A 69,753-nucleotide genomic window follows, 5' to 3' on the forward strand; every position below is an offset into this window, starting at 1 on the left:
GCAGCACTTGCTGCTATGGAGCTTTGCTGAAGCATCTCTCCTGCCAACAGTCCCAACTCCAAAGAGTGACATGGAGCAGAAACCCCCCATTGTGCTGGCCGGGCTGAAGGAGGAGGAGGCTGCAGCTACCTCAGCACAGCAGCCTCAGGAGCTGGAGCACTTCCAGCTGCTGCACGAAGGTGAGTGGCAGAGCTGGGCCAGAAGGGCTGGTGCCTAGAGCCAACCTTGCCCCATCCCGCCCCATCCCACCCACCCATGGATAGGGCAGAAGAGAGGCTGGGGCTGGACCCCCTGGCAGCTGGGCTCCATCCCCGGGCCATCCCACGGGGCTGTCCCTGCCTGGGCAGGGCAGGGCTGGGCTGTGTTCTCTGGCCTCTCCCGTGGCCCCTCAGCTCTGGCTGCGCTCGCTCTTTACCAGATGCAGGGAGGGACCGCGCACAACAGCAGCACCCTGCCCGTGGCCGCTTCCGCAGGGCAGCGCAGGTACCTGCAGCCACCCCCACCTGCGCTGGGCCTGCTGTCCCTGCCCAGCCCAGCACCGTGCTTGCAGCACTCCATGGACTCTCCCTCTCTTGCTGCCCTTCTCCTGCAGATGATCTGTGAATTCCTCGTGTGCCTTGGCCAGGAAGACACCACTGGTGTGGGCACTGGACTCTCGGCACACTTTCACCTCTTGGGTGCCGACACCAGTGCTGGCCTGCTGGATTTGCTTGTGGACAAGGGTGTCTCCAATGCAAAACAAGTAAGCAGCCTGTGGCCAGGCCTTGATTGCCCCACAAATCGTGTGACACCTCAGGCTGCCTCTGCTGGGCTCCCTCAGCCTTTGAGGCCCAGCCCAAGGTGGTGGCAAGGGAAGCCCTTGTCGGGGCAAGCTGGGCAAATGGCTGCTCTGGCAGCTCTCCAAGTCTCCCTGGGCCTTCTGCAGGTGCCAGGCATGGTGAGCTTCATCCACCGCTGGCTCACGGCCAATGAGTCTGCTGAGCACAGGCTGGACAAGTCCCTTGTGAAGCTGACCAAGGAATACCCCTGCAGCGTGCTGATGACTCTCTTGCGTTGGGCCCCATCGTGTGACAGGTAGAGCAGCCCCAGCTGCCTTAGGGTTGACGGGCCCTGCCACCCTGGAGAGCCTGTCCCTGCTGACGGCCACACAGGCAGAGACTTGCAGGGCTCTCTGGCTCCTGTGTTTTCCCGTGCTGCCATGTCAGCCCCTGAGCCTGCTGCCACGCTCCCTCGCTGCCCTTTCGGGGCCTGTACCAAGCTGGGCTGGCTGGGTGCTGCCAGCCAGGGGCAGTGGCACAAGCAGGGCTGATGGCCACAGCGGGCCCCTGCAGCTGCCCAGGCCATGGTGCTGTGGCCGAGACCCCCCTGAGACAGAGCTGTGACCCCGCAGAGCTGCCGCCGCCATGTGGAGGGCCATCATGACCTCGAGCGGGACTGCGGAGCTGGCGCTGCAGATCCTCGGCGCAGTGCTGAGCCCCTGGCCACTGCAGGCTGTGTACACCTCCCATGGGGACAACACAGGAGTCTTTGCCCTGCCGGTGAGTTTCTCCTCCTGACCTTTGCTTGCAGCCAGGCCACCTGTCAAGCAGCTAGCTCTCTGTCCTCCCTCCATCTGCATCTCCCTGCCTCTGGAGGCACTGGGCTCACACCTGGCTCAGGGCCAAGCTTCAGGGCCACCCGGCCGGGCGCTCCCCCGGCCTCCCACCTCTCTGCCCTCTCACAGCTGCAGCTGCCTGGGACGGTGCACAACTGCCTTGTGCACTTCTCAGTTCCTGCCAGCCGGGCACCCCTGCCACTGCTCTGCCTTTCAGGTCCTGGAGTGCCTGCAATTGAAAGGATGCCGGGAAAACATCCTGGAGATCATGCCAAGGCACCTGCAGAACAAGTCCACGCAGATGCGTCGCCTGGTGCTCAGAGGCCTCGTGGGACTCAGCAAAGACCCCTGGATGGTGAGAAGGAGGCAGCAGCTGAAGCTGTGCTGGCAGCGTGGGGCTGGGGAAAGCAGCCCCTTGGGCTTGCCTGGGCTTTGGCAGCTGTGGCAGCTGCGGCAGCTGCTGCCAGCTCTCGTGCGTCGCTGCTCAGCTGCCTGAGTGCCCTGGGGCAGGCCTTCGGCCTCGGGGCCCTGCAGCAGCAGCGTGGGCTTGCCCAGCTGGACACCAGCCTTGTGTTCCACACAGAGCAAAAGACTGAGGAGCCTGACAGAAAGCCTTGGGCACCTGCTGTGGCATGTGAAGGAAGACATCGTTGAGATGACCCTTGTCGTCCTGGGCTTTCTGCTCTCGCACAAGGACCTCAAAATATCCGGCCCTATTGCCCTGCACATGGCTGAGGCGCTGTGGCAACTCTTTGACCACGTAAGGCTCTGTGCCACCAGCCACGGGCACTGGCTGCTGCCCGCAGGTGTGGTGCCCCATGGACTTTGGGGCGTGTACACAGGGGGGCCTGGAGCAGCTGATGTGGAGGGCTTTTGCTTCCTTTCCAACAGGAGAAGAGCCTTGTGCAGCTGCTCTCCATTCAGCTCTTGGAGGAGGTGATGAAGCTGGTAGCGGCAAAGGGAAAGAAGGCCCTGAAGAGGCCTGTGAGCCAGAGCCTGCTGCCACTCTTTTTCCATTGCCATGATGAGAACGGGCCTGTGGCAAAGGTGAGGACTCGTGGGCGCTGTGTCCCCGTGGGAGGGGGCTCGACTCTCCCCCAGCAGCCTGGCACCTGACGGGCTCCAGCCTCCTGCTGGCCTTGGCACAGGGATGCAGGTCCTGTGGCCCGGGCTGCGGTGCCATCGCTGCCTCTCTGCTGCCCTGCAGGCCTCTCGGCAAACGCTGCTTGCTGCTGTGAGATTCCTGAACAGGAGGGATCTCAAGCACCTGCTGAAGACAGATCAGATGTGGAGGCTTGCCGAGTGCCTGGTAAGGACAGCCCGCAAGCCCCAGCCCCAGCCCCAGCCTGGAGAAGCCCACGATGCCCGGTCTGCGGGGCTGGCAGCGGTGGCCCCTGGCTGGTGCTGCAGCCAGCGGCACTGGCCTGTGCCCCACACGCCACTCCTTTGCCTGGGCTGTGCAGGCTCTTGGCCAGGCTCCTGTGGCCCCAAGCCGGGTGCTGATGGAGCCCCGGCCCGGCTGGGCTCTGCTGCGGGGCAGCAGCGCCGCTCCCCGGGCCCTCTGCGCCCTCCACAGCCCGGCGCCAGCGGCTGCTGCCCGGGCCTCAGGGCCGTGCGGGCAGGGCAAGCAGCGCAGGGCTCCGTGGGCACCCACACAAGGGCCACAGCCCGCGCCAACCCTGCCCTTGTGCCGCTCTCTGCAGCTGGCAGAGCACAGGAGCCGAGTGCCGGACCACCTGCACCTGGCCGTGTCGTATGTGAGCAGCCCACAGGAGCCCCTGCGAGAGGCGGCCGTCAGGTTCATCGGTGAGGCACGAGCCTTCCTTCCCCGGCCCGCCGGGGGCAGCTGGGCCCCAGCCCCGCTCGCTGCCCCTGCAGCAGGCTCCGGGCGCGGCGCCGTGGAGCCCCGCCTGCCCTCGGGGCTGCTGCCGCCCTCCCGCAGCCGTGCCCGCCCCTGGGCGGCAGCATGCGGCAGGGCCCGGCCGAGCCCTGCCGGGCCAGGAGGCCGTGTGGCCACAGCGCTGGCAGCGCCCGTGGTGGGGCAGCTGTGCCGCTGGGGCCCAGACATGCTCTGTCTTTGCAGGCATGGCCGGCAGGTACCTGACTCAGCAGCAGCAGCACCAAGAGCTCCACATCATCTGGCGGGGTGAGTGAGACCAGCAGGGGCTGCCGCTGGCAGCTGCGGCCCCTGCCCCGCCTGCCGAGGGCTCTGCTCCCCGTTCACAGCACTTGACACAGTTCAGGGGCCTGTGGGAGATTGGTGGCCAGCTGATTCTTGTTGGAGGGCATGCTGTGATCACCTTGCAGCTGCTCCTTGTTGTCTCCTGCTTCCTCCAGGCCATGGCAAGGCTGGGTGGCATGGATGTGTCAGGAGGGTCCTGGGTGGGATGGACGTGTCAGGAGGGTCTCCCCAGGCGCCCCCAGATGCAGGCTCTCATTGTGGCTCTGTTTCTCTCTCTTCCAGCCCTTCAGGACATGGCACAGGACCCCAGCCCTGCCATCTCATGCCTGGCACTTCAAACATTCCACATCCTCTTAGCTGTGCACAACATTCCCTCCTCCTAACTCCAGAGGATGCAAAATCAACACCAGCACCTCTGGAGGTCATGGCCTTCCCTCTGTGCCTGCTTCTCCTGCTGCAGCGCACTGCACAACTGATGCGGGAGGCTGCATCTGCTGGAGCCACCTGCACCTGCAGGGAACACCTCTGACAGCTCTTCCTTCACACCACTTACATTGTTATATTGTTATACTGTTATACTGTTATAGTCTTATATTTTTATATAGTTATAGTGTTATAGTGTTATAGTGCTATAGTGTTATCTTGTTATATTGTTATACAGGTATACTCTTATACTGTTATAGTGTTATATTGTTATATTGTTATACAGTTATACTGTTATACTGTTATAGTGTTATACTGTTATACTGTTATAGTGTTATAGTATTGTGTTATAGTGTTATAATGTTATACTGTTATAGTGTTGTATTGTTATAGTGTTATATTGTTGTTCTATTGTTCTTTTTTTCTATTGCTCTACTGGTTTTTTTAATTTGTTTATTGGTTTATTGTTCTATTATTATATTGTTATTTTGATATATTTTTATATTGCAAAATTGTTATATTGTTAGGATTGTTAAATTGTTCAATGTTCAGATTGTTCAATTCTTCTGTGTTAGGATTGTTAAATTGTTGTTGTCACACACAGAGATGCAGGAGTTTTCTTTTGGTGCCCAGAGTTTTCAGACGCACAGGGAAGGGAGGAAAAAGGGTGCTTGTGCTCAGCAAGGTGCCCAAGCATGCGGTGTGGAAGGGAAAGCGTCCAAAAAGCCCTTGGCCTTTGGTGCTTGTGCTGAAGCCTTAAGGCTTGCGGCAGAGCGGGTGGGCAGAGGCCGACCCTGCAGCAGGGATCCGTGAGAGGGGTCCCTGCAGATGGCCACCAGCCCTGTGCCAGCCTGGAAGCGCCATCTGTGTCGTGGCCGTGTGTTGCTGGCTGGGTTGCTGAGGGCTCTTGGCTGCCTCTTGATCGGGCTCCTCTGGAGCTCCTTCAGCAGCCAGGCAGGCCTGGGGGAGGCCTGGAGGGGACAGGACAGAGGGAGGCCACGAGGGGATGCGGGGCTGCCAAGGGCTGACAGGAGGAGGCAGTGGGAAGGCGCGAGGGGGATGCACGTGGTGCTGGGTGGCGGGAGGCTATGCCGGGACAGGAGGACTGCACTTGGATGGGCTGGTGGGAAGGCCTGACCAATTGGGTGGCAGAAGCCATGAACAGCCCCCAGACTGCCACATTCTTCCTGCCACACGGCTGCTCTGGCGCTTCCCCAACGCACCTCTCATGCCTGCGGCAGAAGGCTTGGAGGCTGAGCCTCAGCGGGACGGTGGGGACATCCCCGAGGTGCCCAGGCTGCTTTGGCTAGGGACAAGGAGGGCAAGCAGGCCCTGCTGGGGCATGGCCACTGGCTGCTGCTGGCCAGGGCCAGTGGGCAGAGGCAGGGCTGCTGCTCAGCCGGGCTCCCCACAGCTGCCCAGGCCCCGGTGCTGTGTGGCCCAGAGGCCCCTGGCACAGAGCTCAGGGCCCACACAGCTGCTGCCACCATGGCAAGGGCAACGTCTCACTGAGCTGGCCTGCCGAGTCGCTGCTGTCCACGTGGCTCTGGATACCAGAGAAAAAGCACCAGAGTGTGCATGGCAACAACAGGAGCCAGAAGGCTGTGCCTCCTCAGCAAGGCATCCACAGCAGCTGAGATGATGCCAAAAGAGGGCATGCTATGGGCACCATTTTACACAGGTTGGCAGAAGGTGTCAGAAAAAGCGGTCACCATGGCTTTCTCGGCACTTGCCAGCCTCACAGCAACGTTTGGCAGCTTTGGCTGCAGCCTGTCCCCCTGAGTGTCTTCAATGGCTGTGCTTGAAGGCAGACTCACCTTCCACACTTGTGTGGCCCAAGGCAGCAGCATTGCTGCCATCCTTACTGCGGTGGCACACAAGGCCTGAGCTGCAGCAGCTGACACTCTCCTCCAGTCAGACACCTGAAACAAAAGCCCTAGGAGCCTCTAAACCCTAGACTTGCTGAGAACAAAGGGACAAGCAGCAGATGCTGAAGAAAAGCAGCACTCGTGTGGCTGAGGTTCAGGGACGGAGGGAAGGAAGCACTCTGGTGTCTGCTGAACACATGGCCCAGGTCACAAGCTGAGGCTCTGCTCATACGACCATTCTGCTCTGGTCTTGTTGAAGGCCATTCCCTACCAGTGCAGGCCCTCTCTTGTTCCTGGATCAAGCCTTGTGGAGCCGTGCGAACGAGTGTGTTCCATGCCCTTGGTGCAGCAGCAAGTGGCAGGAGATGTCTGCTTCCAGCACTTGTCTTGGCTGTTCCTTCACGCTGCTGGCACCATCATCAGAGACACACAGCAGGTTCTCTCATGCCAGAGTTCTCCCCATCTTCTGCACCTGCCCACCTTCCTGCCACCTTTGCCAGGGAAGATCGCTGCTCGTGCCTGTCCATTCCCTTGCCCCGCAGGCACCCGCTTGTGTTTGGACATGAGCTGCTGGCTACAGCCAGCCTGGCAGCAGCCACAGCACTGGGCATCAGACACCGGGCTGATGTTTCTGTGCAGAAAGCAAGAAAAACAGGCAGAAGAACAGAAGGAAACTTGTATCAGAAGGAAAACTTGGAACAGAAGGAAACACTATCTCTGTAAGAATCTCCTTGTCCTGTGGAAGCCAAGCGTGGCTGGTGCGTTTGCGCTGCAGATGAGCAGTGCCACGCCAAAATCCTTCCAGGAAGGAGCAACATGTGACACACACCGAGTGTTGCCACCAATTGCTGCAGGTGCTCGTGCAGAAAGGAGCACAGGCCCGAGTGCACCAAGTTGGCTTTGGCTGCCGTGTGGCAGAGAAGTCCCCAGGGGCACAGGTGTGTGTGGCAGGACAGGGGCACCAGCACTGGCAGGGCTTGGGGGGTGGCAGCTCTGCTTTGGCAGGGACTCTGCCACGCCTCTTGATGTCCGTGCTCCCTGGCCCCAGGGCTCAGAGCAGCATTGGTGCCCTGGGGCACACGCCCTCGTGTCTGTGTCACAGCCCTGTGTGTGAGAGGGCCACCCACCCCCGGCACATGGCCCAAAGAGGCCGTGGCAGCATCTCTGGAAGGTCCTTGTGCCCTTCCTGCTGCAGCTGCACCAGCAGCCCTGGGGGCTCCTTCTGCTGCCCTGAGCAGGCAGAGCAGAGGAGCATGTGCTTTGTTGTTTGAGCCATTCCTAAAGTTGCCCTTGGCGTTGCCCTGCTTTTTCTGACTTTTTTGAAAGCCTTCTACTTGTTCATAAGAAGGAGTCAGCTCTCTAGTTTCTGTACAATAGGAAGGGTCAGTTTTTCACTTGCTCACACTTTGCAACATAAACAAGCTTTCTTCTTTTTGTTCACGGTCCTTTGTTGATGTAGTTCTAGCCTGAAAAGAACTTCTTTGCAAGCTGGGGCAGTTTGGGTGGGCTGGGCGTGTCCCCAGGGCAGGGTGTGTCCTAGCGCTCTTTGTGACACGTGGGCACGGAGCATAGAACCGTGACCCTTTGTGACGCGTCGGCACTAAGGTGCTGGCGTTGACACGGCCACGCCACAGTGCTTGGTGCACGCAGTGGGACAGCACGGGACAGAGCAGCGCTGTGAGAAGCCCCCACACAGGCAACTCGTTCCTCGCTGAGCCGCAGCTCTTGCAAGGCGTTCCCTGTGCAGGTGACCTCGAGGCCAGGCTGCACGACTTGGTGAGCCCGAGCATTTCCAAAGGCATCCCTGTGGCCGGTGGCCTCCAGGAGAGACTGCAAGACTTGCTGTCCTGTAGCCTTGCCAAGGCTTCTCTCTTGGAGGTGCCTTCAAGGCACAATTGCAGCACTTGCTGCTATGGAGCTTTGCTGAAGCATCTCTCCTGCCAACAGTCCCAACTCCAAAGAGTGACATGGAGCAGAAACCCCCCATTGTGCTGGCCGGGCTGAAGGAGGAGGAGGCTGCAGCTACCTCAGCACAGCAGCCTCAGGAGCTGGAGCACTTCCAGCTGCTGCACGAAGGTGAGTGGCAGAGCTGGGCCAGAAGGGCTGGTGCCTAGAGCCAACCTTGCCCCATCCCGCCCCATCCCACCCACCCATGGATAGGGCAGAAGAGAGGCTGGGGCTGGACCCCCTGGCAGCTGGGCTCCATCCCCGGGCCATCCCACGGGGCTGTCCCTGCCTGGGCAGGGCAGGGCTGGGCTGTGTTCTCTGGCCTCTGCCGTGGCCCCTCAGCTCTGGCTGCGCTCGCTCTTTACCAGATGCAGGGAGGGACCACGCACAACAGCAGCACCCTGCCCGTGGCCGCTTCCGCAGGGCAGCGCAGGTACCTGCAGCCACCCCCACCTGCGCTGGGCCTGCTGTCCCTGCCCAGCCCAGCACCGTGCTTGCAGCACTCCATGGACTCTCCCTCTCTTGCTGCCCTTCTCCTGCAGATGATCTGTGAATTCCTCGTGTGCCTTGGCCAGGAAGACACCACTGGTGTGGGCACTGGACTCTCGGCACACTTTCACCTCTTGGGTGCCGACACCAGTGCTGGCCTGCTGGATTTGCTTGTGGACAAGGGTGTCTCCAATGCAAAACAAGTAAGCAGCCTGTGGCCAGGCCTTGATTGCCCCACAAATCGTGTGACACCTCAGGCTGCCTCTGCTGGGCTCCCTCAGCCTTTGAGGCCCAGCCCAAGGTGGTGGCAAGGGAAGCCCTTGTCGGGGCAAGCTGGGCAAATGGCTGCTCTGGCAGCTCTCCAAGTCTCCCTGGGCCTTCTGCAGGTGCCAGGCATGGTGAGCTTCATCCACCGCTGGCTCACGGCCAATGAGTCTGCTGAGCACAGGCTGGACAAGTCCCTTGTGAAGCTGACCAAGGAATACCCCTGCAGCGTGCTGATGACTCTCTTGCGTTGGGCCCCATCGTGTGACAGGTAGAGCAGCCCCAGCTGCCTTCAGGCCTTAGGGTTGACGGGCCCTGCCACCCTGGAGAGCCTGTCCCTGCTGACGGCCACACAGGCAGAGACTTGCAGGGCTCTCTGGCTCCTGTGTTTTCCCGTGCTACCATGTCAGACCCTGAGCCTGCTGCCACGCTCCCTCACTGCCCTTTCGGGGCCTGTACCAAGCTGGGCTGGCTGGGTGCTGCCAGCCAGGGGCAGTGGCACAAGCAGGGCTGACGGCCAGAGCGGGCCCCTGCAGCTGCCCAGGCCATGGTGCTGTGGCCGAGACCCCCCTGAGACAGAGCTGTGACCCCGCAGAGCTGCCGCCGCCATGTGGAGGGCCATCATGACCTCGAGCGGGACTGCGGAGCTGGCGCTGCAGATCCTCGGCGCAGTGCTGAGCCCCTGGCCACTGCAGGCTGTGTACACCTCCCATGGGGACAACACAGGAGTCTTTGCCCTGCCGGTGAGTTTCTCCTCCTGACCTTTGCTTGCAGCCAGGCCACCTGTCAAGCAGCTAGCTCTCTGTCCTCCCTCCATCTGCATCTCCCTGCCTCTGGAGGCACTGGGCTCACACCTGGCTAAGGGCCAAGCTTCAGGGCCACCCGGCCGGGCGCTCCCCCGGCCTCCCACCTCTCTGCCCTCTCACAGCTGCAGCTGCCTGGGACGGTGCACAACTGCCTTGTGCACTTCTCAGCTCCTGCCAGCCGGGCACCCCTGCCACTGCTCTGCCTTTCAGGTCCTGGAGTGCCTGCAATTGAAAGGATGCCGGGAAAACATCCTGGAGATCATGCCAAGGCACCTGCAGAACAAGTCCACGCAGATGCGTCGCCTGGTGCTCAGAGGCCTCGTGGGACTCAGCAAAGACCCCTGGATGGTGAGAAGGAGGCAGCAGCTGAAGCTGTGCTGGCAGCGTGGGGCTGGGGAAAGCAGCCCCTTGGGCTTGCCTGGGCTTTGGCAGCTGTGGCAGCTGTGGCAGCTGCTGCCAGCTCTCGTGCGTCGCTGCTCAGCTGCCTGAGTGCCCTGGGGCAGGCCTTCGGCCTCGGGGCCCTGCAGCAGCAGCGTGGGCTTGCCCAGCTGGACACCAGCCTTGTGTTCCACACAGAGCAAAAGACTGAGGAGCCTGACAGAAAGCCTTGGGCACCTGCTGTGGCATGTGAAGGAAGACATCGTTGAGATGACCCTTGTCGTCCTGGGCTTTCTGCTCTCGCACAAGGACCTCAAAATATCCGGCCCTATTGCCCTGCACATGGCTGAGGCGCTGTGGCAACTCTTTGACCACGTAAGGCTCTGTGCCACCAGCCACGGGCACTGGCTGCTGCCCGCAGGTGTGGTGCCCCATGGACTTTGGGGCGTGTACACAGGGGGGCCTGGAGCAGCTGATGTGAGGGCTTTTGCTTCCTTTCCAACAGGAGAAGAGCCTTGTGCAGCTGCTCTCCATTCAGCTCTTGGAGGAGGTGATGAAGCTGGTAGCGGCAAAGGGAAAGAAGGCCCTGAAGAGGCCTGTGAGCCAGAGCCTGCTGCCACTCTTTTTCCATTGCCATGATGAGAACGGGCCTGTGGCAAAGGTGAGGACTCGTGGGCGCTGTGTCCCCGTGGGAGGGGGCTCGACTCTCCCCCAGCAGCCTGGCACCTGACGGGCTCCAGCCTCCTGCTGGCCTTGGCACAGGGATGCAGGTCCTGTGGCCCGGGCTGCGGTGCCATCGCTGCCTCTCTGCTGCCCTGCAGGCCTCTCGGCAAACGCTGCTTGCTGCTGTGAGATTCCTGAACAGGAGGGATCTCAAGCACCTGCTGAAGACAGATCAGATGTGGAGGCTTGCCGAGTGCCTGGTAAGGACAGCCCGCAAGCCCCAGCCCCAGCCCCAGCCTGGAGAAGCCCACGATGCCCGGTCTGCGGGGCTGGCAGCGGTGGCCCCTGGCTGGTGCTGCAGCCAGCGGCACTGGCCTGTGCCCCACACGCCGCTCCTTTGCCTGGGCTGTGCAGGCTCTTGGCCAGGCTCCTGTGGCCCCAAGCCGGGTGCTGATGGAGCCCCGGCCCGGCTGGGCTCTGCTGCGGGGCAGCAGCGCCGCTCCCCGGGCCCTCTGCGCCCTCCACAGCCCGGCGCCAGCGGCTGCTGCCCGGGCCTCAGGGCCGTGCGGGCAGGGCAAGCAGCGCAGGGCTCCGTGGGCACCCACACAAGGGCCACAGCCCGCGCCAACCCTGCCCTTGTGCCGCTCTCTGCAGCTGGCAGAGCACAGGAGCCGAGTGCCGGACCACCTGCACCTGGCCGTGTCGTATGTGAGCAGCCCACAGGAGCCCCTGCGAGAGGCGGCCGTCAGGTTCATCGGTGAGGCACGAGCCTTCCTTCCCCGGCCCGCCGGGGGCAGCTGGGCCCCAGCCCCGCTCGCTGCCCCTGCAGCAGGCTCCGGGCGCGGCGCCGTGGAGCCCCGCCTGCCCTCGGGGCTGCTGCCGCCCTCCCGCAGCCGTGCCCGCCCCTGGGCGGCAGCATGCGGCAGGGCCCGGCCGAGCCCTGCCGGGCCAGGAGGCCGTGTGGCCACAGCGCTGGCAGCGCCCGTGGTGGGGCAGCTGTGCCGCTGGGGCCCAGACACGCTCTGTCTTTGCAGGCATGGCCGGCAGGTACCTGACTCAGCAGCAGCAGCACCAAGAGCTCCACATCATCTGGCGGGGTGAGTGAGACCAGCAGGGGCTGCCGCTGGCAGCTGCGGCCCCTGCCCCGCCTGCCGAGGGCTCTGCTCCCCGTTCACAGCACTTGACACAGTTCAGGGGCCTGTGGGAGATTGGTGGCCAGCTGATTCTTGTTGGAGGGCATGCTGTGATCACCTTGCAGCTGCTCCTTGTTGTCTCCTGCTTCCTCCAGGCCATGGCAAGGCTGGGTGGCATGGATGTGTCAGGAGGGTCCTGGGTGGGATGGACGTGTCAGGAGGGTCTCCCCAGGCGCCCCCAGATGCAGGCTCTCATTGTGGCTCTGTTTCTCTCTCTTCCAGCCCTTCAGGACATGGCACAGGACCCCAGCCCTGCCATCTCATGCCTGGCACTTCAAACATTCCACATCCTCTTAGCTGTGCACAACATTCCCTCCTCCTAACTCCAGAGGATGCAAAATCAACACCAGCACCTCTGGAGGCCATGGCCTTCCCTCTGTGCCTGCTTCTCCTGCTGCAGCGCACTGCACAACTGATGCGGGAGGCTGCATCTGCTGGAGCCACCTGCACCTGCAGGGAACACCTCTCCTCTGACAGCTCTTCCTTCACACCACTTACATTGTTATATTTTTATACTCTTATATTGTTATACTGTTATACTGTTATAGTCTTATATTTTTATATAGTTATAGTGTTATAGTGTTATAGTGTTATCATGTTATATTGTTATATTGTTATACAGGTATACTCTTATACTGTTATAGTGTTATATTGTTATATTGTTATACAGTTATACTGTTATACTGTTATAGTGTTATACTGTTATACTGTTATAGTGTTATAGTATTGTGTTATAGTGTTATAATGTTATACTGTTATAGTGTTGTATTGTTATAGTGTTATATTGTTGTTCTATTGTTCTTTTTTTCTATTGCTCTACTGGTTTTTTTAATTTGTTTATTGGTTTATTGTTCTATTATTTAATTGTTATTTTGATATATTTTTATATTGCAAAATTGTTATATTGTTAGGATTGTTAAATTGTTCAATGTTCAGATTGTTCAATTCTTCTGTGTTAGGATTGTTAAATTGTTGTTGTCACACACAGAGATGCAGGAGTTTTCTTTTGGTGCCCAGAGTTTTCAGACGCACAGGGAAGGGAGGAAAAAGGGTGCTTGTGCTCAGCAAGGTGCCCAAGCATGCGGTGTGGAAGGGAAAGCGTCCAAAAAGCCCTTGGCCTTTGGTGCTTGTGCTGAAGCCTTAAGGCTTGCGGCAGAGCGGGTGGGCAGAGGCCGACCCTGCAGCAGGGATCCGTGAGAGGGGTCCCTGCAGATGGCCACCAGCCCTGTGCAAGCCTGGAAGCGCCATCTGTGTCGTGGCCGTGTGTTGCTGGCTGGGTTGCTGAGGGCTCTTGGCTGCCTCTTGATCGGGCTCCTCTGGAGCTCCTTCAGCAGCCAGGCAGGCCTGGGGGAGGCCTGGAGGGGACAGGACAGAGGGAGGCCACGAGGGGATGCGGGGCTGCCAAGGGCTGACAGGAGGAGGCAGTGGGAAGGCGCGAGGGGGATGCACGTGGTGCTGGGTGGCGGGAGGCTATGCCGGGACAGGAGGACTGCACTTGGATGGGCTGGTGGGAAGGCCTGACCAATTGGGTGGCAGAAGCCATGAACAGCCCCCAGACTGCCACATTCTTCCTGCCACACGGCTGCTCTGGCGCTTCCCCGACGCACCTCTCATGCCTGCAGCAGAAGGCCTGGAGGCTGAGCCTCAGCGGGACGGTGGGGACATCCCCGAGGTGCCCAGGCTGCTTTGGCTAGGGACAAGGAGGGCAAGCAGGCCCTGCTGGGGCATGGCCACTGGCTGCTGCTGGCCAGGGCCAGTGGGCAGAGGCAGGGCTGCTGCTCAGCCGGGCTCCCCACAGCTGCCCAGGCCCCGGTGCTGTGTGGCCCAGAGGCCCCTGGCACAGAGCTCAGGGCCCACACAGCTGCTGCCACCATGGCAAGGGCAACGTCTCACTGAGCTGGCCTGCCGAGTCGCTGCTGTCCACGTGGCTCTGGATACCAGAGAAAAAGCACCAGAGTGTGCATGGCAACAACAGGAGCCAGAAGGCTGTGCCTCCTCAGCAAGGCATCCACAGCAGCTGAGATGATGCCAAAAGAGGGCATGCTATGGGCACCATTTTACACAGGTTGGCAGAAGGTGTCAGAAAAAGCGGTCACCATGGCTTTCTCGGCACTTGCCAGCCTCACAGCAACGTTTGGCAGCTTTGGCTGCAGCCTGTCCCCCTGAGTGTCTTCAATGGCTGTGCTTGAAGGCAGACTCACCTTCCACACTTGTGTGGCCCAAGGCAGCAGCATTGCTGCCATCCTTACTGCGGTGGCACACAAGGCCTGAGCTGCAGCAGCTGACACTCTCCTCCAGTCAGACACCTGAAACAAAAGCCCTAGGAGCCTCTAAACCCTAGACTTGCTGAGAACAAAGGGACAAGCAGCAGATGCTGAAGAAAAGCAGCACTCGTGTGGCTGAGGTTCAGGGACGGAGGGAAGGAAGCACTCTGGTGTCTGCTGAACACATGGCCCAGGTCACAAGCTGAGGCTCTGCTCATACGACCATTCTGCTCTGGTCTTGTTGAAGGCCATTCCCTACCAATGCAGGCCCTCTCTTGTTCCTGGATCAAGCCTTGTGGAGCCGTGCGAACGAGTGTGTTCCATGCCCTTGGTGCAGCAGCAAGTGGCAGGAGATGTCTGCTTCCAGCACTTGTCTTGGCTGTTCCTTCACGCTGCTGGCACCATCATCAGAGACACACAGCAGGTTCTCTCATGCCAGAGTTCTCCCCATCTTCTGCACCTGCCCACCTTCCTGCCACCTTTGCCAGGGAAGATCGCTGCTCGTGCCTGTCCATTCCCTTGCCCCGCAGGCACCCGCTTGTGTTTGGACATGAGCTGCTGGCCACAGCCAGCCTGGCAGCAGCCACAGCACTGGGCATCAGACACCGGGCTGATGTTTCTGTGCAGAAAGCAAGAAAAACAGGCAGAAGAACAGAAGGAAACTTGTATCAGAAGGAAAACTTGGAACAGAAGGAAACACTATCTCTGTAAGAATCTCCTTGTCCTGTGGAAGCCAAGAGTGGCTGGTGGGTTTGCGCTGCAGATGAGCAGTGCCACGCCAAAATCCTTCCAGGAAGGAGCAACATGTGACACACACCGAGTGTTGCCACCAATTGCTGCAGGTGCTCGTGCAGAAAGGAGCACAGGCCCGAGTGCACAGGCCCGAGTGCACCAAGTTGGCTTTGGCTGCCGTGTGGCAGAGAAGTCCCCAGGGGCACAGGTGTGTGTGGCAGGACAGGGGCACTAGCACTGGCAGGGCTTGGGGGGTGGCAGCTCTGCTTTGGCAGGGACTCTGCCACGCCTCTTGATGTCCGTGCTCCCTGGCCCCGGGGCTCAGAGCAGCATTGGTGCCCTGGGGCACACGCCCTCGTGTCTGTGTCACAGCCCTGTGTGTATGAGGGCCACCCACCCCCGGCACATGGCCCAAAGAGGCCGTGGCAGCATCTCTGGAAGGTCCTTGTGCCCTTCCTGCTGCAGCTGCACCAGCAGCCCTGGGGGCTCCTTCTGCTGCCCTGAGCAGGCAGAGCAGAGGAGCATGTGCTTTGTTGTTTGAGCCATTCCTAAAGTTGCCCTTGGCGTTGCCCTGCTTTTTCTGACTTTTTTGAAAGCCTTCTACTTGTTCATAAGAAGGAGTCAGCTCTCTAGTTTCTGTACAATAGGAAGGGTCAGTTTTTCACTTGCTCACACTTTGCAACATAAACAAGCTTTCTTCTTTTTGTTCACGGTCCTTTGTTTACGTAGTTCTAGCCTGAAAAGAACTTCTTTGCAAGCTGGGGCAGTTTGGGTGGGCTGGGCGTGTCCCCAGGGCAGGGTGTGTCCTAGCGCTCTTTGTGACACGTGGGCACGGAGCGTAGAACTGTGACCCTTTGTGACGCGTCGGCACATAGGTGCTGGCGTTGACACGGCCACGCCACAGTGCTTGGTGCACGCAGTGGGACAGCACGGGACAGAGCAGCGCTGTGAGAAGCCCCCACACAGGCAACTCGTTCCTCGCTGAGCCGCAGCTCTTGCAAGGCGTTCCCTGTGCAGGTGACCTCGAGGCCAGGCTGCACGACTTGGTGAGCCCGAGCATTTCCAAAGGCATCCCTGTGGCCGGTGGCCTCCAGGAGAGACTGCAAGACTTGCTGTCCTGTAGCCTTGCCAAGGCTTCTCTCTTGGAGGTGCCTTCAAGGCACAATTGCAGCACTTGCTGCTATGGAGCTTTGCTGAAGCATCTCTCCTGCCAACAGTCCCAACTCCAAAGAGTGACATGGAGCAGAAACCCCCCATTGTGCTGGCCGGGCTGAAGGAGGAGGAGGCTGCAGCTACCTCAGCACAGCAGCCTCAGGAGCTGGAGCACTTCCAGCTGCTGCACGAAGGTGAGTGGCAGAGCTGGGCCAGAAGGGCTGGTGCCTAGAGCCAACCTTGCCCCATCCCGCCCCATCCCACCCACCCATGGATAGGGCAGAAGAGAGGCTGGGGCTGGACCCCCTGGCAGCTGGGCTCCATCCCCGGGCCATCCCACGGGGCTGTCCCTGCCTGGGCAGGGCAGGGCTGGGCTGTGTTCTCTGGCCTCTCCCGTGGCCCCTCAGCTCTGGCTGCGCTCGCTCTTTACCAGATGCAGGGAGGGACCGCGCACAACAGCAGCACCCTGCCCGTGGCCGCTTCCGCAGGGCAGCGCAGGTACCTGCAGCCACCCCCACCTGCGCTGGGCCTGCTGTCCCTGCCCAGCCCAGCACCGTGCTTGCAGCACTCCATGGACTCTCCCTCTCTTGCTGCCCTTCTCCTGCAGATGATCTGTGAATTCCTCGTGTGCCTTGGCCAGGAAGACACCACTGGTGTGGGCACTGGACTCTCGGCACACTTTCACCTCTTGGGTGCCGACACCAGTGCTGGCCTGCTGGATTTGCTTGTGGACAAGGGTGTCTCCAATGCAAAACAAGTAAGCAGCCTGTGGCCAGGCCTTGATTGCCCCACAAATCGTGTGACACCTCAGGCTGCCTCTGCTGGGCTCCCTCAGCCTTTGAGGCCCAGCCCAAGGTGGTGGCAAGGGAAGCCCTTGTCGGGGCAAGCTGGGCAAATGGCTGCTCTGGCAGCTCTCCAAGTCTCCCTGGGCCTTCTGCAGGTGCCAGGCATGGTGAGCTTCATCCACCGCTGGCTCACGGCCAATGAGTCTGCTGAGCACAGGCTGGACAAGTCCCTTGTGAAGCTGACCAAGGAATACCCCTGCAGCGTGCTGATGACTCTCTTGCGTTGGGCCCCATCGTGTGACAGGTAGAGCAGCCCCAGCTGCCTTAGGGTTGACGGGCCCTGCCACCCTGGAGAGCCTGTCCCTGCTGACGGCCACACAGGCAGAGACTTGCAGGGCTCTCTGGCTCCTGTGTTTTCCCGTGCTGCCATGTCAGCCCCTGAGCCTGCTGCCACGCTCCCTCGCTGCCCTTTCGGGGCCTGTACCAAGCTGGGCTGGCTGGGTGCTGCCAGCCAGGGGCAGTGGCACAAGCAGGGCTGATGGCCACAGCGGGCCCCTGCAGCTGCCCAGGCCATGGTGCTGTGGCCGAGACCCCCCTGAGACAGAGCTGTGACCCCGCAGAGCTGCCGCCGCCATGTGGAGGGCCATCATGACCTCGAGCGGGACTGCGGAGCTGGCGCTGCAGATCCTCGGCGCAGTGCTGAGCCCCTGGCCACTGCAGGCTGTGTACACCTCCCATGGGGACAACACAGGAGTCTTTGCCCTGCCGGTGAGTTTCTCCTCCTGACCTTTGCTTGCAGCCAGGCCACCTGTCAAGCAGCTAGCTCTCTGTCCTCCCTCCATCTGCATCTCCCTGCCTCTGGAGGCACTGGGCTCACACCTGGCTCAGGGCCAAGCTTCAGGGCCACCCGGCCGGGCGCTCCCCCGGCCTCCCACCTCTCTGCCCTCTCACAGCTGCAGCTGCCTGGGACGGTGCACAACTGCCTTGTGCACTTCTCAGTTCCTGCCAGCCGGGCACCCCTGCCACTGCTCTGCCCTTCAGGTCCTGGAGTGCCTGCAATTGAAAGGATGCCGGGAAAACATCCTGGAGATCATGCCAAGGCACCTGCAGAACAAGTCCACGCAGATGCGTCGCCTGGTGCTCAGAGGCCTCGTGGGACTCAGCAAAGACCCCTGGATGGTGAGAAGGAGGCAGCAGCTGAAGCTGTGCTGGCAGCGTGGGGCTGGGGAAAGCAGCCCCTTGGGCTTGCCTGGGCTTTGGCAGCTGTGGCAGCTGCGGCAGCTGCTGCCAGCTCTCGTGCGTCGCTGCTCAGCTGCCTGAGTGCCCTGGGGCAGGCCTTCGGCCTCGGGGCCCTGCAGCAGCAGCGTGGGCTTGCCCAGCTGGACACCAGCCTTGTGTTCCACACAGAGCAAAAGACTGAGGAGCCTGACAGAAAGCCTTGGGCACCTGCTGTGGCATGTGAAGGAAGACATCGTTGAGATGACCCTTGTCGTCCTGGGCTTTCTGCTCTCGCACAAGGACCTCAAAATATCCGGCCCTATTGCCCTGCACATGGCTGAGGCGCTGTGGCAACTCTTTGACCACGTAAGGCTCTGTGCCACCAGCCACGGGCACTGGCTGCTGCCCGCAGGTGTGGTGCCCCATGGACTTTGGGGCGTGTACACAGGGGGGCCTGGAGCAGCTGATGTGGAGGGCTTTTGCTTCCTTTCCAACAGGAGAAGAGCCTTGTGCAGCTGCTCTCCATTCAGCTCTTGGAGGAGGTGATGAAGCTGGTAGCGGCAAAGGGAAAGAAGGCCCTGAAGAGGCCTGTGAGCCAGAGCCTGCTGCCACTCTTTTTCCATTGCCATGATGAGAACGGGCCTGTGGCAAAGGTGAGGACTCGTGGGCGCTGTGTCCCCGTGGGAGGGGGCTCGACTCTCCCCCAGCAGCCTGGCACCTGACGGGCTCCAGCCTCCTGCTGGCCTTGGCACAGGGATGCAGGTCCTGTGGCCCGGGCTGCGGTGCCATCGCTGCCTCTCTGCTGCCCTGCAGGCCTCTCGGCAAACGCTGCTTGCTGCTGTGAGATTCCTGAACAGGAGGGATCTCAAGCACCTGCTGAAGACAGATCAGATGTGGAGGCTTGCCGAGTGCCTGGTAAGGACAGCCCGCAAGCCCCAGCCCCAGCCCCAGCCTGGAGAAGCCCACGATGCCCGGTCTGCGGGGCTGGCAGCGGTGGCCCCTGGCTGGTGCTGCAGCCAGCGGCACTGGCCTGTGCCCCACACGCCACTCCTTTGCCTGGGCTGTGCAGGCTCTTGGCCAGGCTCCTGTGGCCCCAAGCCGGGTGCTGATGGAGCCCCGGCCCGGCTGGGCTCTGCTGCGGGGCAGCAGCGCCGCTCCCCGGGCCCTCTGCGCCCTCCACAGCCCGGCGCCAGCGGCTGCTGCCCGGGCCTCAGGGCCGTGCGGGCAGGGCAAGCAGCGCAGGGCTCCGTGGGCACCCACACAAGGGCCACAGCCCGCGCCAACCCTGCCCTTGTGCCGCTCTCTGCAGCTGGCAGAGCACAGGAGCCGAGTGCCGGACCACCTGCACCTGGCCGTGTCGTATGTGAGCAGCCCACAGGAGCCCCTGCGAGAGGCGGCCGTCAGGTTCATCGGTGAGGCACGAGCCTTCCTTCCCCGGCCCGCCGGGGGCAGCTGGGCCCCAGCCCCGCTCGCTGCCCCTGCAGCAGGCTCCGGGCGCGGCGCCGTGGAGCCCCGCCTGCCCTCGGGGCTGCTGCCGCCCTCCCGCAGCCGTGCCCGCCCCTGGGCGGCAGCATGCGGCAGGGCCCGGCCGAGCCCTGCCGGGCCAGGAGGCCGTGTGGCCACAGCGCTGGCAGCGCCCGTGGTGGGGCAGCTGTGCCGCTGGGGCCCAGACACGCTCTGTCTTTGCAGGCATGGCCGGCAGGTACCTGACTCAGCAGCAGCAGCACCAAGAGCTCCACATCATCTGGCGGGGTGAGTGAGACCAGCAGGGGCTGCCGCTGGCAGCTGCGGCCCCTGCCCCGCCTGCCGAGGGCTCTGCTCCCCGTTCACAGCACTTGACACAGTTCAGGGGCCTGTGGGAGATTGGTGGCCAGCTGATTCTTGTTGGAGGGCATGCTGTGATCACCTTGCAGCTGCTCCTTGTTGTCTCCTGCTTCCTCCAGGCCATGGCAAGGCTGGGTGGCATGGATGTGTCAGGAAGGTCCTGGGTGGGATGGACGTGTCAGGAGGGTCTCCCCAGGCGCCCCCAGATGCAGGCTCTCATTGTGGCTCTGTTTCTCTCTCTTCCAGCCCTTCAGGACATGGCACAGGACCCCAGCCCTGCCATCTCATGCCTGGCACTTCAAACATTCCACATCCTCTTAGCTGTGCACAACATTCCCTCCTCCTAACTCCAGAGGATGCAAAATCAACACCAGCACCTCTGGAGGTCATGGCCTTCCCTCTGTGCCTGCTTCTCCTGCTGCAGCGCACTGCACAACTGATGCGGGAGGCTGCATCTGCTGGAGCCACCTGCACCTGCCGGGAACACCTCTGACAGCTCTTCCTTCACACCACTTACATTGTTATATTGTTATACTGTTATACTGTTATAGTCTTATATTTTTATATAGTTATAGTGTTATAGTGTTATAGTGTTATAGTGCTATAGTGTTATCTTGTTATATTGTTATATTGTTATACAGGTATACTCTTATACTGTTATAGTGTTATATTGTTATATTGTTATACAGTTATACTGTTATACTGTTATAGTGTTATACTGTTATACTGTTATAGTGTTATAGTATTGTGTTATAGTGTTATAATGTTATACTGTTATAGTGTTGTATTGTTATAGTGTTATATTGTTGTTCTATTGTTCTTTTTTTCTATTGCTCTACTGGTTTTTTTAATTTGTTTATTGGTTTATTGTTCTATTATTATATTGTTATTTTGATATATTTTTATATTGCAAAATTGTTATATTGTTAGGATTGTTAAATTGTTCAATGTTCAGATTGTTCAATTCTTCTGTGTTAGGATTGTTAAATTGTTGTTGTCACACACAGAGATGCAGGAGTTTTCTTTTGGTGCCCAGAGTTTTCAGACGCACAGGGAAGGGAGGAAAAAGGGTGCTTGTGCTCAGCAAGGTGCCCAAGCATGCGGTGTGGAAGGGAAAGCGTCCAAAAAGCCCTTGGCCTTTGGTGCTTGTGCTGAAGCCTTAAGGCTTGCGGCAGAGCGGGTGGGCAGAGGCCGACCCTGCAGCAGGGATCCGTGAGAGGGGTCCCTGCAGATGGCCACCAGCCCTGTGCCAGCCTGGAAGCGCCATCTGTGTCGTGGCCGTGTGTTGCTGGCTGGGTTGCTGAGGGCTCTTGGCTGCCTCTTGATCGGGCTCCTCTGGAGCTCCTTCAGCAACCAGGCAGGCCTGGGGGAGGCCTGGAGGGGACAGGACAGAGGGAGGCCACGAGGGGATGCGGGGCTGCCAAGGGCTGACAGGAGGAGGCAGTGGGAAGGCGCGAGGGGGATGCACGTGGTGCTGGGTGGCGGGAGGCTATGCCGGGACAGGAGGACTGCACTTGGATGGGCTGGTGGGAAGGCCTGACCAATTGGGTGGCAGAAGCCATGAACAGCCCCCAGACTGCCACATTCTTCCTGCCACACGGCTGCTCTGGCGCTTCCCCGACGCACCTCTCATGCCTGCGGCAGAAGGCTTGGAGGCTGAGCCTCAGCGGGACGGTGGGGACATCCCCGAGGTGCCCAGGCTGCTTTGGCTAGGGACAAGGAGGGCAAGCAGGCCCTGCTGGGGCACGGCCACTGGCTGCTGCTGGCCAGGGCCAGTGGGCAGAGGCAGGGCTGCTGCTCAGCCGGGCTCCCCACAGCTGCCCAGGCCCCGGTGCTGTGTGGCCCAGAGGCCCCTGGCACAGAGCTCAGGGCCCACACAGCTGCTGCCACCATGGCAAGGGCAACGTCTCACTGAGCTGGCCTGCCGAGTCGCTGCTGTCCACGTGGCTCTGGATACCAGAGAAAAAGCACCAGAGTGTGCATGGCAACAACAGGAGCCAGAAGGCTGTGCCTCCTCAGCAAGGCATCCACAGCAGCTGAGATGATGCCAAAAGAGGGCATGCTATGGGCACCATTTTACACAGGTTGGCAGAAGGTGTCAGAAAAAGCGGTCACCATGGCTTTCTCGGCACTTGCCAGCCTCACAGCAACGTTTGGCAGCTTTGGCTGCAGCCTGTCCCCCTGAGTGTCTTCAATGGCTGTGCTTGAAGGCAGACTCACCTTCCACACTTGTGTGGCCCAAGGCAGCAGCATTGCTGCCATCCTTACTGCGGTGGCACACAAGGCCTGAGCTGCAGCAGCTGACACTCTCCTCCAGTCAGACACCTGAAACAAAAGCCCTAGGAGCCTCTAAACCCTAGACTTGCTGAGAACAAAGGGACAAGCAGCAGATGCTGAAGAAAAGCAGCACTCGTGTGGCTGAGGTTCAGGGACGGAGGGAAGGAAGCACTCTGGTGTCTGCTGAACACATGGCCCAGGTCACAAGCTGAGGCTCTGCTCATACGACCATTCTGCTCTGGTCTTGTTGAAGGCCATTCCCTACCAATGCAGGCCCTCTCTTGTTCCTGGATCAAGCCTTGTGGAGCCGTGCGAACAAGTGTGTTCCATGCCCTTGGTGCAGCAGCAAGTGGCAGGAGATGTCTGCTTCCAGCACTTGTCTTGGCTGTTCCTTCACGCTGCTGGCACCATCATCAGAGACACACAGCAGGTTCTCTCATGCCAGAGTTCTCCCCATCTTCTGCACCTGCCCACCTTCCTGCCACCTTTGCCAGGGAAGATCGCTGCTCGTGCCTGTCCATTCCCTTGCCCCGCAGGCACCCGCTTGTGTTTGGACATGAGCTGCTGGCTACAGCCAGCCTGGCAGCAGCCACAGCACTGGGCATCAGACACCGGGCTGATGTTTCTGTGCAGAAAGCAAGAAAAACAGGCAGAAGAACAGAAGGAAACTTGTATCAGAAGGAAAACTTGGAACAGAAGGAAACACTATCTCTGTAAGAATCTCCTTGTCCTGTGGAAGCCAAGCGTGGCTGGTGGGTTTGCGCTGCAGATGAGCAGTGCCACGCCAAAATCCTTCCAGGAAGGAGCAACATGTGACACACACCGAGTGTTGCCACCAATTGCTGCAGGTGCTCGTGCAGAAAGGAGCACAGGCCCGAGTGCACCAAGTTGGCTTTGGCTGCCGTGTGGCAGAGAAGTCCCCAGGGGCACAGGTGTGTGTGGCAGGACAGGGGCACCAGCACTGGCAGGGCTTGGGGGGTGGCAGCTCTGCTTTGGCAGGGACTCTGCCACGCCTCTTGATGTCCGTGCTCCCTGGCCCCAGGGCTCAGAGCAGCATTGGTGCCCTGGGGCACACGCCCTCGTGTCTGTGTCACAGCCCTGTGTGTGAGAGGGCCACCCACCCCCGGCACATGGCCCAAAGAGGCCGTGGCAGCATCTCTGGAAGGTCCTTGTGCCCTTCCTGCTGCAGCTGCACCAGCAGCCCTGGGGGCTCCTTCTGCTGCCCTGAGCAGGCAGAGCAGAGGAGCATGTGCTTTGTTGTTTGAGCCATTCCTAAAGTTGCCCTTGGCGTTGCCCTGCTTTTTCTGACTTTTTTGAAAGCCTTCTACTTGTTCATAAGAAGGAGTCAGCTCTCTAGTTTCTGTACAATAGGAAGGGTCAGTTTTTCACTTGCTCACACTTTGCAACATAAACAAGCTTTCTTCTTTTTGTTCACGGTCCTTTGTTGATGTAGTTCTAGCCTGAAAAGAACTTCTTTGCAAGCTGGGGCAGTTTGGGTGGGCTGGGCGTGTCCCCAGGGCAGGGTGTGTCCTAGCGCTCTTTGTGACACGTGGGCACGGAGCATAGAACCGTGACCCTTTGTGACGCGTCGGCACATAGGTGCTGGCGTTGACACGGCCACGCCACAGTGCTTGGTGCACGCAGTGGGACAGCACGGGACAGAGCAGCGCTGTGAGGAGCCCCCACACAGGCAACTCGTTCCTCGCTGAGCCGCAGCTCTTGCAAGGCGTTCCCTGTGCAGGTGACCTCGAGGCCAGGCTGCACGACTTGGTGAGCCCGAGCATTTCCAAAGGCATCCCTGTGGCCGGTGGCCTCCAGGAGAGACTGCAAGACTTGCTGTCCTGTAGCCTTGCCAAGGCTTCTCTCTTGGAGGTGCCTTCAAGGCACAATTGCAGCACTTGCTGCTATGGAGCTTTGCTGAAGCATCTCTCCTGCCAACAGTCCCAACTCCAAAGAGTGACATGGAGCAGAAACCCCCCATTGTGCTGGCCGGGCTGAAGGAGGAGGAGGCTGCAGCTACCTCAGCACAGCAGCCTCAGGAGCTGGAGCACTTCCAGCTGCTGCACGAAGGTGAGTGGCAGAGCTGGGCCAGAAGGGCTGGTGCCTAGAGCCAACCTTGCCCCATCCCGCCCCATCCCACCCACCCATGGATAGGGCAGAAGAGAGGCTGGGGCTGGACCCCCTGGCAGCTGGGCTCCATCCCCGGGCCATCCCACGGGGCTGTCCCTGCCTGGGCAGGGCAGGGCTGGGCTGTGTTCTCTGGCCTCTCCTGTGGCCCCTCAGCTCTGGCTGCGCTCGCTCTTTACCAGATGCAGGGAGGGACCGCGCACAACAGCAGCACCCTGCCCGTGGCCGCTTCCGCAGGGCAGCGCAGGTACCTGCAGCCACCCCCACCTGCGCTGGGCCTGCTGTCCCTGCCCAGCCCAGCACCGTGCTTGCAGCACTCCATGGACTCTCCCTCTCTTGCTGCCCTTCTCCTGCAGATGATCTGTGAATTCCTCGTGTGCCTTGGCCAGGAAGACACCACTGGTGTGGGCACTGGACTCTCGGCACACTTTCACCTCTTGGGTGCCGACACCAGTGCTGGCCTGCTGGATTTGCTTGTGGACAAGGGTGTCTCCAATGCAAAACAAGTAAGCAGCCTGTGGCCAGGCCTTGATTGCCCCACAAATCGTGTGACACCTCAGGCTGCCTCTGCTGGGCTCCCTCAGCCTTTGAGGCCCAGCCCAAGGTGGTGGCAAGGGAAGCCCTTGTCGGGGCAAGCTGGGCAAATGGCTGCTCTGGCAGCTCTCCAAGTCTCCCTGGGCCTTCTGCAGGTGCCAGGCATGGTGAGCTTCATCCACCGCTGGCTCACGGCCAATGAGTCTGCTGAGCACAGGCTGGACAAGTCCCTTGTGAAGCTGACCAAGGAATACCCCTGCAGCGTGCTGATGACTCTCTTGCGTTGGGCCCCATCGTGTGACAGGTAGAGCAGCCCCAGCTGCCTTCAGGCCTTAGGGTTGACGGGCCCTGCCACCCTGGAGAGCCTGTCCCTGCTGACGGCCACACAGGCAGAGACTTGCAGGGCTCTCTGGCTCCTGTGTTTTCCCGTGCTGCCATGTCAGCCCCTGAGCCTGCTGCCACGCTCCCTCGCTGCCCTTTCGGGGCCTGTACCAAGCTGGGCTGGCTGGGTGCTGCCAGCCAGGGGCAGTGGCACAAGCAGGGCTGACGGCCAGAGCGGGCCCCTGCAGCTGCCCAGGCCATGGTGCTGTGGCCGAGACGCCCCTGAGACAGAGCTGTGACCCCGCAGAGCTGCCGCCGCCATGTGGAGGGCCATCATGACCTCGAGCGGGACTGCGGAGCTGGCGCTGCAGATCCTCGGCGCAGTGCTGAGCCCCTGGCCACTGCAGGCTGTGTACACCTCCCATGGGGACAACACAGGAGTCTTTGCCCTGCCGGTGAGTTTCTCCTCCTGACCTTTGCTTGCAGCCAGGCCACCTGTCAAGCAGCTAGCTCTCTGTCCTCCCTCCATCTGCATCTCCCTGCCTCTGGAGGCACTGGGCTCACACCTGGCTCAGGGCCAAGCTTCAGGGCCACCCGGCCGGGCGCTCCCCCGGCCTCCCACCTCTCTGCCCTCTCACAGCTGCAGCTGCCTGGGACGGTGCACAACTGCCTTGTGCACTTCTCAGCTCCTGCCAGCCGGGCACCCCTGCCACTGCTCTGCCTTTCAGGTCCTGGAGTGCCTGCAATTGAAAGGATGCCGGGAAAACATCCTGGAGATCATGCCAAGGCACCTGCAGAACAAGTCCACGCAGATGCGTCGCCTGGTGCTCAGAGGCCTCGTGGGACTCAGCAAAGACCCCTGGATGGTGAGAAGGAGGCAGCAGCTGAAGCTGTGCTGGCAGCGTGGGGCTGGGGAAAGCAGCCCCTTGGGCTTGCCTGGGCTTTGGCAGCTGTGGCAGCTGCGGCAGCTGCTGCCAGCTCTCGTGCGTCGCTGCTCAGCTGCCTGAGTGCCCTGGGGCAGGCCTTCGGCCTCGGGGCCCTGCAGCAGCAGCGTGGGCTTGCCCAGCTGGACACCAGCCTTGTGTTCCACACAGAGCAAAAGACTGAGGAGCCTGACAGAAAGCCTTGGGCACCTGCTGTGGCATGTGAAGGAAGACATCGTTGAGATGACCCTTGTCGTCCTGGGCTTTCTGCTCTCGCACAAGGACCTCAAAATATCCGGCCCTATTGCCCTGCACATGGCTGAGGCGCTGTGGCAACTCTTTGACCACGTAAGGCTCTGTGCCACCAGCCACGGGCACTGGCTGCTGCCCGCAGGTGTGGTGCCCCATGGACTTTGGGGCGTGTACACAGGGGGGCCTGGAGCAGCTGATGTGGAGGGCTTTTGCTTCCTTTCCAACAGGAGAAGAGCCTTGTGCAGCTGCTCTCCATTCAGCTCTTGGAGGAGGTGATGAAGCTGGTAGCGGCAAAGGGAAAGAAGGCCCTGAAGAGGCCTGTGAGCCAGAGCCTGCTGCCACTCTTTTTCCATTGCCATGATGAGAACGGGCCTGTGGCAAAGGTGAGGACTCGTGGGCGCTGTGTCCCCGTGGGAGGGGGCTCGACTCTCCCCCAGCAGCCTGGCACCTGACGGGCTCCAGCCTCCTGCTGGCCTTGGCACAGGGATGCAGGTCCTGTGGCCCGGGCTGCGGTGCCATCGCTGCCTCTCTGCTGCCCTGCAGGCCTCTCGGCAAACGCTGCTTGCTGCTGTGAGATTCCTGAACAGGAGGGATCTCAAGCACCTGCTGAAGACAGATCAGATGTGGAGGCTTGCCGAGTGCCTGGTAAGGACAGCCCGCAAGCCCCAGCCCCAGCCCCAGCCTGGAGAAGCCCACGATGCCCGGTCTGCGGGGCTGGCAGCGGTGGCCCCTGGCTGGTGCTGCAGCCAGCGGCACTGGCCTGTGCCCCACACGCCACTCCTTTGCCTGGGCTGTGCAGGCTCTTGGCCAGGCTCCTGTGGCCCCAAGCCGGGTGCTGATGGAGCCCCGGCCCGGCTGGGCTCTGCTGCGGGGCAGCAGCGCCGCTCCCCGGGCCCTCTGCGCCCTCCACAGCCCGGCGCCAGCGGCTGCTGCCCGGGCCTCAGGGCCGTGCGGGCAGGGCAAGCAGCGCAGGGCTCCGTGGGCACCCACACAAGGGCCACAGCCCGCGCCAACCCTGCCCTTGTGCCGCTCTCTGCAGCTGGCAGAGCACAGGAGCCGAGTGCCGGACCACCTGCACCTGGCCGTGTCGTATGTGAGCAGCCCACAGGAGCCCCTGCGAGAGGCGGCCGTCAGGTTCATCGGTGAGGCACGAGCCTTCCTTCCCCGGCCCGCCGGGGGCAGCTGGGCCCCAGCCCCGCTCGCTGCCCCTGCAGCAGGCTCCGGGCGCGGCGCCGTGGAGCCCCGCCTGCCCTCGGGGCTGCTGCCGCCCTCCCGCAGCCGTGCCCGCCCCTGGGCGGCAGCATGCGGCAGGGCCCGGCCGAGCCCTGCCGGGCCAGGAGGCCGTGTGGCCACAGCGCTGGCAGCGCCCGTGGTGGGGCAGCTGTGCCGCTGGGGCCCAGACACGCTCTGTCTTTGCAGGCATGGCCGGCAGGTACCTGACTCAGCAGCAGCAGCACCAAGAGCTCCACATCATCTGGCGGGGTGAGTGAGACCAGCAGGGGCTGCCGCTGGCAGCTGCGGCCCCTGCCCCGCCTGCCGAGGGCTCTGCTCCCCGTTCACAGCACTTGACACAGTTCAGGGGCCTGTGGGAGATTGGTGGCCAGCTGATTCTTGTTGGAGGGCATGCTGTGATCACCTTGCAGCTGCTCCTTGTTGTCTCCTGCTTCCTCCAGGCCATGGCAAGGCTGGGTGGCATGGATGTGTCAGGAAGGTCCTGGGTGGGATGGACGTGTCAGGAGGGTCTCCCCAGGCGCCCCCAGATGCAGGCTCTCATTGTGGCTCTGTTTCTCTCTCTTCCAGCCCTTCAGGACATGGCACAGGACCCCAGCCCTGCCATCTCATGCCTGGCACTTCAAACATTCCACATCCTCTTAGCTGTGCACAACATTCCCTCCTCCTAACTCCAGAGGATGCAAAATCAACACCAGCACCTCTGGAGGTCATGGCCTTCCCTCTGTGCCTGCTTCTCCTGCTGCAGCGCACTGCACAACTGATGCGGGAGGCTGCATCTGCTGGAGCCACCTGCACCTGCCGGGAACACCTCTGACAGCTCTTCCTTCACACCACTTACATTGTTATATTGTTATACTGTTATACTGTTATAGTCTTATATTTTTATATAGTTATAGTGTTATAGTGTTATAGTGTTATAGTGCTATAGTGTTATCTTGTTATATTGTTATATTGTTATACAGGTATACTCTTATACTGTTATAGTGTTATATTGTTATATTGTTATACAGTTATACTGTTATACTGTTATAGTGTTATACTGTTATACTGTTATAGTGTTATAGTATTGTGTTATAGTGTTATAATGTTATACTGTTATAGTGTTGTATTGTTATAGTGTTATATTGTTGTTCTATTGTTCTTTTTTTCTATTGCTCTACTGGTTTTTTTAATTTGTTTATTGGTTTATTGTTCTATTATTATATTGTTATTTTGATATATTTTTATATTGCAAAATTGTTATATTGTTAGGATTGTTAAATTGTTCAATGTTCAGATTGTTCAATTCTTCTGTGTTAGGATTGTTAAATTGTTGTTGTCACACACAGAGATGCAGGAGTTTTCTTTTGGTGCCCAGAGTTTTCAGACGCACAGGGAAGGGAGGAAAAAGGGTGCTTGTGCTCAGCAAGGTGCCCAAGCATGCGGTGTGGAAGGGAAAGCGTCCAAAAAGCCCTTGGCCTTTGGTGCTTGTGCTGAAGCCTTAAGGCTTGCGGCAGAGCGGGTGGGCAGAGGCCGACCCTGCAGCAGGGATCCGTGAGAGGGGTCCCTGCAGATGGCCACCAGCCCTGTGCCAGCCTGGAAGCGCCATCTGTGTCGTGGCCGTGTGTTGCTGGCTGGGTTGCTGAGGGCTCTTGGCTGCCTCTTGATCGGGCTCCTCTGGAGCTCCTTCAGCAACCAGGCAGGCCTGGGGGAGGCCTGGAGGGGACAGGACAGAGGGAGGCCACGAGGGGATGCGGGGCTGCCAAGGGCTGACAGGAGGAGGCAGTGGGAAGGCGCGAGGGGGATGCACGTGGTGCTGGGTGGCGGGAGGCTATGCCGGGACAGGAGGACTGCACTTGGATGGGCTGGTGGGAAGGCCTGACCAATTGGGTGGCAGAAGCCATGAACAGCCCCCAGACTGCCACATTCTTCCTGCCACACGGCTGCTCTGGCGCTTCCCCGACGCACCTCTCATGCCTGCGGCAGAAGGCTTGGAGGCTGAGCCTCAGCGGGACGGTGGGGACATCCCCGAGGTGCCCAGGCTGCTTTGGCTAGGGACAAGGAGGGCAAGCAGGCCCTGCTGGGGCACGGCCACTGGCTGCTGCTGGCCAGGGCCAGTGGGCAGAGGCAGGGCTGCTGCTCAGCCGGGCTCCCCACAGCTGCCCAGGCCCCGGTGCTGTGTGGCCCAGAGGCCCCTGGCACAGAGCTCAGGGCCCACACAGCTGCTGCCACCATGGCAAGGGCAACGTCTCACTGAGCTGGCCTGCCGAGTCGCTGCTGTCCACGTGGCTCTGGATACCAGAGAAAAAGCACCAGAGTGTGCATGGCAACAACAGGAGCCAGAAGGCTGTGCCTCCTCAGCAAGGCATCCACAGCAGCTGAGATGATGCCAAAAGAGGGCATGCTATGGGCACCATTTTACACAGGTTGGCAGAAGGTGTCAGAAAAAGCGGTCACCATGGCTTTCTCGGCACTTGCCAGCCTCACAGCAACGTTTGGCAGCTTTGGCTGCAGCCTGTCCCCCTGAGTGTCTTCAATGGCTGTGCTTGAAGGCAGACTCACCTTCCACACTTGTGTGGCCCAAGGCAGCAGCATTGCTGCCATCCTTACTGCGGTGGCACACAAGGCCTGAGCTGCAGCAGCTGACACTCTCCTCCAGTCAGACACCTGAAACAAAAGCCCTAGGAGCCTCTAAACCCTAGACTTGCTGAGAACAAAGGGACAAGCAGCAGATGCTGAAGAAAAGCAGCACTCGTGTGGCTGAGGTTCAGGGACGGAGGGAAGGAAGCACTCTGGTGTCTGCTGAACACATGGCCCAGGTCACAAGCTGAGGCTCTGCTCATACGACCATTCTGCTCTGGTCTTGTTGAAGGCCATTCCCTACCAATGCAGGCCCTCTCTTGTTCCTGGATCAAGCCTTGTGGAGCCGTGCGAACGAGTGTGTTCCATGCCCTTGGTGCAGCAGCAAGTGGCAGGAGATGTCTGCTTCCAGCACTTGTCTTGGCTGTTCCTTCACGCTGCTGGCACCATCATCAGAGACACACAGCAGGTTCTCTCATGCCAGAGTTCTCCCCATCTTCTGCACCTGCCCACCTTCCTGCCACCTTTGCCAGGGAAGATCGCTGCTCGTGCCTGTCCATTCCCTTGCCCCGCAGGCACCCGCTTGTGTTTGGACATGAGCTGCTGGCTACAGCCAGCCTGGCAGCAGCCACAGCACTGGGCATCAGACACCGGGCTGATGTTTCTGTGCAGAAAGCAAGAAAAACAGGCAGAAGAACAGAAGGAAACTTGTATCAGAAGGAAAACTTGGAACAGAAGGAAACACTATCTCTGTAAGAATCTCCTTGTCCTGTGGAAGCCAAGCGTGGCTGGTGGGTTTGCGCTGCAGATGAGCAGTGCCACGCCAAAATCCTTCCAGGAAGGAGCAACATGTGACACACACCGAGTGTTGCCACCAATTGCTGCAGGTGCTCGTGCAGAAAGGAGTACAGGCCCGAGTGCACCAAGTTGGCTTTGGCTGCCGTGTGGCAGAGAAGTCCCCAGGGGCACAGGTGTGTGTGGCAGGACAGGGGCACCAGCACTGGCAGGGCTTGGGGGGTGGCAGCTCTGCTTTGGCAGGGACTCTGCCACGCCTCTTGATGTCCGTGCTCCCTGGCCCCAGGGCTCAGAGCAGCATTGGTGCCCTGGGGCACACGCCCTCGTGTCTGTGTCACAGCCCTGTGTGTATGAGGGCCACCCACCCCCGGCACATGGCCCAAAGAGGCCGTGGCAGCATCTCTGGAAGGTCCTTGTGCCCTTCCTGCTGCAGCTGCACCAGCAGCCCTGGGGGCTCCTTCTGCTGCCCTGAGCAGGCAGAGCAGAGGAGCATGTGCTTTGTTGTTTGAGCCATTCCTAAAGTTGCCCTTGGCGTTGCCCTGCTTTTTCTGACTTTTTTGAAAGCCTTCTACTTGTTCATAAGAAGGAGTCAGCTCTCTAGTTTCTGTACAATAGGAAGGGTCAGTTTTTCACTTGCTCACACTTTGCAACATAAACAAGCTTTCTTCTTTTTGTTCACGGTCCTTTGTTGATGTAGTTCTAGCCTGAAAAGAACTTCTTTGCAAGCTGGGGCAGTTTGGGTGGGCTGGGCGTGTCCCCAGGGCAGGGTGTGTCCTAGCGCTCTTTGTGACACGTGGGCACGGAGCATAGAACCGTGACCCTTTGTGACGCGTCGGCACATAGGTGCTGGCGTTGACACGGCCACGCCACAGTGCTTGGTGCACGCAGTGGGACAGCACGGGACAGAGCAGCGCTGTGAGGAGCCCCCACACAGGCAACTCGTTCCTCGCTGAGCCGCAGCTCTTGCAAGGCGTTCCCTGTGCAGGTGACCTCGAGGCCAGGCTGCACGACTTGGTGAGCCCGAGCATTTCCAAAGGCATCCCTGTGGCCGGTGGCCTCCAGGAGAGACTGCAAGACTTGCTGTCCTGTAGCCTTGCCAAGGCTTCTCTCTTGGAGGTGCCTTCAAGGCACAATTGCAGCACTTGCTGCTATGGAGCTTTGCTGAAGCATCTCTCCTGCCAACAGTCCCAACTCCAAAGAGTGACATGGAGCAGAAACCCCCCATTGTGCTGGCCGGGCTGAAGGAGGAGGAGGCTGCAGCTACCTCAGCACAGCAGCCTCAGGAGCTGGAGCACTTCCAGCTGCTGCACGAAGGTGAGTGGCAGAGCTGGGCCAGAAGGGCTGGTGCCTAGAGCCAACCTTGCCCCATCCCGCCCCATCCCACCCACCCATGGATAGGGCAGAAGAGAGGCTGGGGCTGGACCCCCTGGCAGCTGGGCTCCATCCCCGGGCCATCCCACGGGGCTGTCCCTGCCTGGGCAGGGCAGGGCTGGGCTGTGTTCTCTGGCCTCTCCCGTGGCCCCTCAGCTCTGGCTGCGCTCGCTCTTTACCAGATGCAGGGAGGGACCGCGCACAACAGCAGCACCCTGCCCGTGGCCGCTTCCGCAGGGCAGCGCAGGTACCTGCAGCCACCCCCACCTGCGCTGGGCCTGCTGTCCCTGCCCAGCCCAGCACCGTGCTTGCAGCACTCCATGGACTCTCCCTCTCTTGCTGCCCTTCTCCTGCAGATGATCTGTGAATTCCTCGTGTGCCTTGGCCAGGAAGACACCACTGGTGTGGGCACTGGACTCTCGGCACACTTTCACCTCTTGGGTGCCGACACCAGTGCTGGCCTGCTGGATTTGCTTGTGGACAAGGGTGTCTCCAATGCAAAACAAGTAAGCAGCCTGTGGCCAGGCCTTGATTGCCCCACAAATCGTGTGACACCTCAGGCTGCCTCTGCTGGGCTCCCTCAGCCTTTGAGGCCCAGCCCAAGGTGGTGGCAAGGGAAGCCCTTGTCGGGGCAAGCTGGGCAAATGGCTGCTCTGGCAGCTCTCCAAGTCTCCCTGGGCCTTCTGCAGGTGCCAGGCATGGTGAGCTTCATCCACCGCTGGCTCACGGCCAATGAGTCTGCTGAGCACAGGCTGGACAAGTCCCTTGTGAAGCTGACCAAGGAATACCCCTGCAGCGTGCTGATGACTCTCTTGCGTTGGGCCCCATCGTGTGACAGGTAGAGCAGCCCCAGCTGCCTTCAGGCCTTAGGGTTGACGGGCCCTGCCACCCTGGAGAGCCTGTCCCTGCTGACGGCCACACAGGCAGAGACTTGCAGGGCTCTCTGGCTCCTGTGTTTTCCCGTGCTGCCATGTCAGCCCCTGAGCCTGCTGCCACGCTCCCTCGCTGCCCTTTCGGGGCCTGTACCAAGCTGGGCTGGCTGGGTGCTGCCAGCCAGGGGCAGTGGCACAAGCAGGGCTGACGGCCAGAGCGGGCCCCTGCAGCTGCCCAGGCCATGGTGCTGTGGCCGAGACGCCCCTGAGACAGAGCTGTGACCCCGCAGAGCTGCCGCCGCCATGTGGAGGGCCATCATGACCTCGAGCGGGACTGCGGAGCTGGCGCTGCAGATCCTCGGCGCAGTGCTGAGCCCCTGGCCACTGCAGGCTGTGTACACCTCCCATGGGGACAACACAGGAGTCTTTGCCCTGCCGGTGAGTTTCTCCTCCTGACCTTTGCTTGCAGCCAGGCCACCTGTCAAGCAGCTAGCTCTCTGTCCTCCCTCCATCTGCATCTCCCTGCCTCTGGAGGCACTGGGCTCACACCTGGCTCAGGGCCAAGCTTCAGGGCCACCCGGCCGGGCGCTCCCCCGGCCTCCCACCTCTCTGCCCTCTCACAGCTGCAGCTGCCTGGGACGGTGCACAACTGCCTTGTGCACTTCTCAGCTCCTGCCAGCCGGGCACCCCTGCCACTGCTCTGCCTTTCAGGTCCTGGAGTGCCTGCAATTGAAAGGATGCCGGGAAAACATCCTGGAGATCATGCCAAGGCACCTGCAGAACAAGTCCACGCAGATGCGTCGCCTGGTGCTCAGAGGCCTCGTGGGACTCAGCAAAGACCCCTGGATGGTGAGAAGGAGGCAGCAGCTGAAGCTGTGCTGGCAGCGTGGGGCTGGGGAAAGCAGCCCCTTGGGCTTGCCTGGGCTTTGGCAGCTGTGGCAGCTGTGGCAGCTGCTGCCAGCTCTCGTGCGTCGCTGCTCAGCTGCCTGAGTGCCCTGGGGCAGGCCTTCGGCCTCGGGGCCCTGCAGCAGCAGCGTGGGCTTGCCCAGCTGGACACCAGCCTTGTGTTCCACACAGAGCAAAAGACTGAGGAGCCTGACAGAAAGCCTTGGGCACCTGCTGTGGCATGTGAAGGAAGACATCGTTGAGATGACCCTTGTCGTCCTGGGCTTTCTGCTCTCGCACAAGGACCTCAAAATATCCGGCCCTATTGCCCTGCACATGGCTGAGGCGCTGTGGCAACTCTTTGACCACGTAAGGCTCTGTGCCACCAGCCACGGGCACTGGCTGCTGCCCGCAGGTGTGGTGCCCCATGGACTTTGGGGCGTGTACACAGGGGGGCCTGGAGCAGCTGATGTGGAGGGCTTTTGCTTCCTTTCCAACAGGAGAAGAGCCTTGTGCAGCTGCTCTCCATTCAGCTCTTGGAGGAGGTGATGAAGCTGGTAGCGGCAAAGGGAAAGAAGGCCCTGAAGAGGCCTGTGAGCCAGAGCCTGCTGCCACTCTTTTTCCATTGCCATGATGAGAACGGGCCTGTGGCAAAGGTGAGGACTCGTGGGCGCTGTGTCCCCGTGGGAGGGGGCTCGACTCTCCCCCAGCAGCCTGGCACCTGACGGGCTCCAGCCTCCTGCTGGCCTTGGCACAGGGATGCAGGTCCTGTGGCCCGGGCTGCGGTGCCATCGCTGCCTCTCTGCTGCCCTGCAGGCCTCTCGGCAAACGCTGCTTGCTGCTGTGAGATTCCTGAACAGGAGGGATCTCAAGCACCTGCTGAAGACAGATCAGATGTGGAGGCTTGCCGAGTGCCTGGTAAGGACAGCCCGCAAGCCCCAGCCCCAGCCCCAGCCTGGAGAAGCCCACGATGCCCGGTCTGCGGGGCTGGCAGCGGTGGCCCCTGGCTGGTGCTGCAGCCAGCGGCACTGGCCTGTGCCCCACACGCCACTCCTTTGCCTGGGCTGTGCAGGCTCTTGGCCAGGCTCCTGTGGCCCCAAGCCGGGTGCTGATGGAGCCCCGGCCCGGCTGGGCTCTGCTGCGGGGCAGCAGCGCCGCTCCCCGGGCCCTCTGCGCCCTCCACAGCCCGGCGCCAGCGGCTGCTGCCCGGGCCTCAGGGCCGTGCGGGCAGGGCAAGCAGCGCAGGGCTCCGTGGGCACCCACACAAGGGCCACAGCCCGCGCCAACCCTGCCCTTGTGCCGCTCTCTGCAGCTGGCAGAGCACAGGAGCCGAGTGCCGGACCACCTGCACCTGGCCGTGTCGTATGTGAGCAGCCCACAGGAGCCCCTGCGAGAGGCGGCCGTCAGGTTCATCGGTGAGGCACGAGCCTTCCTTCCCCGGCCCGCCGGGGGCAGCTGGGCCCCAGCCCCGCTCGCTGCCCCTGCAGCAGGCTCCGGGCGCGGCGCCGTGGAGCCCCGCCTGCCCTCGGGGCTGCTGCCGCCCTCCCGCAGCCGTGCCCGCCCCTGGGCGGCAGCATGCGGCAGGGCCCGGCCGAGCCCTGCCGGGCCAGGAGGCCGTGTGGCCACAGCGCTGGCAGCGCCCGTGGTGGGGCAGCTGTGCCGCTGGGGCCCAGACACGCTCTGTCTTTGCAGGCATGGCCGGCAGGTACCTGACTCAGCAGCAGCAGCACCAAGAGCTCCACATCATCTGGCGGGGTGAGTGAGACCAGCAGGGGCTGCCGCTGGCAGCTGCAGCCCCTGCCCCGCCTGCCGAGGGCTCTGCTCCCCGTTCACAGCACTTGACACAGTTCAGGGGCCTGTGGGAGATTGGTGGCCAGCTGATTCTTGTTGGAGGGCATGCTGTGATCACCTTGCAGCTGCTCCTTGTTGTCTCCTGCTTCCTCCAGGCCATGGCAAGGCTGGGTGGCATGGATGTGTCAGGAGGGTCCTGGGTGGGATGGACGTGTCAGGAGGGTCTCCCCAGGCGCCCCCAGATGCAGGCTCTCATTGTGGCTCTGTTTCTCTCTCTTCCAGCCCTTCAGGACATGGCACAGGACCCCAGCCCTGCCATCTCATGCCTGGCACTTCAAACATTCCACATCCTCTTAGCTGTGCACAACATTCCCTCCTCCTAACTCCAGAGGATGCAAAATCAACACCAGCACCTCTGGAGGTCATGGCCTTCCCTCTGTGCCTGCTTCTCCTGCTGCAGCGCACTGCACAACTGATGCGGGAGGCTGCATCTGCTGGAGCCACCTGCACCTGCCGGGAACACCTCTGACAGCTCTTCCTTCACACCACTTACATTGTTATATTGTTATACTGTTATATTGTTATACTGTTATACTGTTATAGTCTTATATTTTTATATAGTTATAGTGTTATAGTGTTATAGTGCTATAGTGTTATCTTGTTATATTGTTATATTGTTATACAGGTATACTCTTATACTGTTATAGTGTTATATTGTTATATTGTTATACAGTTATACTGTTATACTGTTATAGTGTTATACTGTTATACTGTTATAGTGTTATAGTATTGTGTTATAGTGTTATAATGTTATACTGTTATAGTGTTGTATTGTTATAGTGTTATATTGTTGTTCTATTGTTCTTTTTTTCTATTGCTCTACTGGTTTTTTTAATTTGTTTATTGGTTTATTGTTCTATTATTATATTGTTATTTTGATATATTTTTATATTGCAAAATTGTTATATTGTTAGGATTGTTAAATTGTTCAATGTTCAGATTGTTCAATTCTTCTGTGTTAGGATTGTTAAATTGTTGTTGTCACACACAGAGATGCAGGAGTTTTCTTTTGGTGCCCAGAGTTTTCAGACGCACAGGGAAGGGAGGAAAAAGGGTGCTTGTGCTCAGCAAGGTGCCCAAGCATGCGGTGTGGAAGGGAAAGCGTCCAAAAAGCCCTTGGCCTTTGGTGCTTGTGCTGAAGCCTTAAGGCTTGCGGCAGAGCGGGTGGGCAGAGGCCGACCCTGCAGCAGGGATCCGTGAGAGGGGTCCCTGCAGATGGCCACCAGCCCTGTGCCAGCCTGGAAGCGCCATCTGTGTCGTGGCCGTGTGTTGCTGGCTGGGTTGCTGAGGGCTCTTGGCTGCCTCTTGATCGGGCTCCTCTGGAGCTCCTTCAGCAGCCAGGCAGGCCTGGGGGAGGCCTGGAGGGGACAGGACAGAGGGAGGCCACGAGGGGATGCGGGGCTGCCAAGGGCTGACAGGAGGAGGCAGTGGGAAGGCGCGAGGGGGATGCACGTGGTGCTGGGTGGCGGGAGGCTATGCCGGGACAGGAGGACTGCACTTGGATGGGCTGGTGGGAAGGCCTGACCAATTGGGTGGCAGAAGCCATGAACAGCCCCCAGACTGCCACATTCTTCCTGCCACACGGCTGCTCTGGCGCTTCCCCGACGCACCTCTCATGCCTGCGGCAGAAGGCTTGGAGGCTGAGCCTCAGCGGGACGGTGGGGACATCCCCGAGGTGCCCAGGCTGCTTTGGCTAGGGACAAGGAGGGCAAGCAGGCCCTGCTGGGGCACGGCCACTGGCTGCTGCTGGCCAGGGCCAGTGGGCAGAGGCAGGGCTGCTGCTCAGCTGGGCTCCCCACAGCTGCCCAGGCCCCGGTGCTGTGTGGCCCAGAGGCCCCTGGCACAGAGCTCAGGGCCCACACAGCTGCTGCCACCATGGCAAGGGCAACGTCTCACTGAGCTGGCCTGCCGAGTCGCTGCTGTCCACGTGGCTCTGGATACCAGAGAAAAAGCACCAGAGTGTGCATGGCAACAACAGGAGCCAGAAGGCTGTGCCTCCTCAGCAAGGCATCCACAGCAGCTGAGATGATGCCAAAAGAGGGCATGCTATGGGCACCATTTTACACAGGTTGGCAGAAGGTGTCAGAAAAAGCGGTCACCATGGCTTTCTCGGCACTTGCCAGCCTCACAGCAACGTTTGGCAGCTTTGGCTGCAGCCTGTCCCCCTGAGTGTCTTCAATGGCTGTGCTTGAAGGCAGACTCACCTTCCACACTTGTGTGGCCCAAGGCAGCAGCATTGCTGCCATCCTTACTGCGGTGGCACACAAGGCCTGAGCTGCAGCAGCTGACACTCTCCTCCAGTCAGACACCTGAAACAAAAGCCCTAGGAGCCTCTAAACCCTAGACTTGCTGAGAACAAAGGGACAAGCAGCAGATGCTGAAGAAAAGCAGCACTCGTGTGGCTGAGGTTCAGGGACAGAGGGAAGGAAGCACTCTGGTGTCTGCTGAACACATGGCCCAGGTCACAAGCTGAGGCTCTGCTCATACGACCATTCTGCTCTGGTCTTGTTGAAGGCCATTCCCTACCAATGCAGGCCCTCTCTTGTTCCTGGATCAAGCCTTGTGGAGCCGTGCGAACAAGTGTGTTCCATGCCCTTGGTGCAGCAGCAAGTGGCAGGAGATGTCTGCTTCCAGCACTTGTCTTGGCTGTTCCTTCACGCTGCTGGCACCATCATCAGAGACACACAGCAGGTTCTCTCATGCCAGAGTTCTCCCCATCTTCTGCACCTGCCCACCTTCCTGCCACCTTTGCCAGGGAAGATCGCTGCTCGTGCCTGTCCATTCCCTTGCCCCGCAGGCACCCGCTTGTGTTTGGACATGAGCTGCTGGCCACAGCCAGCCTGGCAGCAGCCACAGCACTGGGCATCAGACACCGGGCTGATGTTTCTGTGCAGAAAGCAAGAAAAACAGGCAGAAGAACAGAAGGAAACTTGTATCAGAAGGAAAACTTGGAACAGAAGGAAACACTATCTCTGTAAGAATCTCCTTGTCCTGTGGAAGCCAAGCGTGGCTGGTGGGTTTGCGCTGCAGATGAGCAGTGCCACGCCAAAATCCTTCCAGGAAGGAGCAACATGTGACACACACCGAGTGTTGCCACCAATTGCTGCAGGTGCTCGTGCAGAAAGGAGCACAGGCCCGAGTGCACCAAGTTGGCTTTGGCTGCCGTGTGGCAGAGAAGTCCCCAGGGGCACAGCTGTGTGTGGCAGGACAGGGGCACCAGCACTGGCAGGGCTTGGGGGGTGGCAGCTCTGCTTTGGCAGGGACTCTGCCACGCCTCTTGATGTCCGTGCTCCCTGGCCCCAGGGCTCAGAGCAGCATTGGTGCCCTGGGGCACACGCCCTCGTGTCTGTGTCACAGCCCTGTGTGTGAGAGGGCCACCCACCCCCGGCACATGGCCCAAAGAGGCCGTGGCAGCATCTCTGGAAGGTCCTTGTGCCCTTCCTGCTGCAGCTGCACCAGCAGCCCTGGGGGCTCCTTCTGCTGCCCTGAGCAGGCAGAGCAGAGGAGCATGTGCTTTGTTGTTTGAGCCATTCCTAAAGTTGCCCTTGGCGTTGCCCTGCTTTTTCTGACTTTTTTGAAAGCCTTCTACTTGTTCATAAGAAGGAGTCAGCTCTCTAGTTTCTGTACAATAGGAAGGGTCAGTTTTTCACTTGCTCACACTTTGCAACATAAACAAGCTTTCTTCTTTTTGTTCACGGTCCTTTGTTGATGTAGTTCTAGCCTGAAAAGAACTTCTTTGCAAGCTGGGGCAGTTTGGGTGGGCTGGGCGTGTCCCCAGGGCAGGGTGTGTCCTAGCGCTCTTTGTGACACGTGGGCACAGAGCATAGAACCGTGACCCTTTGTGACGCGTCGGCACATAGGTGCTGGCGTTGACACGGCCACGCCACAGTGCTTGGTGCACGCAGTGGGACAGCACGGGACAGAGCAGCGCTGTGAGGAGCCCCCACACAGGCAACTCGTTCCTCGCTGAGCCGCAGCTCTTGCAAGGCGTTCCCTGTGCAGGTGACCTCGAGGCCAGGCTGCACGACTTGGTGAGCCCGAGCATTTCCAAAGGCATCCCTGTGGCCGGTGGCCTCCAGGAGAGACTGCAAGACTTGCTGTCCTGTAGCCTTGCCAAGGCTTCTCTCTTGGAGGTGCCTTCAAGGCACAATTGCAGCACTTGCTGCTATGGAGCTTTGCTGAAGCATCTCTCCTGCCAACAGTCCCAACTCCAAAGAGTGACATGGAGCAGAAACCCCCCATTGTGCTGGCCGGGCTGAAGGAGGAGGAGGCTGCAGCTACCTCAGCACAGCAGCCTCAGGAGCTGGAGCACTTCCAGCTGCTGCACGAAGGTGAGTGGCAGAGCTGGGCCAGAAGGGCTGGTGCCTAGAGCCAACCTTGCCCCATCCCGCCCCATCCCACCCACCCATGGATAGGGCAGAAGAGAGGCTGGGGCTGGACCCCCTGGCAGCTGGGCTCCATCCCCGGGCCATCCCACGGGGCTGTCCCTGCCTGGGCAGGGCAGGGCTGGGCTGTGTTCTCTGGCCTCTCCCGTGGCCCCTCAGCTCTGGCTGCGCTCGCTCTTTACCAGATGCAGGGAGGGACCGCGCACAACAGCAGCACCCTGCCCGTGGCCGCTTCCGCAGGGCAGCGCAGGTACCTGCAGCCACCCCCACCTGCGCTGGGCCTGCTGTCCCTGCCCAGCCCAGCACCGTGCTTGCAGCACTCCATGGACTCTCCCTCTCTTGCTGCCCTTCTCCTGCAGATGATCTGTGAATTCCTCGTGTGCCTTGGCCAGGAAGACACCACTGGTGTGGGCACTGGACTCTCGGCACACTTTCACCTCTTGGGTGCCGACACCAGTGCTGGCCTGCTGGATTTGCTTGTGGACAAGGGTGTCTCCAATGCAAAACAAGTAAGCAGCCTGTGGCCAGGCCTTGATTGCCCCACAAATCGTGTGACACCTCAGGCTGCCTCTGCTGGGCTCCCTCAGCCTTTGAGGCCCAGCCCAAGGTGGTGGCAAGGGAAGCCCTTGTCGGGGCAAGCTGGGCAAATGGCTGCTCTGGCAGCTCTCCAAGTCTCCCTGGGCCTTCTGCAGGTGCCAGGCATGGTGAGCTTCATCCACCGCTGGCTCACGGCCAATGAGTCTGCTGAGCACAGGCTGGACAAGTCCCTTGTGAAGCTGACCAAGGAATACCCCTGCAGCGTGCTGATGACTCTCTTGCGTTGGGCCCCATCGTGTGACAGGTAGAGCAGCCCCAGCTGCCTTCAGGCCTTAGGGTTGACGGGCCCTGCCACCCTGGAGAGCCTGTCCCTGCTGACGGCCACACAGGCAGAGACTTGCAGGGCTCTCTGGCTCCTGTGTTTTCCCGTGCTGCCATGTCAGCCCCTGAGCCTGCTGCCACGCTCCCTCGCTGCCCTTTCGGGGCCTGTACCAAGCTGGGCTGGCTGGGTGCTGCCAGCCAGGGGCAGTGGCACAAGCAGGGCTGACGGCCAGAGCGGGCCCCTGCAGCTGCCCAGGCCATGGTGCTGTGGCCGAGACGCCCCTGAGACAGAGCTGTGACCCCGCAGAGCTGCCGCCGCCATGTGGAGGGCCATCATGACCTCGAGCGGGACTGCGGAGCTGGCGCTGCAGATCCTCGGCGCAGTGCTGAGCCCCTGGCCACTGCAGGCTGTGTACACCTCCCATGGGGACAACACAGGAGTCTTTGCCCTGCCGGTGAGTTTCTCCTCCTGACCTTTGCTTGCAGCCAGGCCACCTGTCAAGCAGCTAGCTCTCTGTCCTCCCTCCATCTGCATCTCCCTGCCTCTGGAGGCACTGGGCTCACACCTGGCTCAGGGCCAAGCTTCAGGGCCACCCGGCCGGGCGCTCCCCCGGCCTCCCACCTCTCTGCCCTCTCACAGCTGCAGCTGCCTGGGACGGTGCACAACTGCCTTGTGCACTTCTCAGCTCCTGCCAGCCGGGCACCCCTGCCACTGCTCTGCCTTTCAGGTCCTGGAGTGCCTGCAATTGAAAGGATGCCGGGAAAACATCCTGGAGATCATGCCAAGGCACCTGCAGAACAAGTCCACGCAGATGCGTCGCCTGGTGCTCAGAGGCCTCGTGGGACTCAGCAAAGACCCCTGGATGGTGAGAAGGAGGCAGCAGCTGAAGCTGTGCTGGCAGCGTGGGGCTGGGGAAAGCAGCCCCTTGGGCTTGCCTGGGCTTTGGCAGCTGTGGCAGCTGCGGCAGCTGCTGCCAGCTCTCGTGCGTCGCTGCTCAGCTGCCTGAGTGCCCTGGGGCAGGCCTTCGGCCTCGGGGCCCTGCAGCAGCAGCGTGGGCTTGCCCAGCTGGACACCAGCCTTGTGTTCCACACAGAGCAAAAGACTGAGGAGCCTGACAGAAAGCCTTGGGCACCTGCTGTGGCATGTGAAGGAAGACATCGTTGAGATGACCCTTGTCGTCCTGGGCTTTCTGCTCTCGCACAAGGACCTCAAAATATCCGGCCCTATTGCCCTGCACATGGCTGAGGCGCTGTGGCAACTCTTTGACCACGTAAGGCTCTGTGCCACCAGCCACGGGCACTGGCTGCTGCCCGCAGGTGTGGTGCCCCATGGACTTTGGGGCGTGTACACAGGGGGGCCTGGAGCAGCTGATGTGGAGGGCTTTTGCTTCCTTTCCAACAGGAGAAGAGCCTTGTGCAGCTGCTCTCCATTCAGCTCTTGGAGGAGGTGATGAAGCTGGTAGCGGCAAAGGGAAAGAAGGCCCTGAAGAGGCCTGTGAGCCAGAGCCTGCTGCCACTCTTTTTCCATTGCCATGATGAGAACGGGCCTGTGGCAAAGGTGAGGACTCGTGGGCGCTGTGTCCCCGTGGGAGGGGGCTCGACTCTCCCCCAGCAGCCTGGCACCTGACGGGCTCCAGCCTCCTGCTGGCCTTGGCACAGGGATGCAGGTCCTGTGGCCCGGGCTGCGGTGCCATCGCTGCCTCTCTGCTGCCCTGCAGGCCTCTCGGCAAACGCTGCTTGCTGCTGTGAGATTCCTGAACAGGAGGGATCTCAAGCACCTGCTGAAGACAGATCAGATGTGGAGGCTTGCCGAGTGCCTGGTAAGGACAGCCCGCAAGCCCCAGCCCCAGCCCCAGCCTGGAGAAGCCCACGATGCCCGGTCTGCGGGGCTGGCAGCGGTGGCCCCTGGCTGGTGCTGCAGCCAGCGGCACTGGCCTGTGCCCCACACGCCACTCCTTTGCCTGGGCTGTGCAGGCTCTTGGCCAGGCTCCTGTGGCCCCAAGCCGGGTGCTGATGGAGCCCCGGCCCGGCTGGGCTCTGCTGCGGGGCAGCAGCGCCGCTCCCCGGGCCCTCTGCGCCCTCCACAGCCCGGCGCCAGCGGCTGCTGCCCGGGCCTCAGGGCCGTGCGGGCAGGGCAAGCAGCGCAGGGCTCCGTGGGCACCCACACAAGGGCCACAGCCCGCGCCAACCCTGCCCTTGTGCCGCTCTCTGCAGCTGGCAGAGCACAGGAGCCGAGTGCCGGACCACCTGCACCTGGCCGTGTCGTATGTGAGCAGCCCACAGGAGCCCCTGCGAGAGGCGGCCGTCAGGTTCATCGGTGAGGCACGAGCCTTCCTTCCCCGGCCCGCCGGGGGCAGCTGGGCCCCAGCCCCGCTCGCTGCCCCTGCAGCAGGCTCCGGGCGCGGCGCCGTGGAGCCCCGCCTGCCCTCGGGGCTGCTGCCGCCCTCCCGCAGCCGTGCCCGCCCCTGGGCGGCAGCATGCGGCAGGGCCCGGCCGAGCCCTGCCGGGCCAGGAGGCCGTGTGGCCACAGCGCTGGCAGCGCCCGTGGTGGGGCAGCTGTGCCGCTGGGGCCCAGACACGCTCTGTCTTTGCAGGCATGGCCGGCAGGTACCTGACTCAGCAGCAGCAGCACCAAGAGCTCCACATCATCTGGCGGGGTGAGTGAGACCAGCAGGGGCTGCCGCTGGCAGCTGCGGCCCCTGCCCCGCCTGCCGAGGGCTCTGCTCCCCGTTCACAGCACTTGACACAGTTCAGGGGCCTGTGGGAGATTGGTGGCCAGCTGATTCTTGTTGGAGGGCATGCTGTGATCACCTTGCAGCTGCTCCTTGTTGTCTCCTGCTTCCTCCAGGCCATGGCAAGGCTGGGTGGCATGGATGTGTCAGGAGGGTCCTGGGTGGGATGGACGTGTCAGGAGGGTCTCCCCAGGCGCCCCCAGATGCAGGCTCTCATTGTGGCTCTGTTTCTCTCTCTTCCAGCCCTTCAGGACATGGCACAGGACCCCAGCCCTGCCATCTCATGCCTGGCACTTCAAACATTCCACATCCTCTTAGCTGTGCACAACATTCCCTCCTCCTAACTCCAGAGGATGCAAAATCAACACCAGCACCTCTGGAGGTCATGGCCTTCCCTCTGTGCCTGCTTCTCCTGCTGCAGCGCACTGCACAACTGATGCGGGAGGCTGCATCTGCTGGAGCCACCTGCACCTGCAGGGAACACCTCTCCTCTGACAGCTCTTCCTTCACACCACTTACATTGTTATATTGTTATACTCTTATATTGTTATACTGTTATACTGTTATAGTCTTATATTTTTATATAGTTATAGTGTTATAGTGTTATAATGTTATCATGTTATATTGTTATATTGTTATACAGGTATACTCTTATACTGTTATAGTGTTATAGTGTTATACTGTTATAGTGTTATATTGTTATATTGTTATACAGTTATACTGTTATACTGTTATAGTGTTATAGTATTGTGTTATAGTGTTATAATGTTATACTGTTATAGTGTTGTATTGTTATAGTGTTATATTGTTGTTCTATTGTTCTTTTTTTCTATTGCTCTACTGGTTTTTTTAATTTGTTTATTGGTTTATTGTTCTATTATTATATTGTTATTTTGATATATTTTTATATTGCAAAATTGTTATATTGTTAGGATTGTTAAATTGTTCAATGTTCAGATTGTTCAATTCTTCTGTGTTAGGATTGTTAAATTGTTGTTGTCACACACAGAGATGCAGGAGTTTTCTTTTGGTGCCCAGAGTTTTCAGACGCACAGGGAAGGGAGGAAAAAGGGTGCTTGTGCTCAGCAAGGTGCCCAAGCATGCGGTGTGGAAGGGAAAGCGTCCAAAAAGCCCTTGGCCTTTGGTGCTTGTGCTGAAGCCTTAAGGCTTGCGGCAGAGCGGGTGGGCAGAGGCCGACCCTGCAGCAGGGATCCGTGAGAGGGGTCCCTGCAGATGGCCACCAGCCCTGTGCCAGCCTGGAAGCGCCATCTGTGTCGTGGCCGTGTGTTGCTGGCTGGGTTGCTGAGGGCTCTTGGCTGCCTCTTGATCGGGCTCCTCTGGAGCTCCTTCAGCAGCCAGGCAGGCCTGGGGGAGGCCTGGAGGGGACAGGACAGAGGGAGGCCACGAGGGGATGCGGGGCTGCCAAGGGCTGACAGGAGGAGGCAGTGGGAAGGCGCGAGGGGGATGCACGTGGTGCTGGGTGGCGGGAGGCTATGCCGGGACAGGAGGACTGCACTTGGATGGGCTGGTGGGAAGGCCTGACCAATTGGGTGGCAGAAGCCATGAACAGCCCCCAGACTGCCACATTCTTCCTGCCACACGGCTGCTCTGGCGCTTCCCCGACGCACCTCTCATGCCTGCGGCAGAAGGCTTGGAGGCTGAGCCTCAGCGGGACGGTGGGGACATCCCCGAGGTGCCCAGGCTGCTTTGGCTAGGGACAAGGAGGGCAAGCAGGCCCTGCTGGGGCACGGCCACTGGCTGCTGCTGGCCAGGGCCAGTGGGCAGAGGCAGGGCTGCTGCTCAGCCGGGCTCCCCACAGCTGCCCAGGCCCCGGTGCTGTGTGGCCCAGAGGCCCCTGGCACAGAGCTCAGGGCCCACACAGCTGCTGCCACCATGGCAAGGGCAACGTCTCACTGAGCTGGCCTGCCGAGTCGCTGCTGTCCACGTGGCTCTGGATACCAGAGAAAAAGCACCAGAGTGTGCATGGCAACAACAGGAGCCAGAAGGCTGTGCCTCCTCAGCAAGGCATCCACAGCAGCTGAGATGATGCCAAAAGAGGGCATGCTATGGGCACCATTTTACACAGGTTGGCAGAAGGTGTCAGAAAAAGCGGTCACCATGGCTTTCTCGGCACTTGCCAGCCTCACAGCAACGTTTGGCAGCTTTGGCTGCAGCCTGTCCCCCTGAGTGTCTTCAATGGCTGTGCTTGAAGGCAGACTCACCTTCCACACTTGTGTGGCCCAAGGCAGCAGCATTGCTGCCATCCTTACTGCGGTGGCACACAAGGCCTGAGCTGCAGCAGCTGACACTCTCCTCCAGTCAGACACCTGAAACAAAAGCCCTAGGAGCCTCTAAACCCTAGACTTGCTGAGAACAAAGGGACAAGCAGCAGATGCTGAAGAAAAGCAGCACTCGTGTGGCTGAGGTTCAGGGACGGAGGGAAGGAAGCACTCTGGTGTCTGCTGAACACATGGCCCAGGTCACAAGCTGAGGCTCTGCTCATACGACCATTCTGCTCTGGTCTTGTTGAAGGCCATTCCCTACCAATGCAGGCCCTCTCTTGTTCCTGGATCAAGCCTTGTGGAGCCGTGCGAACGAGTGTGTTCCATGCCCTTGGTGCAGCAGCAAGTGGCAGGAGATGTCTGCTTCCAGCACTTGTCTTGGCTGTTCCTTCACGCTGCTGGCACCATCATCAGAGACACACAGCAGGTTCTCTCATGCCAGAGTTCTCCCCATCTTCTGCACCTGCCCACCTTCCTGCCACCTTTGCCAGGGAAGATCGCTGCTCGTGCCTGTCCATTCCCTTGCCCCGCAGGCACCCGCTTGTGTTTGGACATGAGCTGCTGGCCACAGCCAGCCTGGCAGCAGCCACAGCACTGGGCATCAGACACCGGGCTGATGTTTCTGTGCAGAAAGCAAGAAAAACAGGCAGAAGAACAGAAGGAAACTTGTATCAGAAGGAAAACTTGGAACAGAAGGAAACACTATCTCTGTAAGAATCTCCTTGTCCTGTGGAAGCCAAGCGTGGCTGGTGGGTTTGCGCTGCAGATGAGCAGTGCCACGCCAAAATCCTTCCAGGAAGGAGCAACATGTGACACACACCGAGTGTTGCCACCAATTGCTGCAGGTGCTCGTGCAGAAAGGAGCACAGGCCCGAGTGCACCAAGTTGGCTTTGGCTGCCGTGTGGCAGAGAAGTCCCCAGGGGCACAGCTGTGTGTGGCAGGACAGGGGCACCAGCACTGGCAGGGCTTGGGGGGTGGCAGCTCTGCTTTGGCAGGGACTCTGCCACGCCTCTTGATGTCCGTGCTCCCTGGCCCCGGGGCTCAGAGCAGCATTGGTGCCCTGGGGCACACGCCCTCGTGTCTGTGTCACAGCCCTGTGTGTATGAGGGCCACCCACCCCCGGCACATGGCCCAAAGAGGCCGTGGCAGCATCTCTGGAAGGTCCTTGTGCCCTTCCTGCTGCAGCTGCACCAGCAGCCCTGGGGGCTCCTTCTGCTGCCCTGAGCAGGCAGAGCAGAGGAGCATGTGCTTTGTTGTTTGAGCCATTCCTAAAGTTGCCCTTGGCGTTGCCCTGCTTTTTCTGACTTTTTTGAAAGCCTTCTACTTGTTCATAAGAAGGAGTCAACTCTCTAGTTTCTGTACAATAGGAAGGGTCAGTTTTTCACTTGCTCACACTTTGCAACATAAACAAGCTTTCTTCTTTTTGTTCACGGTCCTTTGTTGATGTAGTTCTAGCCTGAAAAGAACTTCTTTGCAAGCTGGGGCAGTTTGGGTGGGCTGGGCGTGTCCCCAGGGCAGGGTGTGTCCTAGCGCTCTTTGTGACACGTGGGCACGGAGCATAGAACCGTGACCCTTTGTGACGCGTCGGCACATAGGTGCTGGCGTTGACACGGCCACGCCACAGTGCTTGGTGCACGCAGTGGGACAGCACGGGACAGAGCAGCGCTGTGAGGAGCCCCCACACAGGCAACTCGTTCCTCGCTGAGCCGCAGCTCTTGCAAGGCGTTCCCTGTGCAGGTGACCTCGAGGCCAGGCTGCACGACTTGGTGAGCCCGAGCATTTCCAAAGGCATCCCTGTGGCCGGTGGCCTCCAGGAGAGACTGCAAGACTTGCTGTCCTGTAGCCTTGCCAAGGCTTCTCTCTTGGAGGTGCCTTCAAGGCACAATTGCAGCACTTGCTGCTATGGAGCTTTGCTGAAGCATCTCTCCTGCCAACAGTCCCAACTCCAAAGAGTGACATGGAGCAGAAACCCCCCATTGTGCTGGCCGGGCTGAAGGAGGAGGAGGCTGCAGCTACCTCAGCACAGCAGCCTCAGGAGCTGGAGCACTTCCAGCTGCTGCACGAAGGTGAGTGGCAGAGCTGGGCCAGAAGGGCTGGTGCCTAGAGCCAACCTTGCCCCATCCCGCCCCATCCCACCCGCCCATGGATAGGGCAGAAGAGAGGCTGGGGCTGGACCCCCTGGCAGCTGGGCTCCATCCCCGGGCCATCCCACGGGGCTGTCCCTGCCTGGGGAGTGCAGGGCTGGGCTGTGTTCTCTGGCCTCTGCCGTGGCCCCTCAGCTCTGGCTGTGCTCGCTCTTTACCAGATGCAGGGAGGGACCGCGCACAACAGCAGCACCCTGCCCGTGGCCGCTTCCGCAGGGCAGCGCAGGTACCTGCAGCCACCCCCACCTGCGCTGGGCCTGCTGTCCCTGCCCAGCCCAGCACCGTGCTTGCAGCACTCCATGGACTCTCCCTCTCTTGCTGCCCTTCTCCTGCAGATGATCTGTGAATTCCTCGTGTGCCTTGGCCAGGAAGACACCACTGGTGTGGGCACTGGGCTCTCGGCACACTTTCACCTCTTGGGTGCCGACACCAGTGCTGGCCTGCTGGATTTGCTTGTGGACAAGGGTGTCTCCAATGCAAAACAAGTAAGCAGCCTGTGGCCAGGCCTTGATTGCCCCACAAATCGTGTGACACCTCAGGCTGCCTCTGCTGGGCTCCCTCAGCCTTTGAGGCCCAGCCCAAGGTGGTGGCAAGGGAAGCCCTTGTCGGGGCAAGCTGGGCAAATGGCTGCTCTGGCAGCTCTCCAAGTCTCCCTGGGCCTTCTGCAGGTGCCAGGCATGGTGAGCTTCATCCACCGCTGGCTCACGGCCAATGAGTCTGCTGAGCACAGGCTGGACAAGTCCCTTGTGAAGCTGACCAAGGAATACCCCTGCAGCGTGCTGATGACTCTCTTGCGTTGGGCCCCATCGTGTGACAGGTAGAGCAGCCCCAGCTGCCTTCAGGCCTTAGGGTTGACGGGCCCTGCCACCCTGGAGAGCCTGTCCCTGCTGACGGCCACACAGGCAGAGACTTGCAGGGCTCTCTGGCTCCTGTGTTTTCCCGTGCTGCCATGTCAGCCCCTGAGCCTGCTGCCACGCTCCCTCGCTGCCCTTTCGGGGCCTGTACCAAGCTGGGCTGGCTGGGTGCTGCCAGCCAGGGGCAGTGGCACAAGCAGGGCTGACGGCCAGAGCGGGCCCCTGCAGCTGCCCAGGCCATGGTGCTGTGGCCGAGACGCCCCTGAGACAGAGCTGTGACCCCGCAGAGCTGCCGCCGCCATGTGGAGGGCCATCATGACCTCGAGCGGGACTGCGGAGCTGGCGCTGCAGATCCTCGGCGCAGTGCTGAGCCCCTGGCCACTGCAGGCTGTGTACACCTCCCATGGGGACAACACAGGAGTCTTTGCCCTGCCGGTGAGTTTCTCCTCCTGACCTTTGCTTGCAGCCAGGCCACCTGTCAAGCAGCTAGCTCTCTGTCCTCCCTCCATCTGCATCTCCCTGCCTCTGGAGGCACTGGGCTCACACCTGGCTCAGGGCCAAGCTTCAGGGCCACCCGGCCGGGCGCTCCCCCGGCCTCCCACCTCTCTGCCCTCTCACAGCTGCAGCTGCCTGGGACGGTGCACAACTGCCTTGTGCACTTCTCAGCTCCTGCCAGCCGGGCACCCCTGCCACTGCTCTGCCTTTCAGGTCCTGGAGTGCCTGCAATTGAAAGGATGCCGGGAAAACATCCTGGAGATCATGCCAAGGCACCTGCAGAACAAGTCCACGCAGATGCGTCGCCTGGTGCTCAGAGGCCTCGTGGGACTCAGCAAAGACCCCTGGATGGTGAGAAGGAGGCAGCAGCTGAAGCTGTGCTGGCAGCGTGGGGCTGGGGAAAGCAGCCCCTTGGGCTTGCCTGGGCTTTGGCAGCTGTGGCAGCTGTGGCAGCTGCTGCCAGCTCTCGTGCGTCGCTGCTCAGCTGCCTGAGTGCCCTGGGGCAGGCCTTCGGCCTCGGGGCCCTGCAGCAGCAGCGTGGGCTTGCCCAGCTGGACACCAGCCTTGTGTTCCACACAGAGCAAAAGACTGAGGAGCCTGACAGAAAGCCTTGGGCACCTGCTGTGGCATGTGAAGGAAGACATCGTTGAGATGACCCTTGTCGTCCTGGGCTTTCTGCTCTCGCACAAGGACCTCAAAATATCCGGCCCTATTGCCCTGCACATGGCTGAGGCGCTGTGGCAACTCTTTGACCACGTAAGGCTCTGTGCCACCAGCCACGGGCACTGGCTGCTGCCCGCAGGTGTGGTGCCCCATGGACTTTGGGGCGTGTACACAGGGGGGCCTGGAGCAGCTGATGTGGAGGGCTTTTGCTTCCTTTCCAACAGGAGAAGAGCCTTGTGCAGCTGCTCTCCATTCAGCTCTTGGAGGAGGTGATGAAGCTGGTAGCGGCAAAGGGAAAGAAGGCCCTGAAGAGGCCTGTGAGCCAGAGCCTGCTGCCACTCTTTTTCCATTGCCATGATGAGAACGGGCCTGTGGCAAAGGTGAGGACTCGTGGGCGCTGTGTCCCCGTGGGAGGGGGCTCGACTCTCCCCCAGCAGCCTGGCACCTGACGGGCTCCAGCCTCCTGCTGGCCTTGGCACAGGGATGCAGGTCCTGTGGCCCGGGCTGCGGTGCCATCGCTGCCTCTCTGCTGCCCTGCAGGCCTCTCGGCAAACGCTGCTTGCTGCTGTGAGATTCCTGAACAGGAGGGATCTCAAGCACCTGCTGAAGACAGATCAGATGTGGAGGCTTGCCGAGTGCCTGGTAAGGACAGCCCGCAAGCCCCAGCCCCAGCCCCAGCCTGGAGAAGCCCACGATGCCCGGTCTGCGGGGCTGGCAGCGGTGGCCCCTGGCTGGTGCTGCAGCCAGCGGCACTGGCCTGTGCCCCACACGCCACTCCTTTGCCTGGGCTGTGCAGGCTCTTGGCCAGGCTCCTGTGGCCCCAAGCCGGGTGCTGATGGAGCCCCGGCCCGGCTGGGCTCTGCTGCGGGGCAGCAGCGCCGCTCCCCGGGCCCTCTGCGCCCTCCACAGCCCGGCGCCAGCGGCTGCTGCCCGGGCCTCAGGGCCGTGCGGGCAGGGCAAGCAGCGCAGGGCTCCGTGGGCACCCACACAAGGGCCACAGCCCGCGCCAACCCTGCCCTTGTGCCGCTCTCTGCAGCTGGCAGAGCACAGGAGCCGAGTGCCGGACCACCTGCACCTGGCCGTGTCGTATGTGAGCAGCCCACAGGAGCCCCTGCGAGAGGCGGCCGTCAGGTTCATCGGTGAGGCACGAGCCTTCCTTCCCCGGCCCGCCGGGGGCAGCTGGGCCCCAGCCCCGCTCGCTGCCCCTGCAGCAGGCTCCGGGCGCGGCGCCGTGGAGCCCCGCCTGCCCTCGGGGCTGCTGCCGCCCTCCCGCAGCCGTGCCCGCCCCTGGGCGGCAGCATGCGGCAGGGCCCGGCCGAGCCCTGCCGGGCCAGGAGGCCGTGTGGCCACAGCGCTGGCAGCGCCCGTGGTGGGGCAGCTGTGCCGCTGGGGCCCAGACATGCTCTGTCTTTGCAGGCATGGCCGGCAGGTACCTGACTCAGCAGCAGCAGCACCAAGAGCTCCACATCATCTGGCGGGGTGAGTGAGACCAGCAGGGGCTGCCGCTGGCAGCTGCGGCCCCTGCCCCGCCTGCCGAGGGCTCTGCTCCCCGTTCACAGCACTTGACACAGTTCAGGGGCCTGTGGGAGATTGGTGGCCAGCTGATTCTTGTTGGAGGGCATGCTGTGATCACCTTGCAGCTGCTCCTTGTTGTCTCCTGCTTCCTCCAGGCCATGGCAAGGCTGGGTGGCATGGATGTGTCAGGAGGGTCCTGGGTGGGATGGACGTGTCAGGAGGGTCTCCCCAGGCGCCCCCAGATGCAGGCTCTCATTGTGGCTCTGTTTCTCTCTCTTCCAGCCCTTCAGGACATGGCACAGGACCCCAGCCCTGCCATCTCATGCCTGGCACTTCAAACATTCCACATCCTCTTAGCTGTGCACAACATTCCCTCCTCCTAACTCCAGAGGATGCAAAATCAACACCAGCACCTCTGGAGGTCATGGCCTTCCCTCTGTGCCTGCTTCTCCTGCTGCAGCGCACTGCACAACTGATGCGGGAGGCTGCATCTGCTGGAGCCACCTGCACCTGCAGGGAACACCTCTCCTCTGACAGCTCTTCCTTCACACCACTTACATTGTTATATTGTTATACTCTTATATTGTTATACTGTTATACTGTTATAGTCTTATATTTTTATATAGTTATAGTGTTATAGTGTTATAATGTTATCATGTTATATTGTTATATTGTTATACAGGTATACTCTTATACTGTTATAGTGTTATAGTGTTATACTGTTATAGTGTTATATTGTTATATTGTTATACAGTTATACTGTTATACTGTTATAGTGTTATAGTATTGTGTTATAGTGTTATAATGTTATACTGTTATAGTGTTGTATTGTTATAGTGTTATATTGTTGTTCTATTGTTCTTTTTTTCTATTGCTCTACTGTTTTTTTTAATTTGTTTATTGGTTTATTGTTCTATTATTATATTGTTATTTTGATATATTTTTATATTGCAAAATTGTTATATTGTTAGGATTGTTAAATTGTTCAATGTTCAGATTGTTCAATTCTTCTGTGTTAGGATTGTTAAATTGTTGTTGTCACACACAGAGATGCAGGAGTTTTCTTTTGGTGCCCAGAGTTTTCAGACGCACAGGGAAGGGAGGAAAAAGGGTGCTTGTGCTCAGCAAGGTGCCCAAGCATGCGGTGTGGAAGGGAAAGCGTCCAAAAAGCCCTTGGCCTTTGGTGCTTGTGCTGAAGCCTTAAGGCTTGCGGCAGAGCGGGTGGGCAGAGGCCGACCCTGCAGCAGGGATCCGTGAGAGGGGTCCCTGCAGATGGCCACCAGCCCTGTGCCAGCCTGGAAGCGCCATCTGTGTCGTGGCCGTGTGTTGCTGGCTGGGTTGCTGAGGGCTCTTGGCTGCCTCTTGATCGGGCTCCTCTGGAGCTCCTTCAGCAGCCAGGCAGGCCTGGGGGAGGCCTGGAGGGGACAGGACAGAGGGAGGCCACGAGGGGATGCGGGGCTGCCAAGGGCTGACAGGAGGAGGCAGTGGGAAGGCGCGAGGGGGATGCACGTGGTGCTGGGTGGCGGGAGGCTATGCCGGGACAGGAGGACTGCACTTGGATGGGCTGGTGGGAAGGCCTGACCAATTGGGTGGCAGAAGCCATGAACAGCCCCCAGACTGCCACGTTCTTCCTGCCACACGGCTGCTCTGGCGCTTCCCCGACGCACCTCTCATGCCTGCGGCAGAAGGCCTGGAGGCTGAGCCTCAGCGGGACGGTGGGGACATCCCCGAGGTGCCCAGGCTGCTTTGGCTAGGGACAAGGAGGGCAAGCAGGCCCTGCTAGGGCACGGCCACTGGCTGCTGCTGGCCAAGACCAGTGGGCAAAGGCAGGGCTGCTGCTCAGCCGGGCTCCCCACAGCTGCCCAGGCCCCGGTGCTGTGTGGCCCAGAGGCCCCTGGCACAGAGCTCAGGGCCCACACAGCTGCTGCCACCATGGCAAGGGCAACGTCTCACTGAGCTGGCCTGCCGAGTCGCTGCTGTCCACGTGGCTCTGGATACCAGAGAAAAAGCACCAGAGTGTGCATGGCAACAACAGGAGCCAGAAGGCTGTGCCTCCTCAGCAAGGCATCCACAGCAGCTGAGATGATGCCAAAAGAGGGCATGCTATGGGCACCATTTTACACAGGTTGGCAGAAGGTGTCAGAAAAAGCGGTCACCATGGCTTTCTCGGCACTTGCCAGCCTCACAGCAACGTTTGGCAGCTTTGGCTGCAGCCTGTCCCCCTGAGTGTCTTCAATGGCTGTGCTTGAAGGCAGACTCACCTTCCACACTTGTGTGGCCCAAGGCAGCAGCATTGCTGCCATCCTTACTGCGGTGGCACACAAGGCCTGAGCTGCAGCAGCTGACACTCTCCTCCAGTCAGACACCTGAAACAAAAGCCCTAGGAGCCTCTAAACCCTAGACTTGCTGAGAACAAAGGGACAAGCAGCAGATGCTGAAGAAAAGCAGCACTCGTGTGGCTGAGGTTCAGGGACGGAGGGAAGGAAGCACTCTGGTGTCTGCTGAACACATGGCCCAGGTCACAAGCTGAGGCTCTGCTCATACGACCATTCTGCTCTGGTCTTGTTGAAGGCCATTCCCTACCACTGCAGGCCCTCTCTTGTTCCTGGATCAAGCCTTGTGGAGCCGTGCGAACAAGTGTGTTCCATGCCCTTGGTGCAGCAGCAAGTGGCAGGAGATGTCTGCTTCCAGCACTTGTCTTGGCTGTTCCTTCACGCTGCTGGCACCATCATCAGAGACACACAGCAGGTTCTCTCATGCCAGAGTTCTCCCCATCTTCTGCACCTGCCCACCTTCCTGCCACCTTTGCCAGGGAAGATCGCTGCTCGTGCCTGTCCATTCCCTTGCCCCGCAGGCACCCGCTTGTGTTTGGACATGAGCTGCTGGCCACAGCCAGCCTGGCAGCAGCCACAGCACTGGGCATCAGACACCGGGCTGATGTTTCTGTGCAGAAAGCAAGAAAAACAGGCAGAAGAACAGAAGGAAACTTGTATCAGAAGGAAAACTTGGAACAGAAGGAAACACTATCTCTGTAAGAATCTCCTTGTCCTGTGGAAGCCAAGAGTGGCTGGTGGGTTTGCGCTGCAGATGAGCAGTGCCACGCCAAAATCCTTCCAGGAAGGAGCAACATGTGACACACACCGAGTGTTGCCACCAATTGCTGCAGGTGCTCGTGCAGAAAGGAGCACAGGCCCGAGTGCACCAAGTTGGCTTTGGCTGCCGTGTGGCAGAGAAGTCCCCAGGGGCACAGGTGTGTGTGGCAGGACAGGGGCACCAGCACTGGCAGGGCTTGGGGGGTGGCAGCTCTGCTTTGGCAGGGACTCTGCCACGCCTCTTGATGTCCGTGCTCCCTGGCCCCGGGGCTCAGAGCAGCATTGGTGCCCTGGGGCACACGCCCTCGTGTCTGTGTCACAGCCCTGTGTGTATGAGGGCCACCCACCCCCGGCACATGGCCCAAAGAGGCCGTGGCAGCATCTCTGGAAGGTCCTTGTGCCCTTCCTGCTGCAGCTGCACCAGCAGCCCTGGGGGCTCCTTCTGCTGCCCTGAGCAGGCAGAGCAGAGGAGCATGTGCTTTGTTGTTTGAGCCATTCCTAAAGTTGCCCTTGGCGTTGCCCTGCTTTTTCTGAGTTTTTTGAAAGCCTTCTACTTGTTCATAAGAAGGAGTCAGCTCTCTAGTTTCTGTACAATAGGAAGGGTCAGTTTTTCACTTGCTCACACTTTGCAACATAAACAAGCTTTCTTCTTTTTGTTCACGGTCCTTTGTTGACGTAGTTCTAGCCTGAAAAGAACTTCTTTGCAAGCTGGGGCAGTTTGGGTGGGCTGGGCGTGTCCCCAGGGCAGGGTGTGTCCTAGCGCTCTTTGTGACACGTGGGCACGGAGCGTAGAACCGTGACCCTTTGTGACGCGTCGGCACATAGGTGCTGGCGTTGACACGGCCACGCCACAGTGCTTGGTGCACGCAGTGGGACAGCACGGGACAGAGCAGCGCTGCGAGGAGCCCCCACACAGGCAACTCGTTCCTCGCTGAGCCGCAGCTCTTGCAAGGCGTTCCCTGTGCAGGTGACCTTGAGGCCAGGCTGCAGGACTTGGTGAGCCCGAGCATTTCCAAAGGCATCCCTGTGGCCGGTGGCCTCCAGGAGAGACTGCAAGACTTGCTGTCCTGTAGCCTTGCCAAGGCTTCTCTCTTGGAGGTGCCTTCAAGGCACAATTGCAGCACTTGCTGCTATGGAGCTTTGCTGAAGCATCTCTCCTGCCAACAGTCCCAACTCCAAAGAGTGACATGGAGCAGAAACCCCCCATGGTGCTGGCCGGGCTGAAGGAGGAGGAGGCTGCAGCTACCTCAGCACAGCAGCCTCAGGAGCTGGAGCACTTCCAGCTGCTGCACGAAGGTGAGTGGCAGAGCTGGGCCAGAAGGGCTGGTGCCTAGAGCCAACCTTGCCCCATCCCGCCCCATCCCACCCCCCCATGGATAGGGCAGAAGAGAGGCTGGGGCTGGACCCCCTGGCAGCTGGGCTCCATCCCCGGGCCATCCCACGGGGCTGTCCCTGCCTGGGCAGGGCAGTGCTGGGCTGTGTTCTCTGGCCTCTCCCGTGGCCCCTCAGCTCTGGCTGCGCTCGCTCTTTACCAGATGCAGGGAGGGACCGCGCACAACAGCAGCACCTTGCCCGTGGCCGCTTCCGCAGGGCATCGCAGGTACCTGCAGCCACCCCCACCTGCGCTGGGCCTGCTGTCCCTGCCCAGCCCAGCACCGTGCTTGCAGCACTCCATGGACTCTCCCTCTCTTGCTGCCCTTCTCCTGCAGATGATCTGTCAATTCATCGTGTGCCTTGGCCAGGAAGACACCGCTGGTGTGTGCACTGGACTCTCGGCACACTTTCACCTCTTGGGTGCCGACACCAGTGCTGGCCTGCTGGATTTGCTTGTGGACAAGGGTGTCTCCAATGCAAAACAAGTAAGCAGCCTGTGGCCAGGCCGTGATTGCCCCAGGAATCGTGTGGCGCCTCAGGCTGCCTCTGCTGGGCTCCCTCAGCCTTTGAGGCCCAGCCCAAGGTGGTGGCAAGGGAAGCCCTTGTCGGGGCAAGCTGGGCAAATGGCTGCTCTGGCAGCTCTCCAAGTCTCCCTGGGCCTTCTGCAGGTGCCAGGCATGGTGAGCTTCATCCACCGCTGGCTCACGGCCAATGAGTCTGCTGAGCTCCATGGCCTGGAGGAAGCAGGAGACAACAAGGAGCACCTGGAAGGTGATCACAGCATGCCCTACAACAAGAATCAGCTGCCCACGAGTCTCCCACAGGCCCCTGAACTGTGTGAAGTGCTGTGAACGGGGGAGAGGGGGGGAGCAGGGCCCTCGGCAGGCGGGGCAGGGGCCGCAGCTCCCAGCGGCAGCCCCCGCTGGCCTCACTCACCCCAGCAGATGATGTGGAGCTCTTGAGGCCGCTGCTGCTGTGTCAGGTACCTGGCGGCCATCCCTGCGAACACAGAGCGGGTCACGGCGCCAGCGGCACAGCTCCGTGCCAGCGGCGCTGCCAGCGCTGCGGCCACACGGCCTCCTGCCCCGGCACGGCTCAGCCTGGGCCCTGCCGCTTCCTGCCGCCCAGGGGCGGGCACGGCTGCCAGAGGGCGGCAGCAGCCCCGAGGGCAGGCGGGGCTCCACGGCGCCGCGCCCGGAGCCTGCTGCAGGGGCAGCGAGCGGGGCTGGGGCCCAGCTGCCCCAGGCGGGCCGGGGAAGGAAGGCTCGTGCCTCACCGATGAACCTGACGGCCGCCTCTCGCAGGGGCTCCTGTGGGCTGCTCACATACGACACGGCCAGGTGCAGGTGGTCCGGCACTCGGCTCCTGTGCTCTGCCAGCTGCAGAGAGCGGCACAAGGGCAGGGTTGGCGCGGGCTGTGGCCCTTGTGTGGGTGCCCACGGAGCCCTGCGCTACTTGCCCTGCCCGCACGGCCCTGAGGCCCGGGCAGCAGCCGCTGGCGCCGGGCTGTGGAGGGCGCAGAGGGCCCGGGGAGCGGCGCTGCTGCCCCGCAGCAGAGCCCAGCCGGGCCGGGGCTCCATCAGCACCCGGCTTGGGGCCACAGGAGCCTGGCCAAGAGCTGTCCTTTGAAGAATCATCTCCAGGGCAAATCCTTCTTTAGTGGAAATCTAGGATTTTACACACGAATGCTGCCTTTTGCTGGGGGAAGGAATGTCTAGGAAATAGACCTTGAAGCAATAAGTAAATGCAGCAGTTTCTCCTGGCGTGCAGCTGCTGAAGCAGTGAAAGACAGAGAAATATGAAGGACATGCTGCTGTAACATGTGAGCTCTGTCCACAAAAGAAATGTCATGTCAGCCTTGGATGAACACCCACAAATCAACAGCGGACATTGGTCTGACTCAGCCGGTGTCAGGATGTCCCATTAAGAGATGGATGACTTCAGAGGGAGAATTTCTCAATCCCTTTATAAGAAGATCTTGCTTCTAAATTCAAAAGGAGGTTCTCAGAAGAATTACTTTAAAATTTATAACCCAGCATCTGTATCTCTTTTGTTTCCCCGGTGAGGCAGAGGCAGGAAGGTGAAATATTCCCAGAGTGTGTCTGGACCTCTCTCTCCTGCCCAGACCCTCCACATTCCCTGCTCTGGGATCCATTACTCTTCTCTCTCCCTGTCCCTGGCACTTCCTCTGCTTCAGCCAATATAATCCAGGGCTGATCATAATTCACCTTATGGATTTGGTGCACTGCTCTGGTCAGAGGCTTTGGGAGATGCCTTTTTTCCATGGTGGTTCTTTTGTCCTGAAAGCTGCAGTCAGGAGAAATTAATTTGCACTGGCAGGCTGGGAAGGAGGGAGGGGAAGTGCCATCTCTCTCTGACCCCTTGGATTTTCACACGTGCTCTTTATTTTTTCCAGGACCCCAGGCCACCAGATTGGTTTTCCACTCTTCCACTGGTGAAATTCAGCAGTGACTGAAGGAAACAGGCTGAGTTCAAATGGCATCGAAACACCTAAACTTAGGCACCAGTGGCATTCCTCCATCCTTCTTTAAATCCCTTGAGAGCTGGGCTTGGAGCAGTCCTGGAGATCCCCTCTGGGGTAGGTGAGCATGGTGAGGGGATCTCACAGAGCTGTGTGGAGGCTCATTCCTGCCTGATGCTCACAACATCTCCCACCCGGACAGGAGAGGCCCCAGGGAGTGCAGGGAGACCTTGGTTGGTGTCCTTGGGAGGGTTTGTCCTTGGCATGGCAACATGGGAGGCTCTCCATGAGGAGCAGGTGATGCTGGCTTGGTTTAAGGACAGGCGACGCCAGGCAAGGAGACAAAAGAACATCTTGGGAAAGTCCAGTTCTCCAGAAAACAAAAGCAGGATTCCATCATGGGCTCCATCACAAAATGCCTCCAAATCTGAGCACAAACCCCACAAATTGTTGTCATTACAAGTACACCTGCAATTCCAAGCAAACCTCATTTGTCCAGAGTAAAGCAATTTGGGACCCCAAACCTTGAAGTGGCTGCACTCTGCCTATTAGTCCTGATCAAATACTATTTTCTGAACAATACATTTAACGAGCCATGATGTTTGTCAAACACACAATTAAACAAAGAATTCCAACAACATCTCACACCTGGACAGGAGAGGCCCCAGGGAGTGCAGGGAGACCTTGGCTGGTGTCCTTGGGCTGGCCTGGGGTGGGTGCCCTCGCTGGTGTTCCTCTCCATGGGATAATTGGTGCTCCCTGAGCTCCTTCACCAGCTGAATGCAGCTCACAGTGGTGGGGAGGAGAGGAGACAAGAGGCACACCTGGGCTTTTGGCCTTCCCAGTGAACATTCCAAGTGCTTGTGAGTGGAACCACTCCAAAGGGCAGCTCTTGTCCCTCTGAGCTCCTTTCCCAGCAGGCACTCCCAGACCATTCATTCCCATTCCCTTTTTTACCAGCTGCAACCTCAGCACAACCTGCTGTGGGATCAGCAGGCCCTGCTCTTGTGGTCACATCATATCAATTTCCCTGAATTTCCTTCTTTCTGAGAAATCACATGGTCTGAACTGAGCTGGACTTCCCCGGCCTTGGGAACCTTCTGGTTGGGTGATTTTGCAGCAAATGCTGGGCGCTGCCTCCTGTGGGTTTGTTTTATGGGTTTACCCAAACCCGGGTGCCTCTGACCTGTGTGGTGCCTTTTTATCCAGGGGTGGCTTTAAACACAGCTGGCCAAAATCCCCCTCAGCATCAGCAAGGCTTTGTGAGTTTGTCAGACGTTCAGTTTCTGAAAGGCTGCTTAAGATTTCAGTTTAACTGGTTTTAAGTGAGAATTAGGAGTCATGAACACAGCTCGTTCAGCTGCATAATCTCTGGATTGTTATTCCTGTGTTGGAAACAGAAAGCTTCTGCTGTCAGTGCTGTCAGAGCTGATGGTTCTCCCCTGAGTGAAGAGTGCTGTAAAGAATTCATGGACCACTGCCCTTATCATCAGTGGTATCCCAACAAAAACAGAGGGAAATGCTAAAGGCGCATCCCATAGTCTGGTTTGGGCCCAGACAGGGATGGTCACCTGTGTGATGTGGGACCAGGGACCTCCATAAATTCATGGCTGTGGCAGATGCTACACAGATCTCAGGGTACCTCTTACAGCTCCTTCCTGTCTGGGCTGTTTCCAGCTGGCTGCAAACTTGGAGCTTTTTGTTTCATTTTCACGGGGAAAAGGTGTGCTTTTAAAATGCTTGTATGGAAAACATTCCTTTTTCCCTCTGCTCCTTGGGCTCTGCTTGTTGTCTCCCCAGTGCCTCATGTCAAGGAAGAGGGAAATGCTTCATTTCACAGCCCTGTGAGCTGAGACTGGGCAGATGTGTGACTAAACCTGCCCCAGGACACAGCTGCTGCCCTCAGCCAGATCTTGTCACACTTTGGCATTTCTCCATCTTGTTTTGCTGCTCACGATGAAGGCAGCCCCTCCTGGGAGCTGGGAAACACCACGGGCCTGGTTGCTCCTCCTGCTCTGCCTCACACAGGCTGGGTAAGGGGCAGTGACAGGTACAGCCCAGTGCCACCCCTTGGGAGGGCAGCTGGGGGCACAGCTGGCACAGCCAGTGCCTCCCCGCTGCCCCTGCTCCTGCACAATGAGATGTTCACTGCCTGCTTGGTTCTGCCCCAGCTCCTTGTCCCTGACCTGGGCACTGCTCACTGCCACAGGTGTCCCTCCTGTCCTGTGCTCCTGATGGGAGGGGCTGTAAGGGGGAGGAGGATGTCCAGGCACACCTGTAAGGGTTAAAAGGATGTCCAAACACACCTGTAAGGGCTAAAAGGATGTCCAAACACACCTGTAAGGGTTAAAAGGATGCCCAAACACACCTGTAAGGGCTGAAAGGATGTCCAGGCACACCTGTAAGGGCTAAAAGGATGTACAAACACACCTGTAAGGGTTAAAAGTATGTACAAACACACTTGTAAGGGTTAAAAGGATGTCCAGACACACCTGTAAGGGTTAAAAGGATGCCCAAACACACCTGTAAGGGCTAAAAGGATGTCCAGGCACACCTGTAAAGCTTCCAGCCTCCCACACTGTGGCTGAGCATGAGGTTTACTCACATCAGGGGACAGTGGGGTGGGGAGGGTTGGCACTTCATGGAACAATCATGGGATGGTTTGGGTTGGAGGGGACCTTAAAGTCCCACCCTGTCCCATTCCATTCCATTCCATTCCATTCCATTCCATTCCATTCCATTCCATTCCATTCCATTCCATTCCATTCCATCCCATCCCATCCCATCCCCACCTTCCACTCTCCCAGGCTGCTCCAAGCCCCGTCCAGCCTGGCCTTGGACACTTCCAGGGGTCCAGGGGCAGCCACAGCTGCTCTGCTTGCTCTGTTGTTCATGACTACACAGGAACTTGTCACAGCATCCACCACCCCAGAAGATCTCCTGGGGCTTGGGGGCTGTTTTGGGGCTGGGAGGCCGCTGGGAAAGCAGAGGGGGTGGCAGGGGACGGGGTCCTGGATGTGTCACCACGCTGTCCCTCCTGCTCCCAGCACATTGCCTGGGTTTGGGGACTCCTCTGCTGCACCAGAGATGGTTTTGGGGTGTGTTCCCACAGGGAAAGGAGAAGCTGGAGCTGCTGCAGGTCAGAGGATGGGGTTTTGTTGCTGTTCAGCTGCTCCTTGTGTTGGTGGAGAAACATCGAGGGAGTGCCAGGATAGCCCTGGGCAGGCGGTGGGGTGGGCACTGGGCTCCTCTGTCCAGCCTCTCCCATTTTTCCCTCCCTTCCCCGAGGATGTGACTGGAGTGCAGGAAGGAAATGCAGACAGCAGCTACACAAGTGAAATAAAATGAAAAATAAAGCCCCAGAAAGACTGATGGCAATTAATGTGTGTTGGAAGCTACGAACTGCAGATCACTGTCATGCTGGAGCACCTGGGAGAATCTGTGGCTGGCACAAGAAAGGGATAAAAAAAGCATAAATTTTGATAAACATAAAAGAAATCAATGTGTTCTGAATTTGGGAAGAAGCGGGGTGAATAGTACATGAGGAGGATGAATTATTTTCCAGCCCTTTGACAGGGAAGGATGATGTTAAACAATATTTGTCATCAAGGAAAATATTTATAACCAGAGATGTCTTGGTTTGAAAGACAGGTATCTGCCAGGAAGGGGGCAGGACCTCCCTAGAGATGGAGAATTCGAATCCCCTCCCTCCAAATTATCCTACTTTAAAAAATTAAAGGAGCTTTCAGACAGAGGTAAGGGGATAAGAATAACAGTTCTTTACTAGTATATATGACAAAACAAACAACAACTACACCATTAATAATAAACAGAACCAAGAACCTTGAGGGCTTTTTTTCACAAAAAAAAAAAAACAAACAAACCTGGGGCAGTTTGATCTCGGCGCCCCTGCAGGACTCTGAGAGGCCGAACTGGAAGGAAGGAAAGTCCCGGGCTGGTGGATGAGATGAGGAGCTCTGCGCTGGCAGCTGGAGCAGCAGGGGTGTCCCGGCAGGGCTGGGCAGGGCAGGGCTACAGAGCAGCAGGGGAACCTCAAAGCTCTGAAGAAACAGCGGTAGTTGGGGGAGGGCTGGAGAAAAACGAGCTCAGGATTCCCGGGTACACGAGCAGATGACGGTAGATTTCCCAGGACGAGGCAGAGGCAGACTGATGGCCGTGAACTCTTCCTGCAGCGAGGGGCAGCTTGACTGTCTTCCTCGATGCTGAGAGCAAGAGTGAGTTCCCCTCCCCCAGCTCTGTCTTTTTACCTTTCCCAAAGCTCCTCATCTCTCCCCTCTGAGGGACACTCCCAGAGACTCAAAAACAATAGGTGTAGCTTTGTGTTGCCATGTCCTTCAAGTACTCCCTTTTGTTCTGATTAAGTAGTCATTAAGGCTTCTTGGAAACTTATGGGAAAAAATTCTGTAAGTGAAAAAAAAAAGCAAATCTAACCCACAACATGGGGTTATCCATCTGTGAGTTTCTTACCTTCTTGTCTGTTGTTGGAGCTGATATTAATTGCTCGAGAGACACAGTTCATGTTTGGACTCAGGTGTTTCTTGATTCTTCTCTATAGTACAGTCTCACAGGTTGTGAGGTCTAGCTAACAAAGCAGAAAATGGGTGTCTCTAATGCTTTCCAAGGTCCTTTAAGCACAAATTGTCCAATTATGAAATGACACCTAGATTATTTTTTACTTTTAACCCAATAACCAAACACCCGTGGTCTGCAATGTGGATTTTTCTACCCAATTACAAAACATCACCCAAACCCATGAAGAAGAAGGTGAAAGAAGAAGCACTAGCCTATGCCCTAAATCCTCCATTTTGCTTTATATATATTACTATATACTAAAGCCTTAAACTGTGAGTTTTCCAGCCTGTGATATTACACACTTCTATTGAACTACACACCCATCATCCCAGTGCTATCACTCAACTTTGGAAGCCTGTTCCACGCCATCAGGTCAAATGTAGTGTTTGCTTGAGGGTCAGTGCCTGTTAGCAGAGAACGCCTAAAATTCTCAGTGCCCAGGGTTCCAACACCCATCCACACAGGTCCTTCCTCCAGCACAGGATCAGCTCGCAGGGGTTTGCAGCAGACTGGAATCTCGGCTGCTGCGGGAGCGGTGGGAGCGGCGCGGGTCGGGGGAGCTGCTGGGGCGGCTCGCAGGGCTCTGCTCACACACGAGGTGGCGGCCGCGCCTCACCGGAGAAGCCGGCCATGTGCGGGGAGCAGCGAAGCAGTGCTCGCTGTGGCGACCCCCCACCCCTGTTCAGAGACCCTGTGCCCACAGGACGCTCTTGCCAGCACCTTCCAGGACTCTCCGCTGTGCACACAGCACTTTTCATGCCCACTCTCAACAGCCTTTGGAACACAGAGCACAACCTGACTGGCGCTGCCCTCAGCACACCCCAAACACAGGCAGAGCAAGAAGCAGGGGCTGGTTTGTGGCCATCGAGACACTGCAAGGCTGCCCTCCCTCTGCTCTCACTTGGTTGGCTTTCTGACTGGGTCTGAGGCAGGGGCTGCCATTCCTCAGTTGTGGGGACCAGAACCGCACTCGGGATCCCGGCACTGCCTGACAGCGCTCCGGGCACTGGCACGGTCGCGCGCCCCAGTCTGGGCCACCGTGCTGCTGCTTCACTTGCCCTTAGGCACACCCAAAGCTCCCGGTTACAGAGCCCTGATGGTCTCTGTTTCTTCCCTCTTCCTGACCCTGTGCAGGGATGGAGCATTGCGTGATCTTGCCCTCGTTCCTCTGGGTCTCTGCACAAAACACGGCGTGGAAGAGAACGGGAGCCGGGGCCTGTGTGTCCCAGGGCTCAGGTTTTCGTGCCACATCAGCTCCGCAGAGATGCAGGGAAAGTGAAGAAGCCAAACTGTTTATTGATGCAAGGTGAAACAAAGGGGATAAGCTGGGAGGGAAAAAATGGGGATGGCCAGGGTCTAAAGGCTGCAGGTAAGGAGCTGTCAAAAGGGAGGGAGAGGGCTGAAGCAAGGCGAGCGTTGCACAGGCTCAGCTGTGCCAGTCATCAGCTGTGCCTGGAGCTGCAGCGGCACTGTGGGATGTGGTGAAGTTGCACCCAATTCCTCAGCTCTTCTGGCAAAGTGGCGTCGAATAATCGGATTACTGTTGTCTTTCCTCAAGGCGTGAAGGGCTGGAACAGAGAGGAAGACAGGCATGGTCAGGGCCTGCATCTGCAGGATTCCTAGGAGACTGTCCTGCCAAGGGCATCCCGCTCGGCTCTTGCAACGGCCACAAGAGAGGGTCCAACGGGATCAACCAGAAAGTGCTGACCTTAATCCTCCCCGTGTCCCTGAAATCCCTTTATGCTTTGCCCACGCCACCTCTCATCCACATGGGAGTGAAGCTTTCCACAGCCAGGGCAGGGATTGCAGCTCCCCACCAGCCCCCGCTGCCAGCCCGCTGCCCTTACCCTCCGTGAGCACCTGGAGCTCTTCCTTCTGCCCTCTCATCAGCACCGCGGCAGTCCCTGCCAACACAGAGCCTGTCACGGCGCCAGCGGCACAGCTCCGTGCCAGCGGCGCTGCCAGCGCTGCGGCCACACGGCCTCCTGCCCCGGCACGGCTCAGCCCGGGCCCTGCCGCTTCCTGCGGCCCAGGGGCGGGAACGGCTGCGGGAGGGCGGCAGCAGCCCCGAGGGCAGGCGGGGCTCCACGGCGCCGGGCCCGGAGGCCGCTGCCGGGGCAGCAGGCGGGGCTGGGGCCGAGCTGCGGCGGGCCGGGGAGGGAGCCCGGGCTCGGGGCTCACCCAGGAACCTGATGGCCGCCGCTCGCAGGGGCTCCTGTGGGTTCTGCAGGTACGGCAGCGCCCGGCGCAGGTGCTCGGCCGCTCGGCTCCTGTCCTCTGCCAGCTGCAGAGAGCGGCAGCAGGGAAGGCTTGGCGCGGGCTCAGCCCCTCGGCCGGGCTCTCGCTGCGCCGAGCCCCGGCCTCCCCTGCCCGCACAGCCCTGAGGCCCGGCCAGCAGCCGCTGTTGCCGGGCTCTGGAGGGGCCGAGGGCCGGCTGCTGCCCGGGGAGCCGCGGTGCCGCCCCGCCCCGCAGTCCCGCTGGGCCGGGGCTCCATCGGCACCCGGCTCGGGCCCACAGGAGCCTGGAGAAGAGCCCTCGCCTTGCAGGGAAGGCAGCGGCGTGTGGGGCGCAGGCTGGCGCCCCTGGGTGCAGCACTGGGCAGGGGCTACAGCTGCCAGCCCTACACACACTGAACACCAGGGGCAGGGGGCTTCTCCAGGCTGTGATTCAGCCTTGTCCAGACTGTCCTTACCACACACTCGGCGATTTCCAATGGCTGCTCCGTCTTCAGCACGTGCTGGAGATCAGTCTTGTTCAGGAATCCGGCCGCACACTGCAGCGTTACCCGAGAGGCCTGGAGAGCAGCAGAGATGCTGAGTGGCACCGCAGCCCTGGGCACAGGACTCTCGTCCCTGTGCCAAGGCCAGGAGGTGGCTGCAGCCCAGGAGACACCAGGACAGGAGGCAGCCAAGCCCCTTTCCCAGAAATGCAGCAGCATCGCACAAAACCTCACCTTTGCCACGCGCTCGTTCTCATCATGGCAGTGCAAGAGGAGCGGGAGCAGGCTCTGGCTCACAATTTTCTCCAGGGGCTTTTTTCCTTCGTCCACTACCAAGTCCATCACCATTTGAAGGAGCTGAATGGAGAGGACTTGCACATGGCTGTTGTCCTGGAGGAACAAAGGAGGAAAAGACCTCAGCACCAACTTCTCCCTTCAGCCCATCTTGTCAAAAGCCAAAAAATCCACAGAGCACAAAGTTTCTGCGCAGCAGCCAGTGCCTGTGGCTGGGGGCACAAACCCTTACATGTTCAAAGAGTGGCAGCAGTGGCTGAGCCAGAGTTGTGGCAGAAGTGCTAGATAGCAGAAGCATGTTCTTGACTATATTGTGCAGCATAATTATGAACACGGAGAGGGACATGCGGACCACGTCTCCATTGGAATCGCCCAGCAGCTGTAGAAAACTTGGAGACAGGCTGCGTATAGGTGTGGCCTGTGTGGAAGACAAGGCTGTGCTGTGAAGCCACGAACGGCTGCAGTGCCAACACTGCCCTGCTGGTGCAGGGCCCAGAGCCCAAAGGCCTGTCCCAAAGCACTGAGGCAGGTGAGGCAGGAGAGCTGGGAGCAGCTGCCTCAGCTCCTGCAGCCCAGCCACCCCTTGGGGCTGCTTTCCCCAGGGCAGCTTCAGCCGCTGCCGCCTTCTCACCATCAAGGGATCCTTGCTGAGCACCACGAGGCCTCTGAGCGCCAGGCGACGCCTCTGCCTGCACTGGCTCTGCAGATACCTGGACATGACCTCCAGGACTGTGTCACGGCACTTGATCATGTCCAAACAGTCGAGGACCTGAAAGGCACAGGGCAGTGACAGGAGAGCCGGCTGGCAGGAGCCCAGAACCACACAGGGCCCGTCCCAGGCAGCTGCGGCTACCAGGCGGCAGAGAGGTGGGAGGCTGCTCAGCGAGGCAGCGCTGCTCTTCAGGCTCACCTCCACAAGGAATGCCAGTAAAGGCAGATCCCATCTTGGCTGCCCCTTGCTGAGCGTCAGGACAAGGTGGTATGCGACGTGAGAACATAAGGGGATCAAGTCACGGTGCATCTCCCTGGCACAGGGAAAAAGGCACCAAGACCCTGAGTATGGGGGGGGCAAACCTTTCCCAGGACTGACTCACACAGGTCCAGTCTTTCCCCAGCATCCCTGAAGTGAACGTGGGCACTTTGCGAGGCGGCCCATCCTGGGCATCCTCCTCTCCCAGGCTTTCCCAGTCTGCTTGGCCTTCCCTCAGTGATGAGGCCCTCTGGCCCATGACCACAGGGGCTCTGTGGTGCGGCACAGGGCACAAGTGCTGCGGACAGCGGGGAGAAGGGGCTCTCACCTGGCCAGCAGACCCACGGCATAGTGCTGGGTGTCAGCACAGAGCAGCGTGTCCCAGCCACGCTTGCGCTCCATGGCCATCACCTCTCTGTCACACTGCAGCCGGTAGAGCAGAGCCTTCATGGCCTGCACTGCAAACCTGTGTGCAGAGGAAAGCCCAGGTCACACTGGGAGCACTGGCACTGGCCACAAGGGCATGGGAAGGACGGGACGACTGGAACCTGTTGGGATTGCTGGGAAGGCGGTGTTCCTCCTGGCATGCCTTCCAGAAGTTATCGACTTTCTCTGGTGGCATCTGCTGTGTGCTGATGACAAGATGGAAGAGCAGAGCCGTAAACAGAGGCTTGGAAGAATGCATCATGGCCTCATGGTACTGAGGCATCTGGAGAATCACCCAGAGCACCAGAGTTGCCTGCAAAAGAAGCAGCCCGAGACAGCGCTCAGTGCCGAGGTGTCAGGTCACAAGAGGAGACGCAGGGGGAGCAGCGGGCCTGGTGCCCCCTGAGCCTGCCCCTAGCCCAGGTTTCAGCACCTGAGGCAGGGAGAGGATGGAGAGCTTCTGGAGAGGTGACCTGGGGCTGAGCAAAGGCCCAGAAACTCACAGCCAGGGCAAAAACATCCTTGTTGTCCCCATCAGAGGTGCACATGCTGTGCAGAGGCCAGTGCTCCATTACACAGAGCAGTGTTGGCAGCACCTTCTCCACTGTTGGTCCTGACGAGCCTATGGCTCTCCAGATGATTGCAGCAGCTCTGTGGGATCAGAGCTCTGTGTCAGGGGCATCTCAGTCCCACTGCCATGCCCTGTGCAGGTCTGGGGTCCAAGTGACAGAGCCCCGGTGCCCTGAAGGGCAGGGAGGGAGCATTGGCAGCAGGCTCAGGAAACAGAGGGGCCCGAGGGTCCTGGACCTCTCTGCCTGTCTGGCACACCCCATTGCACAGGCTGTGCAGGGCGATGGGCCCTAAAGGCTGCTGAGCCCTGAGCTCTCGAGGCAGGTACAGCCTGTACCTGTCACACGTTGGGGCACAGTGCAGGAGGGTCAGCACCACATCAGCTGGGTGTTCTTCAGCCAGCTTCACAATGTCTGCTTGCAGCCTGGCATCCACAGTGACATGGGATGCCAGTCTGCGGTGAATGTTCCTTACAATGGCTGGCACCTGAAAGAGGCATGGGGAACACTTGAAGAACCTTCTAAAGGAGTAACTTCCCCAGCTTCCCCCAAGAAGTGCTTCCCTATCTGGCACATTGTGCTGGCCTCAGAGGCTGAGGGCACCCAGTGGCCATGGCTTGAGGGGACACATGATCCTGGGAGGCCTCCAGGCCTGGCCTCAGGCTGCTTACCTGCTGCTCAGAAGAAATACCCTTCTTCTGGAAGAAATCCATAGGGGGACCATGAATCACAGTGGGAGCACGCATGGTGTCAGAATTTGCAATGCCCTCAGTCTCTTCACCATCGCTGACTGTGATTGCCACAACCTCAGTCACTGCCATGTCAGCCTTTGCCCAGTCATCATTCACTTCAGCGTCAGAGTCTTGTGAGCACTCAGCCAAATCTGTGCTGACATAAGACTCTTCCTGGAGCTCAGCCAGCCCTGAGTCAGGCTCAGCTGTGGCCTCAGTGTCTGTGGTGCTGGTCTTTCTACGTCGAGTGCGCAGGAACTTGTGGAACATCTGCAGGAGGACAAGGTCAGGGAAGAGAGACACGTTCCATGGAGTGCTCCAAGCGCGGTGCTGGGCTGAGCAGTGACAGCAGCCCCAGCCCAGGTGGGGATGGCTGCAGGTACCTTCAGTGTCCTGCGGAAGTGGCCACGGGAGGGCTCCTGCTCCTTTGTCCGGTCCATGGCTGCATCTGGCAAAGAGTGAGAGCAGCCAGAGCTGAGGGGCTGCGGGAGAGGCTGGAGAACAGAGCCCAGCCCTGCGTTCCGCAGGCAGGGACAGCCCCGGGATGCCCCAGGGGATGGAGCACGGCCACTGCGGGGAGGGCAGCCCCGGTGCCTCTTCCATCCCATCCATGGGCATGTCCACAGCAGGTGGGATGCAATGGGGCCAAGCTGGCTGCAGCCATCAGCCCTGGGGCCCAGCTCGAGCACTCACCATCCTGCAGTGTCTCGACCTGCTGCGGCTCTTCAGGCTGTTGTGCTGGGGTAGCTGCAGGGTCACTCTTTCTTTTCCCTCGGAACCCTTTGAACAGG

The sequence above is a fragment of the Prinia subflava genome, chromosome 27, assembly GCF_021018805.1.
Source record: "Prinia subflava isolate CZ2003 ecotype Zambia chromosome 27, Cam_Psub_1.2, whole genome shotgun sequence".
Taxonomy (NCBI): domain Eukaryota; kingdom Metazoa; phylum Chordata; class Aves; order Passeriformes; family Cisticolidae; genus Prinia; species Prinia subflava.